This window comes from Thunnus maccoyii, chromosome 21 (assembly GCF_910596095.1).
Source record: "Thunnus maccoyii chromosome 21, fThuMac1.1, whole genome shotgun sequence".
In the NCBI taxonomy this organism is placed as follows: Eukaryota; Metazoa; Chordata; class Actinopteri; order Scombriformes; family Scombridae; genus Thunnus; species Thunnus maccoyii.
In genome coordinates, this window is record NC_056553.1 from 4912987 (window position 1) to 4985075 (window position 72089).

At 38.3% G+C, this 72089-nt stretch overlaps 1 protein-coding gene and 1 long non-coding RNA gene across 2 annotated transcripts; one reads left to right on the forward strand and one right to left on the reverse strand.

The window, feature by feature from the left end:
- Positions 1 to 38423: 38423 nt before the first annotated feature.
- On the forward strand, positions 38424 to 40282 carry mc4r (melanocortin 4 receptor). Its single transcript, XM_042399556.1, has one exon. The coding sequence runs from the start codon at positions 38820 to 38822 to the stop codon at positions 39798 to 39800; it is 981 nt and encodes a 326-aa protein (XP_042255490.1). The 5' UTR covers positions 38424 to 38819; the 3' UTR covers positions 39801 to 40282.
- A 9967-nt stretch (positions 40283 to 50249) lies between these two features.
- Positions 50250 to 52951, reverse strand: LOC121888614. Its single transcript, XR_006093290.1, has 4 exons — positions 52658 to 52951; positions 51841 to 51965; positions 50573 to 50629; positions 50250 to 50408 (listed from the first exon to the last, which is right to left on the reverse strand). It is a non-coding gene; the product is annotated as an uncharacterized LOC121888614 (long non-coding RNA).
- Positions 52952 to 72089: the final 19138 nt, after the last annotated feature.

Here is a 72089-nt window from a genome sequence, read left to right on the forward strand (position 1 = left end):
ATTCTATTTCCTAAAATTCAATTTTGGTAGATTTGGTGCTGCATGTGGTGAAGGGTGATAGCATGATATATAGGCTATGCCATACTTTTATATACTTCATTGGAAGAAGCAGAGACACTCATCCGTAAACCTACGTCTACAACCCCCAAACAAGTCAGCACGACTGTATATAAAGATGGACGTAGCGAGGTGCGACGTCACACGTTGGTTTGCATCGGAGCTGCTATGAAGCCCAGAGTAGCAGCTTGGTCGTCTTCTTTTCCGTTTGGAGCCAGGACCTTCCAAATAAGGAGTGCGAGGTGATACCTTTCACACTCGGAAACATGCCCCGCTACCTCGGACCCGAAGCTAACACTGGCTTTCTGGGAACACCAAGCGCTTCACACTTGGGCTAATGTTAGCTACTTTAGCTAAATAGTGCTAGCATAGCAGCTATAAACTTACTGAAATATTGGGTGACAGCATCCTGTGGAGGTCTTGTTAGTGTAACTCCTGAACTACAAACACAGTGCAGCTGTATGTCTGCAGAAAAAAAAAATCATTATTTACTCTTTAAACAGACGCCCCAAAAGTCCAGGACAGTTCAAATCCAGGAATAGGGGAGAACAGCTGGCAAGACATCAAAACTACTATAAGCCTTCAAATCTTATTAACAGAGGAATAATGTCCAAAATGACCAGAACCAATTATTAGAGGGTCTGAATCTAGCGCCTGAGACCATAATGGCTCATTGAAAGAAATGATTGACTTAGTATTTCTAGAGAGACGCTGACACTTTTTGAATGACATGTCATTTGGAGCCAGCGTTTCGCGGCCGTAGCAGAAGCTAGAGTAAAAGCCATCATTATATGTGCAGGGAATTTTCTCCTGCTTCCTCAGACCAAATGTCATCATCCAAATCTACTGCAAACTAACATTCGGTGGCATTGTCTGTTGGAAAAAAAAAAAAAAGTAGAATATCCTCTATCCCAGCTTACATTCTTGCTCTGGGCAGATTGGAGGTTCAGCCAAAGACTTACTTAGGGATGTGGACAGCTGAGCTCATTCCGCTGGGCGATGAGTTTCAGATACCAGGATGAGATTGTGGAATAGGACCAGAGTAATCCCAGGTCACCTTCACACAGCATCAGTCCCTTATAGGCACCAGGCACCCTCCATCTCTTCCTCTACTTCCTCCCTTCACTCCTTCCTTGTCTGTCCATCTATCTCTATTGTTTTTTTTTCTCCTCTCATTCTATGTCCCTCCATCTCCTTCAAACTGCTCCAAACACCCACTAAGTTTGCTTAGTTGCGAAGCCATTTTTTTCTTGTTATAAGGCAAAAGATACGGTCAAAAATGTACAAATACACTGTCGTATCAGCCTAAATCACAAAATAGGGTTATAATAAAGAAAACCAGTATACTTCCACCATATTTGAGACTATATTCTGCTTACAAAGAAATAAAGCAGTACTTTCAGGAACTGGAAGTTGAGAAAAAAAGGCAAGTTTAGCCAAACTGTGTAACAGATATATACAGTACATTGTAGAATCTTAATTTTATGCTGATTATTAATCATTTTCACACACTTTACATAAAACCCCCAAAACATTTAGGTATTGCACTCTTTGGCTTTCTTATCCATTTGAACTAATTAGCTAGTTTAATGAATTAAACCTTTAAATTACATTCAAATATGTGATTTAAAGGTAGCTTTACATTAAATTCTGTGATTTCCATGAGAATCAGTAGCTGCAGATATGGCAGTTACTGCTACTCAGCAAAGCTAGGCAATTTTAGTTACTTTTGTTAGCCATTATGATTACTTAAACTGTATCTACTGATGTATTTATGTTGTATAGCAAACAAATTTAGTTTTTTAAATCACAGGAGACAGTAAAAAATGAGTAAATTAGCTTTAGCCAAGGGTATCTAACCCTTAAGTAGCTGCAGTGCAGTTACTGCAGTTTGGTTTTTTACCTCTGTTAATTTTGCATGTACACTTTCCCTCCAAAAATAACACATTTCTGTGACATGATAATCGGTAAAACAGATGCCAGAAGGTCAGATTCTGGTCTCAAATACATTTTGATGAAATCCAGGCCTGTGGTTTCTGGGTTCTGGCTTTGCAGAGCAGGACTGTCCTCTTAACAGCAGCAGACAAACTGTCCAGATAAATCTACAGTAGATCTACGTCTCAATCTTTTTCTGTTTAATGTTATCACTTTGGTTTCTTTTGGCATCATTGTCAGTAAACATGAATGTTGTTAAGGATTCCTGTAACCTGATATTTAAATTTTGACTCAGTCATGTAATATCAAATTTTATATTATTTAAATTTGACTTCATGCAGCTAATGAGTGCACAAACATCCGCATGAATGATTTGACCAGGAACGAGTGAACATGAGACAGATTACACATGTGAACCCAAAGGTTCACCGGGAAGACACAAAGCACATCCATGGAGCGCTGCTGTTGAGGGTTATGAATACTGTATTACCCAGTGGGATTGACTATCCTCCCCCCCATAAACTACACAGAAATGCACTGAATCAAAACATGGTTTGTGAGACTTCAGTAATCAACGCTGTCCATTTAAAAATGCAAGCAGAACAAAAACTTGGTTAAAAATATTTAATTTATAGACTGGTTGCCTGTGCATGCAAAGTGTGCATGTTTGTGTCTTTAATTTCTTTCTAATAAATTGCACTGAATGCATTCTCCTTTTTAATTTACATCGGGATAAGTAGGTTGTGACTTTAGCAAATCCTCATTTTCTCTTTGCAAAGCCTGTTAAGCACTTTATTAGTCCAAACTCATTGGCAATTTCCTCTTAACCAGGCATATCTCACCAGTTTTAACTACTGTGTATCAGCCCCAGCAGTGAGGTAGAAGAAGAAAAAAAAAAAGCATACTACTCTGCCCTCTGGTGCTCATTTGTGGGAAAAATCTTCCCAATCTTTGACTCTCACTCTGTTATTTTCTACCATATCTGTTTTTCTTGTGGAGACGACGACATCTCATGTTGTGTGCAGACTTGCCATTTCCATAATTGCCCTACTTGAAGATGATCTTTGATTGATGTCTGTGCATATTGTCAAGGCATCAATGTGAAAAATAGATGTCCTGGTGTTGATAAGACAGAGGCAATTCATTTCTCATGTCTGCATGAGACATAAATCTTACATGAGGGTGCTTATCCTGCAGAAATGGTGCAGGGCTGACTTTTAGCAACAAGGTCGAGCTGTGGTAAAAAAAAAAAAAAAAAAATGTGATGTGCATACTTCAAAAGTGTTTTAGCCGTGTTGACTCTAAAAAATGAATAAAGGCTGACTTTGGATGATCTGATCTCGGATTCACAGTGAGCTGGTGGAATCCTTTTCATCTGTGAGCTCCTGATATCACAGAAGAAGATCACAGATGCATCTTTCAATTCATCTGCCCCATGTAGATACTGTACATACATACAGTAAGACTGAGTGAAGAAGATGTTTTAGCTTTTTAACACGTGAAAAACTCAAGTTTGCCTTTTTGGAAAGGGATATATATATATATAAGTTCAAAGGCAGAACAAAACATTGCAACACAATAAGTATACCTCTTTGTTCATGCTCTACTCAAGAATAAATTAAGTTATTGTGAGAAGGTTGTCACTCTGTTGCCGTGGAAACTATACAGTATGTAGTCTGTCTGTGAACTTTGAATTGGCCAGAAGCTTATCAGACTACAGAGTAATGATGAACATTCGATTTTATGGTTCTCTTCAAGGGGATATATCATGCTTTTTGTGATTTTCTGTTATTTTTAAATTTTGAATAGGGGTGTGCCCGAATACAAATACATTATTCAGCAAAGCACAAATAGTGGGTTTTATACGAATATTTGTTTCATACAAATATTTTAAAAATGATTTGTTTTTGGGAAGAAAACAAAAAAAACATGTCAAATACCAGTTTGCAGGTCGGTTACATCATTATCTCGGTCTCTCCTCTGCTCCACTGTTACATCTATCAGAAGTAAGTCCCAAGGGACTCTCCATAACCTGTTGTTCCCCTTCTCCTCTCCACGAAGTTAGGTTGTAAAAAATAGGCAATAAATGAAAAGTGCAAAGCAAGAATCACCTTTGAAGTTCTACTTGTCTCTGTGTTATTGGTGTATAGATAGGTAGAGGTCTGTCTGCAATGAGTCGATGAGTAAAGTTTTAGCTCAGTAGGCAGCGCAGTTGTCTATGATCTGGAAGACTCCAGTTCAAGACCTGGTGTGGGGACCTCCTTCGTAAGGTAGTTCATTCATGAACACTTATTGTAACACTTTAATTTTCTAAAATTAAAAGCATAATAAATACAAAAACAGGATTTTTAAGCCTCTTTCCACTTCTTTTCGAATACAAATACAAATACAAATAATTTTGCTACCTCAACAACTATAAATACAAATACTGGGCTCTCTGCATATCCTTAACGTTGAATATTCATGTTGAACATGATCAAAGTTCCAAAACTTCAGGCGAACACATTTTAAAATGTTCCCCGGTAGCGTATCTACAGTGACAATACATACAACAGAAGGACATCAAAAATCAAAAATGTGACTTTAGTCCAAAGCTGTTAAAAGTCTCAGGGCCGTGGCAGCAGGTGCAAACAAATGTCCCTGCTACTAGAATAATAGTGTGATGCAGAAGTGACAGATAAAGAAACAAGAACCTTGGAACAAAAAGTGTAGAAATCTGTTTCAGTCAAGCACGATCACAAGAAAGATGAAGTGATTCAGCAGTCATGTAGTCGGAGGAGGCAGCAGCATATCAGGACAATCATTGCACCGCTGAGTAAACCATCTGTTAACACTGCTTGCAGAAAGCAGATCTCACACCACTATGGTAATGGTCTGATTTGGTTTGGGCACAAAAATGACTCGGTAAGACATAGAGAAAGATCACATTTGAGTTAAAAGAACTCCCTGGCTAGAGGACGATTGTGGCCATGGGTGAAAGAACCCAACACTGACTTTGGTCAGGAAATTGGAAGCGACCCATCCAACCACCCCAACATACTCCTTCTGTGGCTGTAAAACAACATCACGCTACGTCCTCCTTGGCTCCTGACAGACAAGAGAAATAATTCCAGCTTGAGAACATTGTCATTTAAATGTAGGGCTGCAACTAATCTGTTGATTATTTTCTTGATTAGTTGATTTATTGTTTTGTCAATGAAATGTTACAAAATAGTGAAAAAATGGCAGAAGAGGCCATGGAGATGTCTTCAATTTGCCTAAAATGTTAATATATCCAATTAACTAAAGGAAAAACTGCAAATCTTCACTCATTTGAGAAGCTGTAACCATCACATATTTGGCATATTTGCTTGAAATATGACAGATTATCAAAATACAGTAATTGCTGATTAATTAACTGATAATCTGCTCATCGATTAATTAGTGTGGATGCTGAAAGCAACTTTTGAAGTTGTGGCCTAATGCACTTAATGGTCAATAACTCCTCAATACTTAATCGGATTGCGACCAAATTTAGGTATGTTGTACATAAGGTGACCTTACAGAAGTGTGTAACATTTCATGAGGTTCTGCCCAAAGGGGGCGCTAAAGTAACCTTATAACATGATATTTCAACAATTCTGTTGTCTTTAATGAAATGAATCTTGGTACACAGGTTTTCCATGAGAATCTGCATGACATACTGAATTATGGCACCAATAGCCCCACCTTGTGGTCATAAATAAAACACCACCATACTACTTATTAACTACCAAATCTCTTAAATGTAACATGACATGGTAATCAAATTTTATTTGTACAGATTGGGATCCCGAACAAGTGTTTAGTATTTTCAGCAATGCTTTGTGATTCCTTTCAGTTTCAGCATTCACACGTATTTTCCGCAGGAAATGCATTTCTAGTTGACTAATTGTTTCAGCTTGTTAACTAGAAAAGAAAATTATGGTGGAAAATATTAGACTGTTTGTTATAACTGGACATTGATATTTCTTTTTCATTCTTTCTCTCATTTTTCATTGTTTTTAAAAGCTCTATTCAGGTTGACACCCTTTTTTTAGATTCTGCAAAAGAAGACATAAAGCTTCTTTCCTTCCACTCATTTTTCACCCGTTTGAAATCTGCAGAGCTCTGCCAGCACTGCAGGCAAGTGCGGCCTATAGCTCAAAGGCTGTTCATCTCAAGCATCACTGGGTGTATGTATGTGAGTGAGTAATGATGGACCTCTTGCAGTCCTTTCCCTTTAGTCAGTTGTCTTTCATAACTGCCACAGATTCTTTCAGTCCTTGTCAATCCCTCTGTTAACATGTTAAATCTAGAAAAATAAGGACAAAAACCTGAGTGTGGGGTTTTTGATTCACTCATCTCTTTGCTCATCTCAATTTTTCTGCCGCATTCACATCATGTGTTAATAGTATTACCACTTTCTGAGATGCTAAAATTGTTCACATCAATATTAAGTGGTAATTACTGTGCAAATGGGAATTGAAAACACTCTAATATGTCTGACTTGTGGTGTCTGAAAGCAAACAACAAATACATAGTCCTTGTTTCAACCCAAACAGTCCATCATTCAAGCTAAACAGACACCAATTTTCAAGCTATTTTAATTATGTGAACTATGTTTTACCCTCGCTTGCCCAACTGTGCCTGTCTTACATCTGTAGCTAGTCATTCATTATGCAAATTACACTTGTTTTTATGTTCATGTCATGTGGAATGGATGGGACCAATGGGACATGGTAACAACCATCAGACAACTCAAGATGGTGATTGCCAGTCTTGTAAAGAATGAATATAGTTAAATGATCAAAACCATGATAAAAGACTATTGAAATAATCAAAACCAGGATATTAATGTGCTTGTACGTATAACTATAGTCTCTGCTTTTGTGTTTTTGTATTTATTTTGCGTTATTTCCTGCTTTACTCATTAGGTCTGATTTTGTTCACCGTTCACTCTCCCAGTGTGTGAAATATGGGGGGGTTTGGGGTGTCTTAGACCCTTATAATCCCCTGAAACCCTCAAAAATTAAGCTAATTATTTTCTATCTTCAGTATAAACTTGTGTGGATGTTGAAAGGTGAAGAGAAGCACATAAAACGTGATCTAGATAATGTTGCTGCTACTGCTGCTAGCTTGTTTTGTGATTCATGCAAATTATAGATAGGATAGTAAATACTTTTAACCTCCATGTTGCTGCCTATTTTAAAAGTTTCATTCAAGTCTTTAAACCTGCATTAACTGATTGTTTGGCCACTTGGGGGCAGCAGAAACATCATCTTTTAAGATGATAAATTGAACTCCACTCAAGGAGTCTCAATGCTCCACCAGCCAGTCTGCAGCTAACTGTGTCTGTTTGCTGTTAAGTGCTGAGCACGGGGGGGTACAGTGGCTTTTTAGAGCTTTTTTTCTGAAAATAGCTGCCTGCTCACATGAAAATGACGCCATGAGAGCGCAAAGAGTGAACCAAAAGAGTAAAGTTACAGCTAAAACACTGAGCTGAAACTCACTATAAAGCTCCATAAAGTTGCAGAGTCACTGGTAAATCTCTGTAAGTCGCTACAAGCCACGTACAACAAATTACACACTGTCATTTCATACATTGTTACTATAAAAAAATATCGATTATAGATGCTTTACGGTCCAAAGGAAGAAAGGAGGTCCACAGGAAAGAATAAAAACTCCTTAAACTTTGTAAGTGTGTGTGAGACTTCTTGCAGAGCAACACTACCTACAGCAGGGACATACTGGTCAGGGATTATTCAGTCAAAGTTGTGGTTTTGCTTGTTTGTTTCCTGTATTACTACCTGTGCAGTTTTCAGTTCACCTTCAATCAAACACTCAACTTAAACCGATGTCTCCATTATTTGCATTTAAGTTAGCCCAAAATTAGATGTCATTGCATCGCATTATAGCTGTCTGGTTGAATTAGACTCACAGTGCCTCTATAGATTAATCAACACCCACTCTTCACACTAAGCAGCGCTATATCTACACACAAGTATACACACAGTTCACACTATCACACTCAGCAAATGTTCACCTTGTTGATGAGGCCAAAAATAGGACCTACCAACCAAACAAACCAGGAGAAATCTGCACCACATTTATCTTTCTATCTTTCGATAGCTTAAAAACTTAAAGCCCCATTTTCTTAACCTCAGCATTTCTATAGTTTCTGCTCTTTGCCTTCATAGAGAAAATTAACAATTTGTGCTCACATACACCTTGCCATCATATAACCTCTGTTGTTGGTCATTGCATGCTTGTGCGCTGCTGTCTTTTCTTTTTAGCCAGAGCCAACTGATGCAATGTGTTGCCTAGTTGTGTCTTTTGTGTGTTTTTACTTTAACATGCTTGATTTTGACCCCCAATAGAGAGAAAAAAGCTAATTTTCCCCATCTTTAACGAACATTAAGTTTGACAGCAGTGAAGTGTTTGTATCCACCGTGTGGAGTGGAGAGCTGTTCTGAGTGGCTGCCTGATTACACAACACTGCTAATCAGTGTTGAAACATCTGTTAACACAGAGACATATTGGATGCACAAACTGCTCAAAACAGACCAGTCAAACAAAGACTGAGTTCCAGTTCATTAAGCATGCTATTATCCACAGAGAAAAAGGTTGTTGTTTTTTTGCCTAATTTAATAATTCCTTCTAATCAAGGGGATTTTATAGACTCAAGGTCAACTTGAGCTAACAAATATTGTGTTCTGGTATGCACATAACCCTGTAACATGATCATTGTGCTGTAAAGGCATAAAGCTTTGCAGAGAAGATACAAGAAGAACAGTTCTGACGTCAACCAGCAGATGTTGCTCTCAGACTAAATATCAGCACTTCTTCTCTCAGCATTTACTGCAGCACCATCCTAAACTACAAACAAATTAAATAGGAAAAAAACACATCTGCTGCGTAAAATTATATCTACTTTTCGGACTTAATCCAAATATTTCCTTTTTTCTTGTGAAATACTGAATACAAGGTCTATTCACATTTCCCTGTTTTTGACATTCTGTTGTGAAGAGTTGGTTCAACGTATTACAGGAAAAATGTGATTCCAATATTCCCCCTCATTTGTTTATTCCAATTCCCCCACAAAACCCCCCATCACCCTTTCACCCATCCTCACCAGAACTGGAACATTGCTAACAGCTGAATGTATTCCTTGCACATCTTAACAAACTCTTGACTGATCTTTTCCAATTTTATGAAAAACACGATTGAAGCCACTGAGAGATGGATGGGAGTAGAAGATGCTAATAAAGATGTGAAAGCTAAAGTGTCTAACTGTTCAGAGGTCCTGAGGCTCACCAAATATCATGATACAAGGGCAGTTTTTTTAGACATAATCTCAAAATAGTCCTGCCAAAAATGATATAACTTTGAGCATGGATAGAACTTATGACTTAAGTTGCATGACATCTGTCACACCTGTCCTCTACTCCTGGAAATATCTCAGACAACCAGGCTTTAGAAAATGAAACTTGTGCAGGACTTTGAACTGTATGAGTCCAAGTCGAGCACAGAGAGAGCTTATATGGGTCCTTTTGATGACCCCTTTTTCACCCTTCATCTTTGAAGACTGTGGAACTTGGACATCAGTGACCTCTGTTGAGGGTTCAGCTCAAGAAGATCTTCCCAGGGTTGTTTAGGGGGCATAGAGGGGCAGTTTGGAAAGAGGGAAACTGCAAAATGTCTGACCTAAAAGTAGTGGAATAGGTGGGTTGCTAGCAGGCCAAATTCAGTGGAAAACTATGTATAACTGCGAAAGACATCATCTTTATAGAGATCTTGAAAACCATGAACTCTGAAACTACTTTGGACACGGAGGATCAATTCCCTCGCTTTCCGAAGAGTGTCCGTACAGTCGGAGTAATAATGTAGTCTGGCTATAACTAAGCGGGGGCGTTCTCCCAGTTTTGGGCCTCAATTGAAGTGTGCGATGCGCTCTGTCGAGCAGGGTCCCCAGCTTGAAAGCCTCTTTGAGCTGTGTGGCGGTTGTGGAGAGATTGCCGTCCTCATCAAAGCCCACAATCCTGATGTTGCTGCGGTGTGATCTGGACTCTAAGTCCTCACATTTATTTTCAAGTTTAATGAGAGACGTTCCACTGTTTCCTGGATCGCCCAACGTGCTTTTTTGTATTGTATTTTGTATTTTGAATCGTAGTTATGCTGTTGGACAACTCTGTTTTCATGGCTTCGGTTCCTGATAGATAATATCAGCTTTCAAAGCAGCTTTCAACTCGGCTTTAAAGATTTGTGCAATGTTGTCACGAATTGAGAGAAGTTAATGTTTGTGGATCTGCTTCCTGGTGAGGTAAGTTACTACAAGGCGAGGCCCTGGCATGTTGAGCAGGCTGCAGTTGTGATTGAGACGCATTTCCTCGGTGCACCCAATCAACAACCAAAAAAAATAACCCCAAGTCTGTTGTGTCAGAAAGTTGCAGATAGAAAAGTGCCACAGATAATTAGAAATGGGCTAATTCTGCAGGAGCTCCATCAGCTTGCATCTCACACCATTGACTGCTGTGCCAGAAGTCAATACTGAGTAGTTTTAATGTGTCTGGTCCACTGGAAACTATTCAAACGAATCTATAGAAGGTAGAAAAATCCCCTTTTTTGCTTGAAGTGCTTACAACTCATGAACATACAGCATATAACCTGTGGTGAGTGGCAGCAAGCTAAAAAGGTTAAGAGGTCGTGATATAAAGATCGACTCAATCTATTTCAGTATTTCCTATTGATCATTTTCAAGGTGCCACCTTTTCACCATGCTGATAAAAAAAATGCAGACATTAGCACAAGCTATTTCCCTCTTGCTATGGTTCAAATAAACAGTTCAAATACACAATTCAACTTATATCTCTCTCTCTCAAAATTGAAGCGTTTAAATTCTTCAAGGGTTCGAAGAATGTGTGATGATGTTGTAAAAGCTCTTCGCTCTGCTTTCGGTTCAATCCCCAGATATCCAAGCCTCAGACTCTTTCAAGAAACTCATCAAAATCTCTCCATTATCCCTGATGGCTATGTGGTGCCAAAAGTACCAGACACTATCATGCACTATTATCCTGATACCTTGACTGGAGTCTCACATCAGGTTTCCATGACAACTCCGCTTGAAGGACTGATGGAGAATGGCCAGTAGCAGATGATGTCGCTCCTTTCCAAGTGACTAAACCCAAATTTAATAAAGATTCTGAACGAATTCAAAGATTTGCTCTGACAGAAAGGAACAGATGGAAGTGTTGTGTGCTCAAATAAAAAAAAAATGACTCTGTTATTTGATAAATTGAATATCTGAGCTGACACCTGAACCAGAACCTTGCTATTCAGTGGTCTTTTAAAATCTTTCCTCACGATGTTATTCTTGCCTACAACTGTTTGCTGTTGAGTCCAATAATTGTTTATCACAGCCTGCTTCACTTTCTCTCACCACTTACTAATACACAGCTGCACATATCACACAAGTAGCCACCTGCAGAGTGACGGAGTGGATTCTGAGGGGAAGTTGAGGATTAAAAATGGAGCACATTCGCTTTTAAGCACATCTTTAAAAGTCCCCCTCCAATCAGAAATGTGTTTTTCTTCTTCTTCCCTCAGTTGGATGTTTGAGCGTCACTGTGCAGAATGATGTATATGTGCGGAGTTTGTGTATTCACATTTATCTGCTTAAGGTGGGAAAGTTTCTCTGTGCTCTCCTTAAATCTTGAGTTTGAGGCTTGTACCTGCCAGACATCACAACCAGTTTGGAGCCAGTCACGGTCCAGTATGCAACCTACACAAGTGTGATGTGGAAACTTGACATCTTGTATCCAGCAGTTAAACTTTTGAAATGAAAAATGCTTTCATATATTCAGGATTTTTCAGTGAAGTAGAGGGAGCATCTGTCATTTTAAGAATTTTTAAGGAAGTAATTGATTTTTTATGTGGAAACAGACACAAAGTTTTAGTCTAAGTGGATTTTTTTATATCTCTTCAAACATCTCTGGAGGAGATCTTTAAAAATGAAAATTGGAATGTAATGTTGCAGATGAGTATCTTCATATAATCCTAAAACCTCTAAATATGCTTCCTTATTTCCTCTCCTCAATCACTAGATCTTCATTCTAAGATTGTGCAGAGAATATGATCGATGATGATGATAGATCACAATGCTTTCTGGGTAAGAATGACCATCTTGAGTGTACATCACTGCACACTCGCCCCCACAGTCCTTGAAAGATTGATTTGAAAATTCCACTTGAGCTTTTATTGCAATCTAATAGGACTGCTTAACAGAGCTCACTGTTTGTTTGTTAAACTACTGTTTTATAAAGCACCAAAGACTGAAAAGGGACATTTATGTTAAAGGCAGAATCACATGTAACATCCCTTTCATAGTTTATCTCATTAAACGTCCGTGTGATTTATTTTAAAACAAAATGTAATCTAAATCTAAGTTAATACTTCATCAGGAATCATGATGAGAAGTCTTCTGTAACTTGATATTTCAGTGTTTATAATTATGAAGTTAAAGAAAGAAGTTATTACAAAGAGAGTGTTTTTGGATTCATTATCCGTCTGGTTTGAATGAAGATTTCTCACTGTCCTGCTTTTTGTAATATAACTTTTATAATAAGATTTATGTTTAGTGAGGTGTGCAATGCATGAATAAACAATTTAAGTGGAGTGTTTTCATTTTTGCCTTTGAGGATTCAGCTCCCATCTATAACAAGGTGTTGAGCACATTGATTCATTATCTAATAGATTACGTGATTTGCCATTGATGGATAGTTATGAGCAGCTAAGAAATGCTGGGAACTAGAGCTGCAACGATTAGCTGATTAATCGATTATTTGCCAAATATTTTGATAATTGATAAATTGTTTGGAGCCATTCTTTAAAAAAAAAAAAAGTCCAAATTCTCTGATTCCAGCTTCTAAAATGTGAATATTTTCACATTTTTTTTAGTCCTCTATGACATTAAATTGACTGTGAGTCGGGACAAAAGAAAACATTCTAGGTTGCATATTTTATAGATTAGTTGCAGCCCTACTGGTAACCAATCAAGTAAGTTGCTTGTCCAGAATGTTTAGATATGATAATAATAATGTTTCTCAAATTGTCCCTTTACACCTTGCATTAAAATGCGTCTCGTATCCAGATTGTATCTAGTTGTGATTTAACCTGATTACAAAAAAAACAAAGATGGCAACCATCCGTGAAGCTGTGCTATTGTATGGACTTTTTCTTGCGTTTTGAAGCAGGGGAAGCTGACACTTGGTCTCGTCTTGACTCCATCCATGAGTGACTTGAATATCCATAGTTTTCTTGATGCTTTCTTGCTAGTAGCTTAGCTTGCTAACTGGCTAATGGCTGCTACTTGGCTGGTTTGAAACAGTTGTGGAAAATTACGTATTTCCACCCACGTAGTTGCATTTTAATGCAAGGTGTAAAGAAGGTCAAATATTCGTGGGCTGATGATCAACATAATGACTCAGGAGCTTCTGGTGATGTTTCTTTTTTGACGGACGTTATTTAAACTGATCTTGGTTACACTGAGTCACACCAGCATTTACAAAAACAAAATTTCAGACAGAAATATACTCATTTTTTACAAGTTGTAGAAGATTTCGTGTTGAGTTCAACTTGGCAAACTCTGACGAATTTATGCCTTTGGCTCATTGCAAACTGTTTCGACTTTGCTGACCTTTAAGGGAACAGGGCCGGAGGACGCTATTTAATCAGTGGTGTTGTACCATCTATTGTTATATAAACCTGCTATGCAGAAGTAAAAACTGTTGGCTGTCAGTCAGACCAGAGTTGAACTGAACTATGTTAACTTATTGTCCAGTTAACAACTGAGACTCCAGCAAATGCCTATTTTGCAAGGGCACACCAATGAATTTTGCCACTTTCTGGTCTAATCAATACTAATGACCTTCCTGCTTCTCATTTGCTAACTTCAGTTTATAAACGTGTAATGTAATGACGCAATGAATTGAAAATGGACCCACCTTCTTTGGTAGTTTCAGTACAGTGGACTTGTGTATCTGTTTAAAAGAACTACATCACTGGAGCGATGATACCAGTCAGAAATGTTAAAAATATTCGCATTCATAAAGTTTACGGGGGTCTGGATAAAAGCTTCCTCCAAATATTGTTACACCTAATCAAACATTTGAATGTCAAGTGAAAAAGTAGCCCTTTTACTGATATTATTTTCCTCAGTTGACATTCAGAGGAGTTCTCACTGCTTTTAAACCTTTTGTTCAAAAGTAAAATTAAGCGATCTCTTAATACGATGCCGTGTGTAATAACTGAGAGTGCTGCCTTGCTATTTCCATTTAAATAGCTTTGACATTTTTGTCTTTCTTTATTCTGTTTTCAATCACTGCAGTGCATACTTTAAAAACAAGATTTTTTACAAAAAATACCATATAAGCTACAATCTGTGGTAAAATTATACACATTCCATGCTTGAAGGAGAAAGAAGAACAACAATTATTTATGATACCCCCCCCCCCCTTCTCAAAATAATAACAGTCTGAATCGTCTGCCAGTACTTTTAACAATCATCTAAGACACATTTGCACAATCAAAATGTTCATATGCGACCAGAGATGGAAGACACACAATGGGGCAAATATCTGTAAGTTAATATTGTGTGTAAATGATTGGAATAAGTGATATGTATTGATCATAATGTCCAGGCTGTTGACAAGAAGGTAACAAGAAATTGCCTGGCTAACAATATTTACACTTTGCAGTTGTGTTCTATTGGTGAATGTGATATAAACTAGTGACTTATGATCCAAACTTCACTAATACAACAGAGGAAAACTATTAATAAGAGCAAGATCATAGACTGTATAAAAATATGGACATTGTTACTGTGACGTCACCCGTTGGTTTCTGAAGAGCGGTTTTGAAGTTCAAAGTGAGCCGCTCCGGCCGTCGCCATCTTGGCAGTGTGTGACTCTGCCTAACTCCCGGCCAATGAAAAATGGGCAAAGAGGCGGGTCGAATGGCTGAAATAAGCCACCTAGCAGCTGGCGGACCTGTCACTCAAAGCGGCCATGTCCTTCATTATGCATAACTTTATGGCTTAATAAAATTTAAATGGGTGAGTTATAAAAAAATTCACCCCCTGTACAGTAGTCATCAAAGGGCAAATTAGCTTTAGAGACCAAAACCGTTTTCTGTACCAGCCTGTAAACATGTTTATTTCCGCTGTAAAGTTGGACATTTTAACATGGGGGTCTATGGGGATTGACTCGCTTTTGGAGCCTCAAGTAGCGAATTGAGGAACTGCAGTTTTTGGCACTTCTGCATTGGCTTCATTTTTCAGCCCTGGAGGTTGTCCCTTGAGCAAGACCCACAAAAGCTCATCAAATATGCTTTTGTAATATCATGCTACAGATAATTCTCTCTTGGTTAATCTGCATTTGTATGTATAGAACTATTTACCACCACTCACTGTCACCTTCCTGACACTAGGCGCTCAGCTGCAAATATTAAATTACACTGAAATATTTCAATGATGATTTAGGGCCACGTGCAGAACCAGCCAACAGCTAACATGCCGGCCGGGTTAAAGAGTTTATTTATTGAGGAGCAGGGCAAACATGTCATTACCCCACGTACACCGGTAATATTATTATTGTCTGAACGGGGCTTTCGTCAGGTCTGGTCATTTGCTGAAATCATCCAACACCACACACTCATCAGTTGGATCATCAGTTGTGTATGTGGTTGGAAATAAATGTCATAGTTTAGAATCTCTGATGGCTGACATGATTACTTTAAATTTCCCTTCATATGTCTTAGGTTATCTTCATTATGGTCCCCCAAGCAAGCTGCTTCTTTGAACAGGTATATTATCTGCTATCAGCCACTAAGTGCTACGGAAAAAAACACTAATTTATCTTCCTTGAATTTCCATTTCGAAGGCTGACATTTCATTTGAACAAGAAACAAGCAAATAAAAGGAAACACAGAGGCTTTGGACATGTATTATTAGCTGACGGACAATTAGATTTGAGTATAGCTGCCGTGAGCTGGATCTGTCTTTTGCATCCATGCTGTCCTCTCATTAGTACCGGCTCTTGTATATATCACAGTAATCTGTTGGATGAGCGCGGCGTGTCTGACATGTTAATACATCCATACTGGGTCTCTGTGGTCGGAGTTATTCCCAAATATTACTAAATTACACCTGACCTCATTTAGCAAACATACAGAGCTCCAAAAAATAAAATTAAACGAGGACATCGGGTGAATCGGCTCTTTACCCCTGCGTTTGATACTTACTCTCACAACATCATTTGCCAGGAAAGCTATAAATGTCACTAAGTGGACAATATTCAGAGAGCGTCTGACACATCTCATCATTTTATTAATGCAAAGCAGACCATCCTGACACCTCATTGTTTTAAATGATGTGTCTATCTATCCTTCTGCTCAGTTTGTCCCTCCCTTTTGCTTTCCCCTGTTTAATCAGAGGCATGATCTCTGTTGCTACGGTGCCGTTCTTCAGTCCCCGAGAGCTTTGGAGTTGCTTGATGAGAGAAGATTGATCACCGCGAGATTCCAAAGAGATTTCCTCCTCGGAGCGGCGTTACTGCTGATAAACCGAGCTTGTATTCGCAGGCATGTGCACAGTTTAGAAGGAGAAAAATAAGGTGAAACATATTTAAAACATGTTCAGATTAAGATACGAAAAGCATTTCGCAATACAAACAGCATTGGTTGTTTGTTCAAACGCTTAAAACAAACTATATATATGTTCTCCTGACAACCTACCTCTTCTGATCATGTGACTATCTTCTTGAATTAATGTCCTCTCTCAATAGCAATTAGAAAGAAGCACTTGGCTGCTCTCAGTTGTAAGTGTGATGTGCACCATCTAATTTAGCACTTTAAGTTAAAATTAATTCACCAGTGTGTCCAGTGTCATTGAAGTTTGATGGCCAAAAAGGATGCAGAATTTAATACTGTGTATTATTGGGGAAGGTTCTTTTTTCAGTGAGGAGTAGTGTAAGGGATTATAATTTGAATTTCCATAATTACACTGCAGTTACTAATCCCAGTAACACCTTTACACTTGGGGGTCGACGTGCTCGCTGTCTTACCGGGATTAACGGAGGGTTGATATCAGTGTGGTTTAACAGAGAAATACAACTCATGGTAATTCCAAAGTTGTCTTATTCACATGTTCTTAGCTGGCTTGCTAACGTTGGCCACGACTACGCCTACATTCAGGCGTCACCTGACACTAGTTTAGTTCAGAGTCGGAGGATGTTTGAATCATGTAGCTGAGGTCGAGACTTCTTGGAGTGCTGATGCTATGCTAATGCTAGCTGTTGGATGCTCAGTAAATCCTTCCAAACTGTATCCCTGCCCGCTTGCAAAACCACAACTGTTTAACTTTTCATTTCTACATGTGTTTAATACAAAAGATGCAGCATGTTGGTGTGGAGGGTTTTGACGCAGCTGACGGCTGAGTAACGACAGTAAAGTAACGAGTAAATGTAACACGTTGTTTTTGTTCAGAAAGAATTGAGACAAACGGACCGACGCATTATTTCTTTTAGTCTTTTAAAGGGATTTGTTGACACTAACAATAAAATACAGAATATAACAGCCTCATCCTTTAACCAAACTAACCACTGAGGTGGCAAATTAGAAGAAACTCATACAGTGCGGGTCATTTGACTGGGCACCAATTACCTGTTGTGTTGTTGGTGGTGTGATGATTTGTTGCCCCAGTTAATCAGTAACATTAGGGATGGATTTCATTTTAAGGGATACAGTGTGTGTGTGTGTGTGTGTGTGTGTGTGTGTGTGTGTGTGTGTGTGGGTGGTGATTTGAAGTGAAGTGAGGGGGTGGCAAAAGCCGCAGACACTCACTGCTGTGAGATCAAATCGTCCTGGTGGGCTAATGGCTGATGCCTGCAAAGTGTGAATATGGCCAAACAGAAAAGTGTGGATGTTTTATGCTTAAACATATTTGGACGTACCTCTGCTGAAGGCCGGTGGAAAGCAAATTACTGCTAATGTATGAAAATTAAGAAGTGGCGCTTCTGTCCAGTTAACACTTGCTGAAATTACACAACTTTTTATGTTGTTGTCTTGTGGGCATTGTGTGATCATTTTCATTTTGACACTAAAACAGCATGGTGACATGTAAATGTAAATGCTATAGACTGGAGGTGCTGTTTCACTTATTGCATTTAAATATTGTCCACTGTGCAGCAGGTTAAGTCTTTTTCATTTTCACTTTCAAATTGTTAGAAAATTGCATTTTTAATTTTAATTATGACTTAAATAATGTTTGCATAAATGGAAAATCAAGTTAAAATTGTTTATATTGCATTTTAATTTTGAAATTTGGTCACGACTTTGAAAATTAAATGTCAAACAGTTTGTCTGTCGTCATTCATCATGTGAAAAAAACGCAAATTGGATTATTGCATTTTCATTTTTACTCAAATAACACATACGTATGTGTGGAAGATTATAATACTATTGTGGAATTAATTTTTCAGTTTCAAGTTTGCATAGTCATTTTAATAAAGTCCCCTCTGGGCTTCCATAATGTGACCCTTGGAAAATGAAAGCAGCGAGGGCCTGCGTGGGCCTTCATCAAACCTAATTACTGAGCCGCAGCGGGGCTGGACTGTCGGAGCCATTTGCTGCTTTTATGAAACAGCCTTATCAGATGCCATTAACTTTTCTGTGGCTGCACAATAAACGGAAAATGTGCCTGAGAACCACATGTATGTAAAAACAATATCAAACTGAACCCAAACGTACTGTTGTTATGATCCAGTCTCAACCTGGCACACACGGAGCTTTCGGTTTATTAAGTTTGTGCAAAGTTGATCATGATGTCATGTTGATCTGTGTCATAAATTGTATTACCAGTAAAATAATATTCTATTTTAGTAGCCTAAAGTATATAAACAATATCTTGCAAGTATAATTTCTATTCAAACATATTTAAATATATCTAAAGTGCAACTTTTGACACATTCAGTTCAACATGAGCCATTTTAATTTAACACAAAGTATATGACAGTAAATGCTTTCCAAAAATATACCTTAGTGTTTTTTCGCCCATTTTTCACCATAATTTCAGTGTATTTTTAATGCACTGAAAATTGTGTTAAAATGCAGTGACAGTGTATTTCAAGCAAATGTATTTTATTTTTTAGAATATATTAATAATAATATAGTAATAGTTATACACTACAAGTACTGCTAAACAGTACTTTTGATGCTTTAAGTATATTTTTAGTGTACATTTAGTGTATTTAACTATCTTAAGTGCAGCTTTAAGTATATTAAATACAACTTAAATGGATTCAATTTAACAACTTTAAGAATAGTAATTTATGTATTTATACCTAAGTATATGAAATATACTTAGATATACTTAATATTAATAATAATATTCATTAAATGTATATTTTTTTCACTTGAGTTGGCCTTTCTTTCTTCATAACTTGCTACATAAGCACAGCCAACACTGCAGAGTTTAGTACTGTATTGCAGCCTGGATAATAATTTCCCCTTTAGATGCATAAAACTAAACAATATGAAAGCAGCACACAGCCATAAATATAAAAAATCAAACCCCGCCACATGTTTAGATAAACGATGTGCCTCACTGACAGAAGATGAAGTCACCTGCAGAACCCGCATACAGTGACAAACACACAACTGACGGGACATTGGATTTATATCCACTGTTATTTCTTACAGGCTATCATCTGTTGTTCTCTGTTCAGCTTTAACAGCACAAACAAATCTCTTTTCCATCAGAGTCTTGACGACCGACTGACAGATCCTGTAATATTATACCGAGAAAAATCATAATACTCACTGCTGAGAGTACATTACTATGAATATAAAGGAGGATAAAGCCATGAATGACATAGAAATATCAGTTATTGTAGAAAAAATGTAAATTCTGACATATTATAGTGATGTTAATGTAAATTAAGCTCATTGTAAAGTTACTTAACTCAGATCAGTCTGAATAGGAATACATCACACGGGACTTGAAATTAAAGACTGAGATGTAATGACTGAGTTGCCCTACATGTTGGTTTTATTTCTTTAATTTTCCACACAGCCGTTGAACAATATGACCGCTTTCATGACGCAGATTAGAGGTCATAACCAGAGGCTTCTGTCTCTCCCACTCAGTCTCTCAGATGTCTTTCTTCCTTGCTCGATTTGTCTTTTATTTATTTATTTCAGAATAACCGCTCATCAGAATAACCTATATTATCTATTGTATACAAGTCATAATCAGCAACTCCAATAATTCACAAAAAAGCTTCGGCATATTTTCATGGCCGTCATGGGGAAGCTTAGCCTCTTCCATCGGTCGAGTGGTTTAACCCGGCTGAAAGGCGGCTGCCGCCATTTAGCCTGAAATACAGTGAATTACTCGTCTCCACAGAAATCTATTCCAAGAGAAAATCTCCAATAATTATGTGTGGCACGGTTCGCTCAGAACATGTGATGGTTCCATTTGGGTCATTTTCTTCCATAACGGGGGGTTGCTCACATTGAGGGCTGTGTTGTTACGGGTTAATGGTTAAATGACTTTGCTCATTTATGCCTTTTGTAGGAAATTTTTATGTCTGCCATGACTTATCAGTGCAAGCTGAACCTGCATATACTTTTCTATATGTGGTTGATTTACTTAAGAGTAAAAACTGAACAATGCTCGTACAGAGGATTAGTATTCCATATGCATCAGTTTCAGGGGCTGTGTATGAAATGCCTAGTAGGCACATAAAGTAGAGGACTGGATCCAGGTGCAGAGTTCAGCTAGGGGAGGGTATGCGGCAGTGATGCAGAGGCTTGAGTGTGCAGCTCTAACCAAACAGCAGCAGGTTATAGAAAGTGAATCACTGCTTACATTTGCTACAAAAATCAGAAACTAAATCGGACATGTTCAGAGTTTGGGTTAGAATCAGTTTAGGAGTTCATATCAAAGCTACAAATTCAGACTTACATGAAGACCAAAAGGAAGTTGAGGTAGTGCCACTCAGGAAGACCAACACAGATCACATCACCAAAAAAAGCCCAGCAGAGACTGTTTCTCCTCCGAGAGCTCAAGAAATTCAAAGTCAAACAATCTTACTTCAGTTTTACACTGCCATCGTTGAAAGCACACTCACCTCATCTACCTCATCTTGAATCACTATATGTCAAACGCACTATCAAAAAGGCAAATAAAATAACCTCTGACCCCTCTCTCCCTGCTCAACACCTGTACCAACTGATGCCCCACAGGAGGTGCTATAGATCCCCGTCCACCAAAACACCCTGTTTCAAACACAGCTTCTTCCTCACTGCCATAAGGACCCTGAACACTTTGCAATAAAACTCTGACAGATGTACCTGCACTTTAAACTGTCTTGTCAATGTATATACCATCTATGTTTATTGTTCTCTTTAAGCTGTCGTATAGTGTGGTCATTATGATTGATTGATTGATTGATTGATTGATTGATTGATTGATTGAGCTAAGTGTGCTGGGTTGCATTTTCCCCAAACTGTTTGATGTCTTTTGTCCATTTTTTGTTCATAACTACTCTTCCTGGAGTCCATATAAAAATAAAAAATGCTTACACAACAGCGATAAATTCCTCTAAGACAGTATCACTATTACACCAAACACATAATTACATCAAAACCAAGCATATATGATATATAAAACATTCAGTAAAATATTGGCCAGTTAAACATAAAATAAATGTCAACTCATTGGAACATTTATGCTGCAAAGAAAAGTTAAAGAATACTTACTTATTTGTTTTGCAGACCTCTTTGCCAAGGACAACCTCCTCAAACCTTTTTACCAGACTGTTCCAGTGAGAATTGCTTGATACATACAGTACAGTGACTGCTTTGAAGTGTGTTTGTCTTTGGTTGAGCTGAAGTAAAGTGACCTCCTCCTCACCTGTGCTGTCTGATAACTGCAGATACTTCCAGAAGGCGTCTTAATAGAGCTTGTATTTGTTCTTTGTATACTTTAAAGTTTAAGCCGTGGATTTTTAGCAATACTTTGTTGACTTTATTCAATAGCTGAGTCATGCTGTTGTTCTGTCCTGTTAATTGAAACTTATCCAGATGTTTCTCATAGCGCTTGATCACATTATTATGTAATAGTCAAGAGTAGACAATGTCGAACTTTTTTTGTCCAATCAATCAATCAATCAATCCATCAGTCAGTCAAAATTTATGTGTATAGCACCTTTCATACAGGTTAGTGCATTTCTAAGTGCTTTACAGATGACTCACAAGCTGATAATAATAAGACAGAACAAATATAGAAAGTACAAACAAAGACTAATGTGAAGAAATAATAAACTTTTACCAGTACAGTTATTTTACAACAGTTATATAACAGTTAAAACATTTCAAAAAATGAGTACAGTAAATTAAATGATTATATAAAATAAGCAATGGTCATAAAATATTCAAAAGTCAGGCTAAAGAGCCTCAAGTTTACTTTCCAGAACAAAAACAGCAAAGAGAATCAATCATATATTGATCTTTTAAATGAATCATTAGGCTGACAAATCTGCTGATTGAGCTCTCTCTTTATAAATGATGCATTGTGTGATTACCAATCAATCACATTTTTTCATCCTGAAATTCATGTCTGCAAATAAAAACTTATATATATATATATATTAGTATTTCAAAGCTCCTTTAATCTGAGCTGAGCTTAAATGTACTTTTATCAACTTCCTGATGCAGCAGCTGTTTTCAATTGTCATAATTTAACCTTTCACACATTTTCACCTTTTCCACAATGAACTTTTTACTTTACTAGGAGTATTCAATTTCTTTGGGGCAACAAAGTGTGACATTTATGTGTCTAACTTTGCTACTAGAACATTACAGGTCTAAACAAGAACAGTATTAGTGATTAACTACACAGTTTCTATTGATATAAAACCTTTTTAAAATCCAATATATATGTATCTACAGGCATAACACACAAAAGTGATACGACAGCCAATAAGAAAGTAATTACTGCCAAATCAAATGTGTCTGTATTTAATATAGCATGTTAAATGGCTCTCAGGATTTATGCTGGATGTACTAAACCTTTGGAATATGTAATTGAGAGAATCGTAGCTGCAGCACACGGTGGTTGAGATAAAATCAAAAGAGCTTAATTCGTCCTGTGGATTCCTGCCTACATTTTGACAGACGTGGCAGCGGCATATCTGCACTCAATGGTGCAAAATGAGATAACTGGCTAAGTAATGCTGATGCAGAGCCAGGCAGAACCATTCAGCCATTTATTCACAGCAACGGGCTCCACCTTTCAGTGAAGTAGCAGGAACGAACCTGATAATAATGAGTCTAAATTAATTACACTCATATTAAATTATGGATATTTTGTTGTTGTAGGTCCCACTGAGTAATAAGAGATATAACATACTGCTTGAATATTTTAATTTTAAGCAGCATTTGCATGTTATATACAGAGTGACCCATATTTCAGATACATCAAAAGCTATGAAAAATCAAGTAGCACAGAGGGACTGCGGGGAGATATGACAAGCATTGTAAAATCCAGTTTGTTTAAGTGGCGTGTGAAGGTGAACGAGGATCCCAAATCGCTACCAGGGCAATAAATTATACAATATAACCCTATATATAGTGTAAACAATTGTTATGCATAGCCATAATGCATAGTCTGCTGTTCATTGTGGTACAAGTGGATCTCATCTAGGAGGAAGCTGCCCAACTATAACTCTGAGGCCAATGTGACCCATCACTACATATAAACATATGAGTGTGTGTCTTTTAGGTCAAACTGACCAGTTTTACTTTTCGTGTACAGATGTACACAGATTCAGACTCTTTAATGAAACCTTGCTTTCCTGCTGGTGAGTCAAAGTCGTCTACTGCCTTGTATAACAAAGAGAAAAACAGGGTAATTCATGCAAGCAGCAGCAGCAGCATATTGTGAGAACATTTTAGACCATGTCAGAAAGAAAAAAAAAAAGCAGTATTCTCTGTGAAAATTGTGGCCTCCTACTGACAACTAAATGTGTTATTGCGGCAGACTTTATTTTTGTACTCTACCCTAAGTATGCAAGGCCTGTCACATTTCTACTGGAGGCAACTGTGAAACTTTGAGAACAACATCACGACAAGTTCAATGATTACAAATCAAAAAAGATCAAACATTAGCTGGACCAAAGGTATTGTATTCATGTGAACAATAAAAAGGAAACTGGATTCACAAAAGTAAAGACTAATTGCAAAGGTTCAGTGAGGAAGACTATATCTTTTGCATGCTCAGGTCTGTAGTTTTAGTTCTAAAATCATCAATCATTCCCATCCTTCACTCATGTTCACTTATAATTTCCTTGCTGTCATTGCATGGGCATCAATTGAGACGTCAGCTGCTCACATCGGCTTTTTAAATAAGTTTTCTCTCTCTGCCTTCGGTACTTTAATGCAGCCGTTAAGCGCGCCCCACCGCCACCTCCCCATCACCGCCCAGTATTCGCAGATTCATCACTTCATCAACCTCATCAGCTCTATCAGTCTCAGCAGAAGTCATCAGTCACCACCACCATCGGTGTCTGGACTCTATGGGTGGATTTATCTCTCTGCTGCTCAGGACTGACGTCCCTTGATTACAAAATCTCCCTGTAGAGTTTAAGCGTCAAAGACTTTTGACAAGACTAATCACCAATATCATCTGTACAATAAACAATTACCTTTGCTTCATTCACTTGTCTCATCCTGATTGAATTAGCCTTTTTAACATAGCCTCAAGGGTATGCCTGTAGTGATTTAACAGTTAGCTAGGTTACATACAAGCTGTGTCTCAAATCTGTGTAGTACACTGTGTACACTATGTACTTAATTGTGTAGTGTGCAAATTTTGACAGGGTAGTGTTGTCTCAAATCAAACACAGCCATTGTGCACTTACCGGAATCGGTAATTAGCATTAGCTAGCATTAGCATTCGCATTCACACTACCAAATCATTACAGACTGCTAAATTAACCCAATAAATATGCTTATGGCTTATATTTGATAACACTTTAGTGGTGCTTAGTGCTAAAAAACACATGTATAACTTACATTTGTATAATGTGGCAATGTTCACCTTAGTTAAAACGTACTCGGCCGCCATTTCCAGTTTGAAAAGTGGTCCCTCCCCTTCCGCTACGTAGCCAAGATGGCGACCATTGAGGGCGAGAAGTGTCCATAGTTCCACACTCAACTTTTTGACCATTTTGAGTGCACCATTTTGGTACTCACAATGCACTGCATTTTTCCATACTTCTCAGTGTGAACGCACTTATGCACTCAAAATGTTAAGTGTAAGTACAGAAGTACACGATTTGTGTTAGCAACACTTTAGCCTCAGACAGCTAGTATAACGCACGCCCCCAGGAGCAGCGCTTGGCTATGAGGCCAATTTGACATAGTGGCCAAACTGTGTAATTACAACTTCCTGGTCCGTCACATGATGCACACTGGCCCAAAAATAATTTTTCCAACACACAATCTTTGGAAAAGGAGTGGCTGTAATACGGTGAATACATTTTTTTTTTCACTTTTTCTATATAAAAAAATAAGCAGCACCACCATTTTTCTCCAAAGGCAACTTCAACCGACCTGTAGTGAGCCCTGAGATATTCTCTGGCAGTCTTTATGCTTGTAATTCACATTCAGGTGTCAGGTGTGGATACATGCTGTATGGTCACATTTTTCGTATGGATCTGACAAAAAGTACAAAAAGTTCTCAAATCCCCTTGGTGTTCAAGGACTTTCATGTCACAAAACGGACCCAGTGGTAACTGTCAGAACTGTGTACAGTGAAATCAGAAATTATTTCCAATATTTCATCAATCATTTCAGCATGCTACTAAGAGTGCCATAACACTGTCACTGTAATTTCCACTGATTTTCATGCCCTGTAGGCTTTTGATAAAGCTTCTATCCTGCAGCTTGCCATTAGTGCGTAGCAGTGAGCTGCACAGAAGCCACACAGAAGGGAGTTAATAGACATAATCCCCCCCACCATGAGCAGATTTGGGTTTTTTTGTGGTTACTGTGAAGGAACTGATGGAGAGCTGGTTACCCCAAAGTGAAGAAATTGTCAGGAGACATTTATTGAAGCTTGATCAAGCAGAGCAGAGTTACAGTCCTCTGTGATGTATTGATGTAAACTTTATGGATGCTCATTACAGTCAGTCTGATACCAAGGTTTTTCCAGAGAAGTTGAATGGTGTTAGGACAGGGTCTTAAAGGAGACATAACATGCTTTTTGTGATTTTCTGTTATTTTTATACTGTTATGATGCCAGATTTGAGGTGAACATATGTAAAATGCTCTCTGAAAGTCAAAAGCCAGGGCTTCAGCCTGTTCTGAAAGCTTCATTTGAAAAGTTACCCCTACTTCCCCCTCAAACTGACGTCAGATCGTTTGTGCATGCCCACAAAGGCCGTCCGTTCTGCAGCCTATGTTGCTAAAGTTGTTCCATGGGTTGTTTCTACTCTCTGATTTTGGCTTAAACATGGTCCGATGTATGTGAGAAGTTTCGAGTAAAGAACAAGAAAAAGAAGTGGGATCCGACTAATATTGTTTGGTGACGTAGCCTCTGGAGCTGGAAGTTGGCCAATCAGAACACAGTGGGCTCCTCGGGAGGAGGGCCTTAAAGAGACAGGAGCTAAAACGGCCTGTTTAAGACAGAGGCTGAACTGAGGGGCTGCATAAAGAGCCAGTATAAGTATAGTTGAACTATAATTCATGCAAAGATATTCCAGTAGAGCCCTAGAATGAAAATATAGACCTAAACAACAAGAAGAGTATAAAACATATGAGTGTATGTATGTAAAGTGTGGTGTGTCCTATGTATAATATATGAATAAATATCTATATGTGTATATTATATGTGTATGAACAAATAAACTGTATGTGCTTATGTATGAGTGTGCGACATCAGGCAGGCTGCAGGTCGTTAGTGTCCATTGTTCATAAGCCCGGAGGCCTGGTGGAAAAAGCTGTCCCAGAGACTGCTGGTCTGGTCCTTGAGTCTGCGACACTGCTAGCCAGACAGTAGCAGCTAAAACAATCCATGGTTGGGGTGGCTGGGGTCTTTAATGAATCCTACATTTTTGCTTTAGTGCCATACAGGGTTGGACCAATATAATAATTTATAATCATAATAGTTTTAACTGTCAGCTAAACCTGTGTCAGTGCCTATTGAATATTCATAGTGTCTGTCCCCTGTAGTTTTTGACCACTCAGCGGTGTTTTGCAGTACAGTGATATATGAGAGCTAATTCACATTAACAAGCCCACTGTAACTATCAAACAGAGGCAATTGCAAAGAGTATGACACATCCAGTCATTTAGGGGGGTACTGCAGCAATTTAATATTAAACTTGGATAAAGTTTTGAGGCTCATGAGACGAATTTTAAAAGGAAAAATTGAAGCAGCAGACAGCAGATACCTTCACTTTTAGTCAGGGTATCCAGTCCAAAAAAAAAAAGAAGCTGAATCACATATTTGTCATATTGCAACTTGATAGCATTATTCGTTAGACAAATAGACAAATCAGCCACTCAGCTTAGAGTTGAACAAGTGTAGGTCAAAACCTAGTATATTGCAGGACCGTGTATGGTCAATGTGTAAAACTCAAGCGGCAACCTCCGGGGCTGAAAAATGCCAATGCAGAAGTGCCAAAAACTGCAGTTCCTCGAATGGCCACTTGAGGCTCCAAAAGCGAGTCAATCCCCATAGACCTCCATGTTAAAATGCCCAACTTTACAGCAGACATAAACATGTTTACAGCCTGGTAAAAAAAACGGGTTTGGTCTCTATAGCTAATTTCCCCTTTCATGACAACTGTACGTGGGTGAATTTTTTTAATAACCCACCGGTTACATTTTATTAAGCCGTAAAGTTATGCATAATGAAGGACATGGCTGCTTTGAGTGACAAGTCCGACAGCCATTAGGTGGCTTGTTTCAGCCAAGATGGCGACGGCCGGAGCGGCTCACTTTGAGCTTCAAAACCGCTCTTCAGAAACCAACAAGTGATGTCACGGTAACTACATCCATATATGTTCATCCGCAATTTTCTGTAGTGGTCCCAGTAATATTTGCTGGTAAAGTGTTCTTCAAGTTTATATTTATATAGCACTTTAAAAAGCAAACAGGTTTACAGACATATGTATACACATACAAGCTTAAGGACATAGACAACATCTGTTATGCACATAAATGTCTGTTATCCTTAAAAAAGCTTATAAATGCAGTTGAAAGAATGATACTTTCCACTCATATCTTGGGATGTTTGATTTGAAAGAGAACTTCTTTTAATTCTAATTATAACTATTCTAAAACTCCCGTTGTTCTTTCATCTGTTCCACTCGGTGGATGTCTCTCGTTTTTCACTCTGCATTGAGTGTTTTGGCCGTGATTGTCATTTGGGGTGCTTTAACTGTGCAAAAACAGAATACTCCAAAAGGATGATTTAAACTACTCACCTGTATCCAAGGACGTACAGAATGCAATCAAAGACCATTAGCATATCATTAAGATGGATCCAGTACTTAAGAACTGCTTTTCCAAACCGCCATGGTCTGTATGGTCTATAAGGGACCTTCTAATCTGCATAACATGTATTGAGAACAGATCTTCCCCCTCCATTACCCTCACATTTTCTTAGCTTGGTCCCCTCTGGAAATTACCCAAGTGGCCAATGCCAACAATGCCATTTCATACAAAAAACCAACTTGTTCAACCACCTTCACACAGGAAGACCATACAACATCAAAGGTGTTATTTTGTGTCCTACTGCCAATGTCATATACATGCTTAATGCCCCATGTGGACTGACATACATTGGTAAGACCACCAGACCTCTAAAAACTCAAATTGCTGAATATCGCAGCACTATCAGAAATAATGTAATATCTAATCCTGTGGCTGTTGATTTTTCCAACGCAAAACACAACACTTCTACTCTCAGATATGTGGGGATTGAGGTTTTAAAACACCCAAGCAGAGGGGGGGATACTAACTCTATCCTCGTAAAACGTGAACTGTAATGAGGACTTTGACATTAAACCATTTTTGTTAACACATATGCTATCAAACAACAATATTGCCTCTCTATAGCTTATGTTGTCTTTTTGGAGTGTTCTGTTTTACAAATGGTGTTATATAAATAATAGATGTATTTTTATAAATAAACAGAGGCGCCTCTAATAGGTAGTATATATAAGGGCTATCTATGAGTCTTTTATTGGAGTACAAACCATTGGGGGTACTGGGGTATTGTATATTTCTTTTTTGTACCTTTTGTATGTAATTGTATATATATATATATATAGTATATGTAGCTTATTTATACATTTCTGTGCATTTACAAAAATCTATAAAAAATCATGTGTATGTAAAATATTGTAATGTTTGCTTTAAGTTTAATGATGGCAATCTACACCTGTTGTGTTATGTCACGTGCTTTTTCTAAACTATGGGTATTTAAGTGCTCGAAACATCGCACAGCAGAAAATAAAAGTCCTGTAAACAGGAGCTCTTTGATGTGCGGCTCTCTCTCTTTTTCTGCTGACCATAAAAAGAACCCATCAATCAAAATATGAGTAAAATATGTCTGTCTCTGTGCTCTGGTATTCAATTTACAAGCCTTTCTACTTTCACAAAGCCTAGGAAAGTTAAAAAAATGTAATAGTTTTAACAATATTCCAATATATCTTAAAAAAGTTCTAGACGAAAACTACAATCCAAGGACAAGAGGTAGATTGTTGAGATAGATAGATTTTTTTTATTCTCTTGCTCGTCAGCTTTACCATGACAACAACTTTTAAAATATATTTCATCAAGAGCAGAAATAGCTCTGACTGGTGTTCATATAATGACCGTCTCTCTTTGATGCACAAGGCAGATTCAGACATGAAGTAGAAGGAGCAGTTTTTCCTCTACAGTTCTCACAATAACACAAGTGGATCTGGGGGAGGTTTTATATGTTATAAAACATGTTTTTATCTTGATTAAATCTTAAAAATTGTATTTGACAATGTAATCAAGGGAGGGGAGATAGTTCCCCTCTGTACCACTCATAACAGGAAAATTGAATGAATGACTGAATTTACTGTTCACGTTGGGAGTTCAAGCACTGTTACATGGAAGAATGACTAATGGCTGTTTACTTCTTGTTATCCACTTCATTAAAAGCATATATTAAAAGCCAAATGGAACAAAGACGTACAAAGCACAAAGTAGTGATTGAAAGGTTATTTGTTTGTTTGGGTCTGTCTACTTAAATGTCAATGTAAATGTCTTTGGCTAAGAAAAAAAACCCATAATTCGTTTTTAAAAGAAATTGTGCTCATATATAAAATAATAAGACAATTATTATTATTATTGTTGGCTTGCTTTTTCAAAAGTGAAGTGTTGTATTTTGTTCTGGTGAGTAGATTGCTGTGAACCCAAGTCAACATCTGGATGGATGAGAGAAAAATGGGTTGATATTGAAATTTGGAATCTAAACCATTACTGTAGATATTTTTGTATGTACTCACTCAGTCCTGTGAGATTTGTTTATCACTGAATAAATTATCATTGAATTTTACTGACCTGATTAAACTAGAACTGCCAAGGGGTCATTTTTACCCCCCTGGTGTTTTCAAATGCATGCAACTCTGTTAAAATATGGCATCTCTCAGTTCATGACTTCTCCTAAAAATGGGTTTATTAATCATCTAGTGAATTATGGGTGGTGTGGGATGAAAAGAAAACAAATTATGATAATTTATACCTCGAACTGCTGAGGGGTCATTTTTACCCCTCATAGAAAGTGCTGTATAATGCAGGGCTCAACATTTGCTCCACGTCGGGTTGCTTAGCAACGGCCATTGTTAAGACATCTTTTGATAAGCAGGCTGCCTTATCATGAGCTAGAGCTAGCTAGATTTGATGGATGGATGGATGGATGGATGGATGGATAGATAGATGGAGAACAGTTCTGTCAGTGCTCCAGGAGAATTGGACAAAACTTGGGAGAGACTCAGCAGCCACACATTTCTCCGTTGCCTGATTAGCGTTGTCAGGTTAAGCTAACTCATTATTGCTAACTTTGGAGCTAACCACCTTCACTTTTCCAGCAGTTGGGGAATCAACTGAAACTTTTCTTTGTCTTGAAAAGCTGCAGCATTTATTAACTGACACCTACTACTAACCTTTTCCTCTGCTACGTTCGCATTCACCGTCACTTTTCCGCCACTCACTCTCTCACTCAACCAGAGAGAGCTAGCTAGATTTGATGGATGGATGGATGGATAGATAGATTCTGACAGTGCTTCAGGAGAATTGGATGGGGGAGAGAAGGGGGGCTGGGCAAAACTCAGAGAGAGAGAGACTCAGCAGCCACACATTTCTCTGTTGTCTGTTTAGCGCTAACCCGTTGTTGCTAACTTTGGAGCTAACCACCTTCAACACATTTGGGGAATCAACATAAGTGACTTTTCTTTGTCTTGAGAAGCTGCAGCATTTATTAACTGACACACTGTAGTCTGTTCTGTACATTTACTGCCAGATTGGCAACTTACCGCTAACCTTCTCCTCTGCTCCTCTTGCATTCACTGTCACTTTTCTGCCGCTCACTCTCTCACTCAACCACTCACTCGCTACACACACACACATTACGCACTGCCCTATTCCTTAAAGGAGCTACCCTACCAATAGTTTCCCAGGCAACGACACAGAGGTTGACATGAATTTCGTAACAGTGCTGCACAGAGGTTATTGATTTCTGAATGAGTGGATATTTGGCTTTATTTTTGTCATTAAAAAAACATGTTTTTGGCCTGGCTGGGTTTTTGTTGGCCTGGTGTCCCTCCACTGGGATGTTGGCATTTCCAGTGTTAAGTAGTGCGAGACAAAAAAAAATCTTAGTTCAGTCAACCATCTCATAAATTAATTATGTGAGTAGAGAATTTGTATAGAGTTGATATTTGGTGTCTGGGGTAATTGACAATAATAAACCTCACCACCATGGAAACTTAGAGCCTTCAAGGCTCTGGGGTGGATGTTGAACTTTTAATTTTATATCAATAGCAGCAGAAACTGTTTGCAACAGCATAATTTGCAAATGAACAGTGCAGCAGCAGTAAAAAAAGAGCTTGTTGCCAAGATCAGGAGAAGAGGGTGGTATTCCAGATGTAAAAAAACCAGCAAAAACACCACCTCATGTGTTGCTCTTTGGGGCAAATCTATTTTAAAACTGTGTTTTTCTTCACTAATTGCTATATTCAATGTTCACCTTCTTTTCATTTTATGGGGTGGTGTGGAGTATGTTTTGTATAGGTGTAATTGTTTTTTCCAGATTGGTGAAGACAGTTCACTGCCGTCATACATGCTGTGATGAAGGCTTTATGCTGAAACGCATGAGCATATTTGTCAACCTTTGATTCCTTTGTTGTTTTTGACCACTGGGGTGTTTTTTTCTTCTAGGTAAGCAGACATTTTCCTCTTATGAGCTTAAATATATCACTTATTGCAAATGGTGCATGTATGTTGACTATGTTGTGTGTGAGCGTAGAAATGCAGGTTCAAAATGGAGTGCACATATAAAAACCTAAGAAGCACTACACAGTGTCTACAGGAAATTGCGATTTTGTAAAAATTAATGCAAATTCAAGAAATTTCTGCAATATTTGTGAAAGTTTGAAATTTTACTGTATTACCCCAACTTTTCCACATGAAAGGGCCAAATCAACAGACTTTGCTTTGGACTTTTGATTTGGACCAATTGTCATGTCGTGGTAACCCACATGACCATAGCACACAGGAAGTGATTAGAAATGACTCTTCATTGGTAGTAGTTAAAAATAATCCCATTATTTTCTTTTACTTGTAATTTTTCCCCCAATTCCTGCAGTTTTACCGCAAAAAGAGCACATAAAACATTGCAAATTATATTGGAATTTTTGAGGAAAGCTGCTGCAAAATTACAAATTTTTGGCAGCGATAAGCACAAAAAATCTCTGCAAAATCCAGCAGGAACTGATTATACAACTATTACAGTAAAAATACACAATAAGTTTAGCACAGTGAGGAATAAGTACACAGTGACAGTTGAGAATGTCAGACCGAGAATGTCATTTCTTCACCTAGCAAGAAGACAGCAACCTGAGGGGCATTATCTTACTTAATGCAGTCTGTGTGGGTTGCCCGTCGCCTACTAGCTTCTTCCCTCTGTGTCTGTTCTCCTGTCAAAAGTTTCATCTCTGCTGCTTTGTTATCTTTAACTAACTGTAAAACTGCTCACTGTAGAGCTGACTTCCCTGTGACCCACATGTAGTGTAGGTGTACCTGTGAAAGTTAAATATCTCTCAGGCTCCACTGATTTACACCCAAAATCATTAGCGAGACTTTACTTTACCACAGTGGAAGACACTTCTCAATCAAGTCCTGCAGCATAATCCATCTCTCTGTCTGACCGAGCAGCACGGAGCAGCACAGTCAACTGTCTGTCAACTTTCTTCATATAATAAGTGCTGAAAATTAAGTGTGGATATAGATGTAAGATGCAAGATACCATTAAACAAGTAAGTTTCCATGTTACTTAGGGTCACACTTATTAAAATGGCCTTCATCAAACAGATTGTCCTGCAAATAAACTCTGACTTACAGGAATAAACCCGGTTTAACAGGTCATCACTCCACAGGAATGCTTTACAATAGCCATACACACCAAAAAAGACAGGTGACTACTAGTGTCACAGAAATAGTAATAAAGCATTTCATTAATTCATAACTAATTATACAATAAAGACAGGAATTCATAATTTGGTTTACAAATCAACCAATTAACCCATAAATAAATAGACTAAATTACAAAGTCGTTATTTGATATTTTAATGGGCAATAAAAACATGAATCATAAAAAGAATTTACAAATGAAATAATTATCCATCATTAAATTGTTCAAATTAAAGAGGGATTAACAAAAAACAACATTAAATAGTCAATAAGTACATAATTTAAAAATACATTAATTAATTCCTAAATAAATAATGGAATTTCAAAATCTATTTGAAAATGCAGTTTTAAAAAAAGAGATAAATAACTGAATTTGCAAACTGAATTTTTTAGTTTTAATTAGGCATTTAAAACAGCAACCAGAGTGTGTGTGTGTGTGTGTGTGTGTGTGTGTGTGTGTGTGTGTGTGTGTGTGTGTGTGTGTGTGATTGTGTGTGTCCTTAGCAACCAATCTGATTGCTGCTGAAACTGGAGAAACTGGTGCTGACTGGTTCAGGCTTGAGGTAGAAGTTGTTGTTCTTGTCCATACAATGCCTCCTGGATGGTGCTGTGTTGGTGTTCTGAAGCGCTTTCTGTCAGACGCTCTGTCACAGGAGGTGAAACGCCTCCACTCTGCAGAACGGTGACAACAAGCATGCTGAAGTCTGTTGTTGTCAAGCAGTGACAAAACAGGGATGCATAACCTGAGGCAAGTATAACAAGTATAAGTGTAATAATAAAAAGCGTCCATGATAAAAAAAAAGAACAAAATCAAATTATTTTAACATTGGATGCACATTAATTCCTAAAGTCAATACTATCTTGACTTGTTGACATATTCTGCTTGATGCTTTGACCGTTTCTGCCATTTGACTGGACCAGTAGAGCTGGCTAACATTAGACATAATTAAATGCTTTATTTTTTAACTGAGTGGAATAGAGTGGCTAAAATAGAGACGAATAAAAACAAGGACAGTCTCCTTAATGTGGGCTCTTGATTGGCTCATGAATCTAATTGTTTTATTAGTTTTAGGGTACTGACTGTCCACTGTGCCCTTTTTATACCTGTTTACTTGTACTAGATGGAGGCCTGGCTGGGACATTCGGAAAGAGATTACAAAAACAAAACCTATTATATCCAATACTTTGAAAATAGTAAATGTTGAAAATTATCCCGTGGATAGTAATTGTTGTGTCTTTTATGATATTACCTAATAGCACTAACTACAGGCAATTAAATTTTATATTAATAATCACTTCATAATTACCAAAAATATGAAAAGTAATTACCGCACTGTGACACTGAGTGCTCTTCTGCCTCGCACGAATTAATTCATGTCTGGTCTGTATATTGAAATGAATCATTCCAGTGAGAGTGGCTGTCCTTTTAGTGATGAAGGCTGTCCATCTTCACTGTCACTGACATGCACTGTTAAATATTTTCTCTGGAGACAGCAGCTGGTGTTGCAGCACATGTATTAGAGCTAAATATTGATTTGTAATTAGCAACGCTGTCACTAATTGTTGTTACTGACGCAAGCTTTTCAGCCTGTTTATTGCAAGACGCTGATATTAATATGACAGGAGACATGCTTTAAGAAAGTTAAGCAAGTTGCTGATTTACCAAGTAAGTTCTTAGAGAGCTGAGGATTAAATTCATCACCAAATCATAATCAGCTCCTTAATGTCATCGTCCACAGCATGACATTTAGGGATTTATTTATAATGTCGTCGTGCATGAGTGATATGACAAGTCTGCAAGAACAGGATGGAAGAAGAAAGAAAAGAATATAGAGTTCAGGAGAAAAGACAGACATGTTTTTATCCTCTAATTCTGAAGTGGGATTGAAAAAACTGAGAAACAACCAGACTTTTTGGAAAAATTTAAACAGGAGTAAAAAAAAAATTCAAAAAAATGCTTTTGGAATTCTTTTACAGATCCCTTTGCTCTGTCACGCAGTATTTATCACTTAATACCATTATCAGTGTTGGGATCAGTTCATCCAAATCGGCTGCATAGGTGTCACTGCAAAAAACTCAAATGTATTCAGTTGTTATGAAAAAGATTCATATGATCTGTGTGCCTTCCTCGCTGCAAAAAAAATGAAATACAGCTGTTCCTGCTATGCATCCAAAAGTGTTTATTCCTGCTAGTGCCTGGGGAATTAACTGAAACTTACAACAATCTGGCGCATTATGCATTTAATGTACAGAGAGAATGAGATACCGCATTGTTGCTTGATATTGCATTGTTCAGAAAATCTGAACAGATATCTGAAAACTTGGACAAATACATCAAAATTGGGGTATGTGCATGGAGAGACACCACCGGTAGGAAATATGGGGGAGAAAATATGTTTGCGGAAGAGAGGCTGCAGTGTAGCCTCAAGTCCCAAACAAACCACAGCACCCCAAAAATAATATGCGTAACCATCTGTTGCCTTATTTTGTTGTTCAACTTTAGTCATCAGAGACGGTGTTCAATATGTTTCCATGTGCAAAATAATGCCATAACTGCAAATACTGTGAGAATTTGTTTTTACGCAGCAAAACTCCCTGTAATAAATCTCCTTGGACTTTTGCTCAAGTTAATTAAGGAAGTTTCTGTTGCTGTGCCATATGTGTAAGATGCACACTTCTCTCAATTTGGACATGCTCATATTATTCCTGCTGCTATGTGACGACTGCAGGTATTTAAGCTACTTAATGAAAAGGAGACTACAAGTTGTAGGCAACTCACTCACCAAACAGATCAACGGTATTAACATTTCAGCGAAACACCACATTACAAGAGCATTATTGGTCAGATATTTAATGAAATCTATCAAATTTACCCACTGATTTCTTCGTCAGCAGCTTTAAATAAACATATCCTAGCATTAGTGTATCCCCCCATTCATCTCCTACAAGATGTATTGGCAACAAGGCCAGCATTGTAAAGTAAGCTCTTGACTCATGTTTCCTTTTAATATTCATCCAACTCAAAATGTTGACTTAACACTCATGAATGTCAAACTAAAGAAAGAAAACACGATTCTGAAAGGGTTTTTTTTTACCTGAAAGATGTTGTAAACAGTGAAGATATTTTTCTCTGTACACTTTCACTTAAGAATGCAGATGCTACATAACATCAGCAGTGACAAAAGAGGAGACCTTGAAACAAAGTAGATATGCTTGAGAAAGTTTCAGACAACTTGAGTTTCTCATTGAGACATGAATATGTTTGAACTTATTCAACAGACTATACTACATTTACAGGGTTGTTTTAGAAGTGTATGAGAAGATTTATACCACACTCATGTTTTTATATTCACTATAAGCCTCCAGCCAGCAGCCAATTAGCTTAGCTTAGCATAAAGATTGGAAACAGAGGGAAACAGCTAGCCTAGCTATGTGTGAGATTAACAAAATCCACCAACCAGCATCTGTGAAGCTCACTAATTAACACATTATATCTGGTTGGTTAAATCCACACTAAAACCAAAGCGTAGTGCCAATGCAAGCTAGGCTAGCAGTTTGCAGTCTTTAAGCTAAGATAAGCTAACCATCTAATGGCTGTAAGTTTAACTGTACAGGCATGGGAGCGCTAACGATTTTCTCATCAAATTCTTTGCAAGAAGGTGGATGACTGTTTCCCGAAATATCCAACTTTTGCTGTAAAGCTCCACTTATTAATAAATGTAAATGTATCAAATAACCCTCTTAATGTGGAAGTAGTGACAAACGTACATCACCAACTGAGCTTTTTAGCCTCTTTTAGGTTTTTGTTTCGGTTTTACAGCACATTCACTGTTTTTTAGGGCCCAACACTCTCATCAACCCTGTTTTCACCAAACACTCTGATAAACAAACCCACAGTACACAACTGACAGACAGTTACTGATTAGCTGACAATAGTCGAACATCGAGAGCTAAAGAGAAAAGACTTTTTTCTCAGGAGTTGGTAGAAACCAGTTAAAAGGACTGTGAATATTGGATGTACATTCATCAGGTGGACAGAAACACGACTCTAAATAAATGCTAATGTTGCTGCATGTCTGGTGGATAAGGAGATAACATGTCAGAGCTGTGTGTCTGATAGCTTGTTGTGATGTTATTCTGCTCACAAATGGCCAAAAAAGCTTTCAATATAAAATATTACTTGATAAAATATTACTTTGTAGTTACACTTGGATATAATGCATAGGCTATAAATAATAATAATAATGATATGTATAATGTTTTCACTGTCGGAGGGAAAAACTACCTAATTTAATTTCATGAATCCATTTAATGTTTTAACTTCAACTGTGAGGTCAAACAAAACTTAAACCTTGTTATGTGATGCAGCATGTTTCTCACATCCATTCATTTTAAAAACTGCTCATTCATGTGCGTCAACCCAAACTTTGCTCCTCCTCCCACCTTATCAGCAAGCGGATAGGACAGACGACTACCAGGAGTGTTTATGTGTGTGTGTGTGTGTGTGTGTGCCTGGTATAATAGCAGAGAGACACAGAGGGAAGACCAGAGTAGCTTGCTAAGTGATGATCTGCCTGCAGTTGCACAGCGAGCTTATGCGCTCCACTCTCTCTTATGTTCCCGTTCACTGTTAATCAGTCTCACACATCCTCCTTCCTGCATGCACCTCTGCTTTCTGCTTCACTTCTTCCACTTATCTCTCTGGCATCTTTTTTTTTTTTTTTATTTTAACTTCTTGCTACACTCTCTTTGGAGAGATGAAAGGAGAGCAGTGGGATTGTCTTTGGCTGAGAGTAGCAACCGTGGCAGATGTCTGAGGAAAATTTCCTTTCTTGGTAAGCCTTGAAGGGTGCAGAAGGAAAAAAGGAAGACTGGCAAAGATTTTTCTTTTCCCCTGCCAAGGGCGCCAATGTTTTTCCTCCAGAAAATGTGGATGATTGAGAACGGCACACACTGAGATTTTAAGACTGACAAACCAGATGGACAAATAACTACAGAAAAAGAAGATTTAAACCAAGAGGAATCTAAGAGGAGAAATTATGAACACCACACAACAGCATGGATTGACCCAAGGCTACCACAACAGGAGCCAAACCTCAGGCACTTTGCCATTTGACAAGGACTCATCAGCTGAGAAGGATTCATCAGCAGGATGTTACGAACAGCTGCTGATTTCTACAGAGGTTTTTCTCACTCTGGGCATTGTCAGCCTGCTGGAGAACATCCTGGTTGTGGCTGCCATTGTCAAAAACAAGAACCTTCACTCACCTATGTACTTTTTTATCTGTAGTCTTGCTGTGGCGGACATGCTTGTCAGTGTCTCCAACGCCTCTGAGACTATTGTCATTGCGCTCATCAATGGAGGCAAACTGACCATCCCTGTCACGTTGATCAAAAACATGGACAATGTGTTTGACTCCATGATCTGCAGCTCTCTGTTAGCATCTATCTGTAGTCTGCTTGCCATCGCCGTTGACCGCTACATCACCATCTTCTACGCGTTGCGATACCATAACATCGTCACCCTGAGAAGAGCGATGTTGGTCATCAGCAGCATCTGGACGTGCTGCATCGTGTCCGGCATTCTGTTTATCATCTACTCAGAAAGCACCACGGTGCTCATCTGCCTCATCACCATGTTCTTCACCATGCTGGTGCTCATGGCGTCGCTTTACGTCCACATGTTCCTGCTGGCGCGCTTGCACATGAAGCGGATCGCCGCGCTGCCTGGCAACGCGCCCATCCACCAGAGAGCCAACATGAAGGGCGCCATCACACTCACTATCCTCCTTGGGGTGTTCGTGGTGTGCTGGGCGCCTTTTTTCCTCCATCTCATCCTCATGATCAGCTGCCCCAGGAACCCCTACTGCACCTGCTTCATGTCTCACTTCAACATGTACCTCATCCTCATCATGTGCAACTCCGTCATTGACCCCATCATCTACGCCTTTCGTAGCCAGGAGATGAGAAGAACCTTCAAAGAGATTTTCTGCTGCTCGAATGCACTCTTGTGTGTGTGAACTGCCTGTTAAGTGTCTCCACGACCCTGACAGCCACAGTCTGCTATTGAAATGAAACTTGGTGAACAAGGACTTTGAGGTTTTAAGCTGTAATCATTGTGGACTGATTTGGCTCCGTTGTTGTGCCCTGCGCTCTCTCAGTTGTCTGTAAATGATTGATAAGTAGGGCGTTCGCCTCTGGTTTTGTGAGTTCAGGTTTCTGAAGAGGTAGGTTTACAAACACCTTGTAAAATAGAGTATCACTTCTGTATAAAGAGAAATGCTATTTTGATTTGTAGTACATGCCGTTCTGAAGTGCAATTCGAAGAGAAAATGTGACCAGCATCTATATAAACCAGTACACATGCTCAAACTGTGGTTCATTTTACAAATGTTCTCTGTCTCTCTCTCTCTCTGAAAGCTTTTTCCATCTACTTTCACTCTTTTTTTTTCTGTTTAAAAGAAATCAACAATGCCACAAGGACTTTATGTATCTACATGGATTATGGCACTTAAATGTCACAGCTGTCACAGTGCATGCACTATACTGTAAATGAAAAAAAAAATGAACATAGTATATTACAGACTACCTCCATGTTTGATGCGAGAGTTTAATCCTCTTCATAACAGCAACCATGACCATATTTTGCACACTGCAAGCAAAGATAGGTATATACCTGGCATATACTCTTTGTGTTTTGCATTATAATGAATGTAAGAAAATATCTGTAACATTTACTTTTCATGAGATACACTGATGAATTCAGAAAAAAAAAAAAAAAAAAGCCATTACGCTTGGCTGATTTCCCTCGTGTACTGCTGTGTGCCAATCACCGACAAGGAGATGGAGACAAGTGCAGGAAAAATCCTGCTCAACTAAAGTGTGTTTTTACCTTTTTACTAAGGTGGCATTTTATGTGTAGAAATCTAATACAGGGGGGAAATAGCTCATTTCAAACTTTGGCTACTTTGTGGAAAAAGAGGTGTTACTGTATATGTGTCTTTTTTTTTTTTCAAGAGCGCTGAGATCAAACTAGATTCTTCTTGAAATCGACAGCACAAACAACAACAACAACACAAAGCCACTTTTCTCTTGCCTGCTGACCTACCACACTCAGCATATAAACTACAGACCATTTTATGATGGTTATGCACAATATTTGTTGACTGTGATCTAAAATGTAAGGTGGTAGACGTGTAAAGTGACTCAGTGGGCTAGAAAAGGCTACACAAAAATACTGATGCACAGATTTCAAGACAGATTTTTACACTTTTAAGCAACTGAAATCAGGAAAATGTCCCTAATACATACAGTTAAGTGTATTTCTCAGGCACAAATAGTGACATTTCATAAATACCTCTGGTTTAGATTTAGTTAATTTGCACCTACAGATAAATTAAAGATTAAAAGAGTTCAAGATGGTCTTCTGGTGTGTATGACTCCATAATGGAAATCCTGACTGTGCATCTCTGAGTTCCCTTTAAAAGCAGGGCAACAGAGGAGAGAATTTTATCCCCAATATGAATAGAAAGTCACTTAAATATTCAGTAAATAGCTCGGACTTGGATGCCATTTGATTGGAAATCAAATGTCTGTTGAATTAGTGTAGATATTTGTATGAATTTGCACATGTGGGCTGTTCTCGCTCTCACTCTCAGCATGCACATGTGACTATATAGAGATCTATTTTTCATCATGTTTATGTCACAGGACAGATTTTACTGAATGTATTTTTATGTACGTGTTGTGTAACTTGTTGCTTTAATATCTTTGCCTTAAATATGTCGCACTGTGATGTAAAGAGCAACCGTATCCTCGGTGACAGTATTTGAACTTTTAGAAACTGATGTAATCAGTCTTTACATGTAGCTAAATGCTATTTTCAACATTGCCTTATTTATTTATGCCTTTTTAAACTTGAAGTGCATTTCTAAGCCCATAAAATACGCAAGAAAACTCATGTGAGCTGGTGTACAAATTTTTCTGTTGAGAGCTTCGCCTGGAATTTGATTCATGTGTGCCGATATGAAGGTGTTTGCTTGACCACTGCATCTTCTGTGAATTACTGCTGCAAAATTACTTCAATAAATCATGATGCCACCTCAGCAACGGCTCTGTTTGTCAGTGTTCCTCTGGAGGGCAGACTTTAACCTCTACGCAAAGACTAGGCTGTTGTTTTACTTTTAAACAAAGAAAAACACACACACAACTACTCAAAGTCTGATTTAAAAAAACTAAGATACAAAAACATAGATTACATGGATTTTACATAGGTACATCATACATAGATTTTTAGTATTGTTATGAACATCTGTATGCAATTCAGTATATTTCAAGGTCACATAAACTTCTCAAATTCTGATTTAAAAAACTAAGATACAAAAACATAGATTACATAGATTTTTCATAGGTACATCATACATAGATTTTCAGTATTGTTATGAACATCTGTATGCAATTCAGGATATTTCAAGGTCACATGAACTTGACCTAAATCTAAGAAATGGAAATGTAGCAAATATTTTTTGCCCTGAGGTGAGAAACTGGAAGTTTATGTGCCCACAGGATTTCAATTATTGTGAATAATTTAAAGCAAACTAAACAAAACATTTATAACTCTGAGAAATAACTTCTCTGTGGCTCAGTTTACAGCCTCAGCCGGCATCCACACGTTCAATATTGCTTTGTGAGCATCAGTGTGACAAATGGATTCTGATTCATTCTGAATTGAATTATAGTTTAATAGACTTCTGGGATGTGATGGATTTATAGATATATCAAACTTGAATCTGCAAATTATATGAGATGTTTTCTTTCTATCAAGTATCCTGATGAAGGATCATCTATTTTCATTAAACAAAGAAATAGATGGAAATAAAGCAAGGCTGGTAAATTAAAAGTAGTTATTGTCTATATTTATTATATGTAATTGCAAATCCTGCTATAATACAGAAAAACATTCATTGCATGCATTTAGGCAGTAAAGAATATGCTCGTAAAACCTGGATGGTGATTTCATTCTGTACTGAGCAGAATGAAATATGAAATCTGGTACAAATATAAAGAAGCAATGAGTCAACATTCCTTCTATTCATCTCAAACTGACAGCCTCAATTTGGCTCCTGTCACATCAGAGCATCTACTTTCTCTCCTTTTTATTTATTTTTTTGTATTTATTTTTTTACTGAAGCACAATGAAACAAAATGTCACCGGCTCGGCTTGTGTGCTTCATGCTGCCCCAGTCAGGGCGCTGCACTTAAGGGACTTAGGACAAAGTCTTAAATAATTCATTTAAAATATCTGCAGACTCCTTTCTTTTCTATAGTTTAAAGCATAAAGAAAAAAGCAGAACAAATGGGTATTTGGACTCTTCCAGAATTACAAATATGGGAGTCAAAATGTATTGATTTCCATAAAAGCGCTGTCACGCTGTGATGGTGTGATGTGAATGACAAATGACTGCAAGTATAAGTTTCCGTAGCCTTTAATTGACAACACAAAAGAGAAAGCATTCTTAACATGCTTGTACAAACTGAGGATTCATGTGTAAGCTTTTACTGTTGCATAGTAGTACAACAGTATAGTGTATAGTAGTACAACAGTAAAAGCTCTGACATTCAGACAATAAGAGAGAAATGTTTATGATGGTTGGTTGAGACCCAACACAATTCAAACCTTGATTTTCTTCCAATTTCATGTCACTATATTTTAATGGTTCAAGTTAAATCCTACTATTATATTATGAAGTGTACTAATTTTGCATCTCACAGTAAAAACATGAAAATTGTCACTTGTAGAAATACTTGACACCTGCCAGTGGATTGAGATGTTTCCTTTCCAGCGGCCTTTTGAACCGATTGCCTCTTGCACAACAAGAGTTTTGCAAGTTTGCAGCCTTGCTAGTGGTCCCGTGAGGCTGCAGTCCTCATCGCACACCAGAAAACTAAACAGTTGGATGGGTGAAAAATGGACACTTGCTATTCTAGTCAGACAAAAACTGTATATTTCAGCCTGATGGTGTTGCCAACTTGCTGGCATTATCATGCAAATGCCCTATTGTTAGCACGTTAGCAAAAACATGAAGGCAAAGTAAGTTTATTTGTGTAGCACATTTCAACAACAAGGCAATTCAAAGTGCTTTTTATAGAGCATAAAAGGCATCAAGACAGAATATAAAAGCAACACAATGCAATGTAACAAGACATTTAAATACAATTAAAAAGTGTTAAATTTGGAAATAAAAAAGAAGCTAAAACAGAATAAGACAGATAAAACAGGAGAATAAAAGTTATAACGCAGTGTATGATGTTATCCCTCAAATTTGGTTTGATAAAAGACAGTCGCAAACAGAAAAGTCACAGCTATGATTTAAAAGAACTGAAAGTTGCAGCAGACCTGCAATTTTCTGGTAGTTTGTTCCAGATATGTGGAGCATAAAAACTGGCAACACAATGACCACAATGATTACACATATCAAATGAAGCTAGAAACTTGAGAAACTTTGCGATTATAGAAACTTATAAAGGCTAGACACGCCAAACAGAACAACTATTTCCAGCAGCGTATATTTATTATTTTTGGACCTGACAATCAGAGAGACGTAAATAGGCCTACGTCGTGAGGTAGACTGCTGTTAGAGTTGTGAAACCTCCTGCAAGAACATAGATTCTTCCATTTTCCTGTAACAAAACAGAAAACAAAACTGTATGTCTTGCATAGAAACTGATTAAAAAAAAAAAATTTATTGGATCAGATGGTAGTGGTTTTAAAATAAGCTTGTGAAAAGTACAGCCAGTTACTGGATTAGAAGGCAAATAATAAGAATCCTTCATCACCACACACTGCATTGTTTAAAGAGGATGTGTCGTGCACATTTGAAGGTCTGTATTTTTAAACTGGAGCTCCACTGAAATAAATTTGCATGATTTACAGGGGAAAAAAATCCTTATCTATCTGATACTGGCCCTTTATGCAGCCCCTCAGTTCAGCCTCTGTCTGAAACAGGCTGTTTTAGGTCCTGTCACTTTAAGGCCCCGCCTCCCGATGAGCCCACTCTGTTCTGCCTGGCCAGCTTTCTGGCGGCTCCAGAGGCTACTTAAACAAAAACAAATAGTAGGATTTCACTTCTTTTTCTCGTTCCACCCATGCAACAAACTGTGCATCAACTTTAGCAACAAAGGCTACAGAACAGATGGTCGTTTGCGAGCATGTGTGAACAATGTGACATCCTCACGAGGAGGAAGTAGAGGTAACTTTGCAAACGAAGCGTTTAGAGCAGGCTGGATTTTTACATACGTTCACCTCAAGTTTTGGAATTCTGACCATGTTTAACATAGACATCCGACATTATAACAGTATAAAAATGACAAAAGATCATAAAAAGTATGATATGCCTCCCCCAAACTGACCCTGACTGGAATGGACTCAATCATGCCGCCCAAATCATATTCACATGGTCCCCTCTGTGAGTTGATTTTCTTAGCTTCTGTTCTTTTCAATTTATCCATAAAATCTCTTTGTCTTCTTATCCATTGAGTAATGTTTTGAACTGGATTTCATTCCAAAATTCACCGAAATCCACTTTTCGGTGTGTGATAGAGATGTAATGCTTCATGTCTCTGCTCGTCAGACTGTGGTATATCATATTTAAACCAGACACCAGGTTTCAGCTCAATCCTAATAAGCCGGAGGGAAGCTAGCGTATCCACAATTCCAGGACAGCATCGCCTGACTGGCTCTCGTGTATCATCTACAGACTTTCTACTCCACACAGCCGATGAGTCAACAGATAGTCCCTGAAATGATCAATGTAATCCTTCTTTTCAGTGTCGAATCACTCTTTACACGATAATTCACAAGCGGAAGAAAGTTGCTGTATCTTTTTTTTTCTCATCTGTACAACTGAAGTTTCTCCTCGCAGGTGGCCTTTAAACACTGCTTTACCTTTGACTCCCATCAGCTTTTTCCCCCCTTTTATCACGCCGGCATCCATGGGATTTGTGCACAGAGCTGCTTGCGTCAAATTAGACCATGTTGACTCTACTCCTGCCATCCTCAGCCACGGCAATAATGCTGGAATTTACTTCCAAGTCAGGTCCTCTCTGTTAAGTTCAATTAACACACTAAATTGGATTGTTAAAAATTCATGTGTAGTGTCTCAAACTCTGAAAGAGTAATTGTCTGAAAGAAATTTACCACATTGGGAAGAGATAATACTTGTCCTTAATTCTTAATCCTATGAGGGAGCATGAGTGGAATTCCTATTATTACTATTATCAGGTCAATCTGGGACATTTGAACACTGTAAAATGTAAAAATTAGCTCACAAAAATATATTAAAAACATAATCACGATAGGAATTCATTCATTTCGTCAACTCAAGACTACTGACTGTATTGTACTAATGAACCTTGAATATTGCAGCCCTAATGTTTATGATTGCATATTGTGTAAATGTATTTGTTCATCCCCCAGAGTGTATTAGAGCGTGTATATGTGTGTGTGTGTGTGTGTGTGAGAGAGAGAGTGGGAGGATAATGAGTGCCATAGTCACCATAACAACGCATGCCTGTGCAAGACGACACTGAAACAAACCGGTGAATGGCCTAAGAGTTTTTCTCCTTTTGAAAATTTACAAACAAGATCTTCATCCTCTAATCTCACACTCCTACATGATGGAGAAAAAAAAACAATACACAAGACCAGAAGCAACGAATATTATAATATTATACCTGTGTGCATGTGTGTGTGTGTTTGGTAGAAGTCTGAGAGGCAACTACTGCAACAAATCTGCATCTTAACTTCAGCACAGGTGAGGTCTTATGATTTTACCAAAAGCAAGTTATATGTTCAGATTTGATCCGTTCTTCAGGAAAAGGTGCCTGTAAATTAAAAGTGCAGCTTTTAGCGAGGGTGTAGGTTAGAGTGCGGCCTCAACAAGCTTCACTAATAAGCCAGAGCAGCCTGTGTTTAGCCTGTTTAGGTGAAATAAGGGCAAAAAAAAAAAGTCAGAAAAGCACTTCCTGCACAGCTCCTGTTCATTAAGCTTACAGTTTTTAGCAGACAGTAATAACTTATCTGTCTGCCAAATGACGATATGTAAATGTAACTGAAGGCAACAAACATATCAGTATTTTTCACTTATGTGGAGACAGAAAGAGTACAATGTTCAGACAGACTTTAGTAAGAAATTAACCTCAAACAGATGTCAGTATCACTAAAACTATCTACACAAACTCTATTATTAAAAATATATATATTTCATTCAATTTGACAAGCAATACATTTATTTAATTACAATATTATTCCACATCCTGATCCAAGGATCCTGTTGCCTCATGTATCCGGCTCCATCTGGAACAGATTATATCTGCTTTAACTTCATACCTTTTTATTTATTTCACACCTTTTTTGATCTCTTATCATTCCTTTGATTCCCTAACATACATTGATTGCAGTTATTTTGTATCAGAAAACCCCAAATTCTCCAGAGCGATTTCATTTCCCTTCACACTGTACATGGTTTTCTCTGTGGTACAGTCAGACTTCCATCTTGATAAAATACATTTCATTGCTGCTGTCTTAGCAAGTAAGATAGTTTTGTTCTAAACCATCGTGAGTCAACGCATCACAGTCTCCCAGAAGAGCCACTTGGATCCAAATTAATGTCTCTGCTGCTGCTGCTGCTGTATTAATGTCCAATAATCTCTAGAATCTCACACAGCTTCATAACATATGATACAAGTCTGAATCCTCTTTATTGCATCTTGGCCATTTAGAAGTCACTGAGGAGTAGATCTGATGTAATTTGATGCAAGACATTAGGCTTGATTAATCTCTGTCTTGGGTTTGTAAGACTGGATTGTGAATCTTTCAATATCTTTTCCCCTTATTTCTGCTATATAGCTCTTACCAAGGTCTTAACTTTACAAGATTTAGCTCACTTAACTTTAACTTTGTCACAAACTCACAAAGTCACATTTAGCAGGCTGCAGATTCTCCACAAGAGGGAGCTGTTTAGTCCTTGTAAAACCACTTCTATGCATGCCGAGGTCTGCCCCCTACAGGAAAAGGGAAGTAACAGCAGCAGTTTAGATCTGTCGAGAGCATGGATGTATAAAGAGAACTGGATACAGTGTTGGAGGTTCAGTCCTATGAAAATTGCTCAGTGGTGCATGAAGCCAAAAAAGCCACTTCCTGTTGTAAAGAAATTACCCGGATGGAAACATACAGCGTACGCTCTATGAGCCACATAGAGCATGCTCACAAAAGACTTCCACTGGCTGAGGCTGATAACTTCCAGTGTGTCCATCTGGCTAACTTGAATGGGATAAAACAATTCAAACATGCGGCTCTTCTAGACTTTCAAAATGTGATTAGACCGAATGGATCAGTAGAATGAGTCATTTCGCAGGGGCTGTGATGCTCAAAAAAATGTATCCACCGCTCCTTTTCCCATGACTGTGTGCATAAAAAATGCTTTTCTGGGCCCCTGTTGGACCTGGAAGTTGTAATCCCACAGTTTGGCCACTATGTCAACGGGGGGCTTGGCCCAGAGCCATGTAGAGAGAGACTCGTGTCAAAATAAGTTCAAAATACTTGATCATCATGTGATTCACGCAGACTTCAGATAGTTCCAGGAAGTTCTTGACAGGCAATTTAAATGCATAAATACAAAGACACAGTACTGCGATTTTATGTAATTAGTGGTCAATAAATGCACTGATTTACAATATTTATACAACACACTGACTTGTGTATGTAGTTACATTAGTATATTTTTTTAAAAAAGTAAAATTCGCTAACATTTAATAATTCTAGTAGTAATATTTACACTGTGTAAATGAGACTGTATTTTTTTTTTTAATGCCACATGTTCCTTTTGGTGACTGTTATTGTCTTGATTTACGGCTTCCCCACTGACAAGGAGAGGAGAAAGAAAAGGTTGGCTCAAGTCAGCAGGAGCAATCTTACTATCACTAGAGATTACAACAACAAAAAATATGTGAGGTAATCATATTTCCACAAGGAGTCTTCAGGCTCCCTGTGGTTCTTGTGTTGAAAGAGAGAGAGAAGGAGTGCGAGAGGGAGAAACAGACAGAGGACAGAGGGTTAGACACACCTGTAAAGGCTTCAACAGGAAATTGCTTTGGGAAATGAGGTGTGGTCTTTGTTCCTCAACTTAAATTATGGAACTTCATTAGTCGTGATCATTAACAGCTTTTGCTGCTTATGTTTAATAAAGTACGACAAGTGGCATCTGTTACTGATGTGATGTGAATTTGTATAAAGTTGTCTCATGTTCTTGGTTGTCATGAGTGTACACTTACAGGAAAACTGTATGATGATGTCACTTTACCAGGTCACACAGGAGAAGCAACACATGCTTGTGTGTTTATGTTGGCTGGAAACACAACACAACACTGTGGAAGCAAGTAGTGGCATCATTACAGTGGCAATTCTACCAATGGAGCAGAGTACAGGCCAATAATTATTGGATTAATACTGAGGGTGGCATCCACAAGGCAACGTGTGCTTGATGTCACCATTGACCTACGTAGCCCTAACCAGGCCATGTGGAAATCCTTTGGGGTTGACCACAACAAAACATCAGTTTCACATCTGGCAACACCAGACAGGCAGCTCTATTTCATGCTATATCCGACATCCAAGATCTGGTTAAAAAATCTAAAAAGTGACCTTGTCCGTGACGGGTGTTCATAATTCCTGAGGAACTTTGCTCTCTAATGAGGTTCCAGTGGTTCCAATTAAGGACTTACTGACCTTTCTAGAAGGGATGGCATTAAAAGTAGCTTCCCATCTATCAGCTGCAGCCATCGAGCCACTTTGATAAGATGAAGGTCGGTCCTGCTCTAAATGTATTCAGTAAGGCAACAAGTGCTGGGCTGACATACATGGTGCCGCAAGAAGACTGCCCTCTGTCCTACATGATGACAGCATGGCTCCTGGAACAAGTCGATCATTGGTTTGATCTCATGTCATCTCGCCATTCAATTAGAGGCTTAAGATGGAGGATCCAGGGGTTCCAGACTCTGAGGGTCACCGAAGGTGAAAGCAGCAGCTCCAGCTCACAGTAAGAAGGGAGAGGGGAGGCATAAGGGGTCTGGGGGTCTGACTTGGAGTGCTGTTCGAGAGTGTAGGCAGCAGGAAGCTCTGGGTGTTCTGGGTAAACAGAACAAGAGCTGTCTGGTTCAGGGGTGTGGTCATATGAACTAGGATTGGCGGGGTTTTGGGTGCGTTCAAGTGCGCAGGGAGCAGTGTGTTCAGCCTTAGTCAAATAAGTACTTGTGTGGCATTAACTCTGCTTTTTGTTGTTGTAGCGAGGGTCCGTGACAGGGTACAGGGTGGTCAGTGCAACAACAACAATTCATATGATAGCATACGTAAGTGAATACAGTACCTGTACAACATTGAGTTCATCTCCAAAATGCTACTTGTACCTTTTGTACATTTCTTTTTGTAATAAAGCTTTTCATGCATTCAAATATTTGCCAGATGTCCTGCTGGTCTCTGATGTGTTGCTGCTGCTTCTAAGATTTTGCAGACTCAGCATATCTCATCCGCGCTGAGGCCTGTGTCTACGACGGTACTGGATGACAGCATAATCCTGCAAAGTTCAATTCAAGTTAGGTTATTACAAAACCAATACTCGAGTGACTATCATAAGTCTGTTTTGTATCTAACAGACACATAAAACAGGATTTAGCTTGTGCATTTGCACAAAATGCCAGAAGTCTAGGATGAAGATAAAAGCAGATCTCTGTGAGTTACCTGTGACAGTCTCTCCTTTTGATCTCCTGCTTCCACTACGGAGTGATGACTCCCCGTCTTAACACAAACAAGCAAACTAAGTCAGCTGCAGCTGTAGTCATGTATTAATATGACATCATGCAGAAGTAGGTCACTATGTGCGGGTTTAGGAGAAGCATTAGCTTGGCATGAACCAAAAAAGGTAGCAGGAGAGAAACAGTTAGTGTTTCAGTGTACGATGTGACAAGAGGAGTTTATGTTTATGTCAGACAAGGTAAAGCCCAGGTTCTCCCAGTCCCATGATCCTCCAGAGACCTGGACTATGAAGCAGGGTTTGGGGTTAAAGAGGTAACTTCAGGTTTAACTCTGTGGGTTTTAAGGGTTATGATGGTCACTTCTTCATGGTACATCACCATGGCAACATATGCTGAACAGCTACTTCAGAGGATCGGATCACAACCTGTCGACACCCCAACCACTGACCAATCAGATCACTGGAAAAAAAAAGGAGTCATCACTCCTACAGGATCCTGACATGGACAAACAAGCAATATACCTTTATTTCTATAGGTCAGTTGGAACATTTGGTTTTAAAACAGAGCTTCTATTAAACAGAGAGATCGTTTACGACACTAAACACATAATGATGATTTTAGCTGCATTTTAATTGTGCAGTTTAGTTTATTTCATCCCCGGGGTGACAGCTGACAGCGTGGATGATTTTACACTCTGATCCCATCACTGCAGCTCAGAATAACATGAGACACCTGTGTGACGATAACCGAAAACCAAAACGAAAGCTTGTCATTTATTAGAAAAATCATCCACACACTGTTAATCGACTCTGATGTTTATTAATGCATTTCAGTCACCGGTCATTAACTACTTTTCCACTCTTTGCTTCGGTAGCAGAAACAGTCTGGCGTTACTTTTTATGTGACATATTCAGAATGGTTTCATCATCATCATCCTAAATAGCAAAAAATACTCACTCTATAGTTAAGTCATATATAATAATTCCTACATATATTTTAAGCCTTAGCCTACTTTTATTTATAATATTTATATATTTGGAAATTATTTCTACTAATGAAAAGATATCCTGGCTATGTTGAATTTTCTTTGTAATACAGGCCTCAGGGCAGCTGAAACAAACACATTAACCAGATATTTTGTTTTAATGTAGTTTGTCTTTGTCTTATTTATCCCTGGCAGCATCTCTTCTACAGTCAATTTGTTAACAGAAGCCAACGAAAGCACGTGTGGAGTGTGTGTGTGTTTGTTCGTACTTCCTGCGGGGAGGCTCAGGGGGAGTCGATGGGAGCCACGAGCCACTGATGCCAGGAAGTCCTGCTTCTTCTGCTGGACCAGATCCTCCACCACCATCATCTCCTTCCAGGTTCATCTGGGAGGACTTAAGACAACGTGCTCATTTTCATCCGTTCAAGCAGAGACTGGAAATTCAGATTTGCAACTCATATTCAACTGGCGCTGTCGATAAGACATGAGCTTAGTATATTTTGAATATTCTTATCTGACAGGAGACTTCATCCAATCTTAAGCCTGTTTAAATGTCTGAAAAATAGATGAAATGGACCTCTGGCGGTTCGGATGTTTTTGCAGATGTTTTTTGTTGTTTTTATAATTTAAGAAAAACTATAATTCAATCCTTGAGTCACCAGAAAGGAGCCAACTTATTAGAAAATGTGAGTTTTTAATCTAACAAACACACAATAAAAATACTCCTTGTTTTCTTAGCAATTTCACAAAGTTAAATTAGTTGTTTGTTAGGAGAACAAAGAAGAAAATTTGCTTTAAAAAAAAGCAATGAACTCGACTTGTTGCTGCGCTACATTTAATGTTCTTGCAAAGAGCTGGTAGAGCATCAAAAATATTAATCTGCATGATAAACAGCTAGCACACAATCACTGTGGTATTTATGCTATATCATCATTTAGTGCCACATAACTTGTTTAAACGTGGTATGTTAACGACAGCCACACTGTGCACCGAGTTTAATGAGCACTCCCACCTCTAAGGGGCATTAAGGTTGTTACATCTCGTCCTTGCAGAGGATACATGTATTTCAAATATGTATTAGATTACCTGCATGAGCTCAAATATCTTTTCCTGGGTGCTGCCTTGTTGCAGGAAGAAGCAGTATGGGTAAGAGCACTTAAACACACATCTTTAGCAGCTCACAATGTCCTCCATGAACCCTCGATGAACTGTTTTTCTGGAGGAGTGCCTTTCACCTGGGTGCACTCACAGAAACACAGAAGATGGGATGAATTTAATACCGGCAGTCTCCGTCTCCTGTTTTTTTTTTTAAGAATAAGAGACACACCAGTACAGCCTCGACCGTTCCTGTAGCAAGACGTAAACACAACACAAAGCCCTGGTTTCTATACACCTTTTAGCTATTGTAATGAGCATACAGCTAACTCTGTTCTGATGCAGCGGTGAAAGAGACCTATGACAAATGAAGGCTCTGCTCAGCTGCTCCATCAGTTTCTGCTGCGACTAACAAACAGAAGAGAAGTCAAACATTTAATGATCATTTTGTAACATGTGCCTTAATTTTAGAAATTCCAGACAGCTCTGAATTATTAGAAATGTGTATGTTCAGTATATGCTCTGTGTTTGTTACCTTATAACTGTGTTCATGGCTCCTGAAGCGAGTGTAATAGTGCATCTTTTCTTTATTTCTTTATTTCATCAAACACCTCTTGGTGTATGTGTGTGCGTACGGTAAATGTTGTAGGTATAAGTAAGTGTGTGTGACCAGCCATGTGTGTGATTACACCTCTACAGTCGTCTCCTTGGACTGCTCCGCTAGCTGTTGGATGAGCTCATATCGTGTAGCTACAGAGAAACAGAGAGACAGAGCCTCCTGTTGATTTAGTTGTACTTCTTTCACTCCTCCAGGCAGATCCAACAGAAATCAGACAATCACTGAGAGAGGGAGAAGCAGTGAACGAGTTCATTTCATAATTAAAACCAAAGTACAGTATGTATGCGCTGTGTTTAGTATGATTACTCATTTAGCTTAGTATAATTAATTTCTCAAAGTGTTTGCCCTTTTTTAAACTTACCTTGTGTTTTCAATCTCACTTAGGTTCTCCAGTTTCCCTCTCACTTTGCCATCAATCTAAAAAACACTCAACCCTTAATTTATGTTTTGTTTACTCCAAAATGGATATCCTCATTTCACCACCTCCACCCACCACTCTACAATCACACACCCCAGTGTTTTATTTATTTAATATTTAACTGCAAAAAAAAAAAAACACATTTAGAAGCCTTTTTCTCTAATTCCATTACATTGGATGACATGGTATTAAGAGAACAGGATTTACAATTAATAGGCTGCTGGTGGTTAACGTTATGTGTTGCTAACTATATCCAGTATCCTAGCCTAATCTGTTAACGCTCCTTAAATCTACTAATTTAATCAACATGCTTTAATGCACCTGTTGATTTGATTCAGATGTGCTGATAATACACAATCTGATTCTTTAAATGTCTTATCCTTTAAATGTGCATCATGAACAGTCTATTCTGCTGCAACTCTACTGCGCTGCTGCTAGTATTTGCTGCTAACTTCCAGGAACTATTGAGAGGCTCCTCCTACATGCTAAAGGTGTGATAAGACTGAAAACAAAGCAGATTTTAGAGGAGGTGCAGTTACCATATCGGCCCATATTATAAGACTATGCTGATTATCAGACAACCCCCCCCTTTTCGCCTATTTTTTGAAAAAGACCTTTTGAAAATAAAACACACTCATCCTGTTGGGAAAGTTTCCCCAAGAAATTATTTCTCCAAGATGAAGAGAGTCCTTGTCCTTTAAGGCTTTTTCCCTTGTAAATATATTCAGTTACACACTCGCAGTTGCTCCTGTCGGGCTCTTGAGTGCGTAAGTATTTTTCAGACTGTCTTAGTCTTTTTGAGGTTTTTATCATCCTTGAAAGCAGTAATTGGCAGCTTAACTAATGATTCATTCGTTCCGTTTCTTCAGTAAAGATGTCGGGAGATAGTTCGGACTTGTTTTTACTTGTCATGAATTTATTTCTTCTGTTGCAGACAAGCTCATTACACAAACCTTCAGAAACTCCTGCAGGTTGATCAAACCACCTGCATCAAGAAAGAAAAATTGAAAGGCTGCCTTGGATCCGATTGGCCCCAACTTTTACTTTCCAACTAGTGCACCCGAACGCCATCACCTCATATACACAATTTGGTTAAATGATACATTTACAACTTTACGAGGACTGACCAAATGCACCATTAAACCAGCACAATAAAACAATAAAAGCAAATTTCATGGATGTCCAGCAGTTAGCTTTCAAGATTGTGAGATGCCCAGGTAGTTTTTGGCCGATTCTTTTCTATTGGCCTGTATCCACATCATGTGACTAAAGTTTCTATCTGCAAAAACAAAAACAAAAAAAGCCTGACATTCCTTTTATTCTCAGTAGAAAATGCAATATTTTAAGATAGTTTCAGCATTAAAATGCATTTTGATAACATTTCTAGCCATCTATCTCCTTCTCTCTCTGCCTTCTGCTGTCTTGACCTCCTTCCTTTACCCCATCATCATCAAAACTAAGTTCCTTGGGATTTGGTGAGTTTGGCCAGTTATCAGCTGATCCCGTCAGTAAACAACAGAGCCACGGAGTTGTTGTGCACTGGTGGCATGACGCTCAGAAAAAAATACGCCAAACACCAGAAAAGTGATCAAAACTAAACCACATGGTTACAGAAGGGCACCACTTAGAAACCTAACTAGTTACTTAGCTAAGCTAAAATTAAGAAGATAGAAAGGGATATTTAGGAAAAAGTGCAAAAAGAGTGAGAGCAACTGCAACAAGCAGCCGTCCTGGTTGATACTTGTACACACCGAGGGGCAGCTCCCAGAGGACCAGTCAGAACAGAGTGGACTCATTGGGAAGGGGGCCTTAAAGAGACAGGAGCTAAACCTGCCTGTTTCATACAGATGATGAACTGAGGGACCAGTATAAGATAAATAAGGAGGTTTTTGAACTGTAAATCATGTGAAGATATTCCAGTAGTGTCCAAGAATAAAAATAGAGACCTGGAAATGTGCATGTTATGTCCTCCTTAGAATATAGTTATTGGTTTGAATAATGTTTAGCTGCAGTGTATGAGTTTATAATGACTCGCCATCACTCGTGATGAAAGTGTAATTAGTCTCTATACAGTGAACAGTGTATTGATTGGACTGATTGGTTATAATCTCATGTCCAATTATTTCTTAATGTTATGAGCTTTGAAATGGTTTGCAGCTCCAGTGCCCACAAGGTTTTTATTCCAAAACTGGTAGTTTGGAAGAAGAAAATGAGCTTTGACATCTAGACACTTCAGCTCCCAGTGAAGTAATCACTGAATCAGTTGCATTTGCCAACAATCCAGTCAACCTCCTGCAGATATATATAACAACTTCAACGAACCCTTCACCTCCCGCTCAAAGAAAACTTTTCCAAGTTCTCTTACCCAAAAAAGTGTCGAAGTGTTTGCATGATTTTGAAAGCTTTACTTTTATCAAATGCACTGCTGAAAGGATATAATAATGGTAATTTCTATCTTACATAACACAACTTGAATGATTCATGGCAAGACACTCTTCATTTAACCAGCAGAAAAAGTGCAGCTGATAATCAAAACAAGCCTGAATCAAATTATACCTGATTTAAATTTTTTGTTGGTTAAATTGTTTGGCGAGATTGGCTCTGGAGCACATTTGCTGACTCTGATTAAGAAACAGTCACAGGAGTAGTCTGCTTTCACAGATTAAGTCAATTAATTGTACATGAGGTCCAGATCTTTCATCTTTTGCTGCTTTGTCCAATTTCTTAAAGACTCCAGAATCCCCAGTTCCTCATTTTAATCATTGTTGCTCTCTTTATATTCCTCTAATTATGCAGCTCCCAATCTGTGGGTCAGGACCTCCGCAAAGGGTCGCTAGATAAATTTGAGGGGTCACAAGAAGATTAACAGGAGAATAAGAAAGTGGAAAAAACATTTCTTTTTCAACAAAGTTTTGGTTATTTTTTCAGACTCACCTTCAATCTGTGCCTTTTGTCCAATGAATTACTGGATAATTTTATTGATTCAAATAATTTTATTCATTCAAATAAAAAAAGATTTAACCATGGACTTGTGTAAAAAGTATTTAACCTTGGTGCATTGAATCGCTCATCTAAATCATTAAGCGTCCTCCTCCCATCCTCGGAAATTTGTACTCCTGAGTCAAACTTGCCAAACCCTCAACACACCTACCTGACTGTACTGTGACGAAATCTCAACTCAAAGCTCCACTAACACTTTTTTTCTCACAAAAAATAACCTCATTGACCAAGAGATGCAGTGTAACTATGCTATGTAGATTAATAAAATAAAATAAAATTCAATTTAGACTGATCTGTTCATTTTAATTCATTTATAACATTTATATTTATTGAAATGTGGTGATATTTGTACATAATGAGCCCCAGAGGCAGATCTGTTGTTCTGTCCAGTAAAAACATGAAGCTTCACTTTACATTCAGACAAACTAATGTGGCAGCTACAAGTGTAAGATTTCATCTATGAGACCAACGTTTATCTTCCAAAAGGAATTACATCATAAATCATAATGCTACAGAGACTTCAGAGCCAGCAGTAAATTACCAAAGAGCTGCACAGATCAGTTCATCGAGTCATGTGCTCCTCGGGATGACAATGGACGTTGACTGGCAGATCATCTCAGGAGTCCAGCTGATAACTGCTGAGATGACTTTGATCTCACCTGGTCAGCAGCTCCGAAAACAGGCGTAACTGATAAACTGACCATATATTGGGAATCTAAATGGTTACTTTCTTACTTGAAAAATATTAAAACTTAACAAAGTGACATATTAACAGTCCTAGAGCGAAGATTACAACAGTCTGGCCAAAAATCTCTGTCATTGCCTTTGGCTATCTTTGTCAGACGGCGAGGCATACTGGGAATGTAATCTCTCCCTCAAACCCCTCTTCTCTCTCTCAAAATGGTAACAGAAAGTTGAAACTGAAAACAAGTGATGCTGAAAAAAAACCTGACAGCATAAAACAAAAAAACAGAAAAAACATCACTGAAAAAAGACATGAAGGAGAAATCTAAAGATTGACACTGAAAAACAGTGAAACTTGTTTCAGTGCCAATACAACTTTTTCTTATACCAGTGTTTCAATGCCTTTGTTTCCTTTTTCAGTTCAGGTTTTGTTTTCAATGCCAAATTTCATTTTTGATGCCAAAATTTAACTGTCACTGGTCTAGTCCTTTCCAGCAACCTTAGTGACAAAGGCTATGAAACAGATGGCTGTTCGTGGGCATGTGCTGTTTGATGGGGAAGTAGAGGTAATTTTGCAAAAGAAAAAGCAATGTTTAACATCCGGCATTATAACAGAATATAAATGGCAGAAAATCACAAAAAGCATGTTAGGTCCCTTTTAAATTATACCGGAGATCCCAAAGATATCAAACATGTCTGGGTGATTTTTAGGGAAATGTTTATAAAAATGATGCACAAGACATTTAGAATATCTCAATTTGATGGATAGCTGTAGCAAGAAACATGGTTTTGGCTTTGAATATTTCATCAAGTTCACTGAGCTTCAATGAAGAGCTGGAACACACTGATACAAAATATGTGACAATTTCATAAGTGGAATAAGACAATTTCAACAATCTTCAAAAAAAATCAATCGAAAAGAACTAAGCTATTAAATGGGACACAAAAGGGAGAAAATGTACTGTATGTTCCAGCATTTTGCAGAGAGCATGTCAGTAGAAATGACTCTGATGACTGAATATCTGTGATGAATCAGGTTTATTAGTACAATCTTGCCACACAAACAGATAAGAAAGGCACAAAGGAAAAAAGGAAAACTATTAGCCATATTCAATGCTGAATTTTTGTTGAAAATGATGTGATTCATAAGGGCTAAAAATAGTAAATAATTGTATAAATTCCAGAGGGTATATCACGACCCAGTATTAATAGTAACTACCTTGGTTGCATCATAACATCTCTGTTATTTAGCTAACTTGTCATAGTGGTGTTAGGAAGAGCCATATGGTACTCATTACCCTTTATGTTACTCATTCCTTAGTTATATAGCTCAAGAAGACGTTCAAATCTAACACATATTTTTTTTTAGATTTGCAGTAAATGCATTAGAAGAATATTATTATTATTATGCTTTATTATTCCTGAAATCTCATTTAGATCAATATCTCTTTTGCAAGACAGACCTGAAAACAGTTTACATATATCACAATAAGACGGTTCATTCTCATCACAATCATAAAACAATCATCATACACACTCACCACTTAAAATAATCACAAACATTGTGAAGAGAACAGCTAGTGAAACATTTAAGTCTCTCAGAGGAACAACTGTCTCTAACTTTAAGCTGTGTTATTGCAGTACTGACAGCAACAGAGTCATAATTATGTAAGAGTAATTTGCGTTTCAGAGACTGCTGAAGTAATTGCTCCTGATCTTCTGCTCTCCATAGTTACTAGACCCTTTTAACTCATGCAGTGGTCAACAGTATGAGACTGACTGCTCTGGACATCTCTAAGCAGTGAATGTCTGACAATGTGACTATGAAACAGGATGATATTGAAGAAACCGCACGCACTCAGCCACACTGGGGGTACTGTAAATGAAGGTTAATGAGGGTATACGTTGCACATGTAATGTAGATCGATGACTGAATTCACAATGGCTAATCTTTACTACTTTGCAGCGCAGACACCACAAACGTCTAAACTGCTGTTAAATGAAAGCGAGAGGAAAAACGGTCTCTATTTATCAGACAGTTTAAAGAGTCTGTCCCAGTTTATTTCTGGAAAATCTCATGAGATTCATGGGCATGAGCTGCTACTCAAGCTGCAAACAGTGGTTAAGGATAACACCCACTGTCTCTGCTTGTGTTGTTGCATTCAGACTGTGGTGTTGCTGTCGACAAGTAGACCTTGTCATAAGGCAACGCTAGGCAAGTTCATTTGTATTGTACATTTAAACAACAAGGCAATTTAAAGTGCTTTACATAAAACATTAAATAGAATAAGAGAATAAGCTGCGGTGCAAGTAAATTTTACAAGAATAAAAGTTAGTGCAGTGCAAGAAATTAATCAAAAGCCTCAAATTTGATTTAATAACAGGCAGCGGCAAACAGAGAAGTCTTCAGCCTTGATTTAAAAGAACTGAGAGTTGCAGCAGACCTGTAGTTTTCTGGGAGTTTGTTCCTGATATGTGGCACATAAAAACTGAACACTATTTCTCCATGTTTCAGTTTTAAGTCTGTGAAAAGAAAGCAGGCCTGTCCCAGATGACCTGAGAGGTCTAGATGGTTCATAACGTAGCAGCAGATCAGAAATGTAATTTGTCCCTAAACCATTTAGTGCTTTATAAACAGTAGTATTTTAAAATCAATTCTTTGACAGACAGGAAGCCAGTATAAAGATCTGAGAACTGGAGTGATGTGATCCACTTTCTTGGTCTTAATGAGGACTTGAGCAGCAGCGTTCTGAATCAGCTGCAGCTGTCGTATCGATTTTTTTAGGGAGACCTGTAAAGACACCATTACAAGTTTTTCCAAATCTTGCTGAGACTAAAATTTATTCTTCAGGTTGTAGAAGGCTGACTTTGTAATTGTCTTAATGTGTTGAAATTCAGGTCTGAGTCCACGACTACACCGAGATTTCTGGCTTGGTTTGTGGTTTTAACATATTTTGTTGTTTTCCATAATCTGAGCCAGTGGGAGCATGTAAATGTTAAACAGAGGAGGCCCCAGAATGGAGCCTTGGGGAACTCCGCATGTCATTTTTGTCTGCTCAGATGTGTAACTATGACGATTGTGCCAAAACTGGCTGAGGACTTGGTGGACGCTGAGGGGGGTTTAGAGGAGAGAAAATGGGAGTAGGGTGGGTGAAGGGACATAGGGTAAGTTTGGTCCCAACAACGACCAGCTCTTTCATCTGGTCAGTGAACTCCAAGAGGAGGGAGGAGGGGGAAAGGGTGACCGGAGAGGAGGGTGACCTGGATGGGGTTGGGGGGGGGGGGGGTAAAGAACTTGAATCCTCAAAGGAGATTCCTCTTCTTGGCTCTGATAACTCTCATGTTTAAAGCTCTTTTCAGGCGGGGGCTAAGATGGCTGTCTTTCAAGGTTTCTGCTGTGTTGTATTATGTCTTCTTGTTTTGATTCCTCTTGTCTCTTGTCCTTGGCAGAGGGAACAGATGGGTGATGCAGGAAGTAAAATAGCTTAGAGATAAAAAATGTTACTCCTGACTTGTTAAGGCCACTGATAAACAGCATTCAGAGATGTGTTCAACAGATCAATAAAATCTCATTTCAGTACTTCAGACATCAGACTGCTGTCATTGTCCCTATGTGTCCATATTCCTTTGAAAAACAGAATATTTTGGTGGTCTTACTTCACATGCGTTTTACATCTTTTACAGCAAGGTCACCCACGATCAGAGTTTAAGGCCTAGTTGTTAGCTTTTCCATTTGCCTTTTACTCTCTGATTTACTCTCAGTTCTTACCTTGCTGTGGGAAGATGAGAGGTTATCCAGGTTATCAGGTGGAGATCCAGGGTCATGTACATCTCCAATTGTACACTTGGTTGTTGGGGAGGTTTGTTGCTAGTTCTCCCTTTGGCAGCTGTCCACGGGTGTGTCCTACTAAGAACAGGGGTTGATGAGGTGCTATGCCTGGATGATAATGCAGGCCAGCCAGTTGCATCACATATCTTGTTACTCGTCCTCTCATTTCCCAGGGAAATGGTTTACACTTAGGCTTTGCACCAAGGGAGTTCCAGTGAGGACTACCACTTTTAGATTTATCACCCAGTACACAGCCCTCCTGTGCCTTGGTGCTAATTAGTTGTGTGTAGGCATGAGCTTGTCCATTGTTTTGAGTCCAAAGTAAAGTAGTGTTGTTCCCATATAGTCCATTCACTTCCACATTCAACTCTAATTGGTGAATTTTGGCTTCCAGCACTGCAATCTTCTGTAGAAGTTAGGGGAAGTTGTCTGTGGAGAAGGGAAGCATCTTTCTGCTCATTAGCTTTACATAAGTACCACATTTCCAGTCACTGCAGCACAGGCTTGTGCTGTTGGTAGGCCTCGCTCATGTAGTACTGAGGAAGTCATAAAAACTTTGAAATATGGCAATAGCCTACTATATCTATAAAAAATTACATTCCTGTGATTTATAGTGTCCAGGAGCTGCTGCTTGTAATTTCCCACAGAAAAAAAGTGAGAGAGAGAGAGAGAGAGCAAGCAGCAAAGCATTTGCACTGTAAGAAAGCAGAAAGCAAATGTAAGAACTCAGAAAGTTATTAATCTTTTTGAACTTTACATAAGCTATAAAATATAATAATTTCAACAAAAGGTATAAGAACTTAATTCCCTATTGCCTCTCACGAGCTTGCAGGCATGAGGTTGGCATACGCTTCATATACTGCAAATATAGTGATTGATTATTTTTGAGTAAATATTGAATAAACCTTGCAGGCACTGCCTGTTGACCGAGTAAATTGAAGCAGCACTGAAGGAGGGTATTATGAGCAGTGCAAGGTGGAGAGGATCTCCACACTCCAAACCTCAGAACAAACTGTCTGTTGGTGTTTTATCTCCCTTTAAACCTGAGTTTCAACTCAACGGTCAGTTTCTTCAAATACATATCCAACTACAAATTTGATCAGAATATCCCCATTCTGATCTGCCTTTATAGGCTACCAAATCCTGAATGCTATAATGATAGCATATCATGTGATTTGTTTATGGATTACAGACACAAAATCCAAGGGATAACATGTTAAAGTGACAACATTTATTTCCAACATGGTCCCAAGATGTTAAAAGACAAAGACACACGAAGAAGCACAAGACATTCAACATAATATGGAAAGACAATGTTGGACTCCATAGTTTTCTCTGACCAGCGATGACATGTATAGCCATGTTATCATTCGACTGCTGGCTGTCGAGGTGGTGTCCAGCAAATGATGTTGGGCTTTATAGATAATTGGCGGACCTTCTGGGGAAGACCTGGTCTGATTAGAAGAGACAGCCTACATCCCACTTTGGATAGAGCCACTTTCATATCTAGAAATATGAGTTAATTACTAGACCAAAACCATGACAACCCAGAGTTGAGACCAGGAGGCAGAGCTGCAGTCTCACACGCTTCTCTGCGCTTCCATTAGAGCAGTTACTCACCCAAAACCACACAGAAACTGTGTCTGTCCCCCAATCACTAAATTCATTAAATCTAAAGTAAACAGAAAAGAGGTTATACATGAAAATCTGATTAAAAAAAAAAAAAAATTAACACCACCACTGCAATATTACAACAAAATAGGAGAATTAAATGTGGACTCATTAGATCTCTGTCATCTAAAGCTGTATTAACAAATGATATAATCTTGGGTTATCATATTGATGTATTTTGTCTTATTAAAACCTGGCTGTGTCATGAAGAACATGTCAGCCTAAATGAATCCACTCCCCCCAGTTATAATAATACTCACATTCCTCGAGACACCAGTCGAGGAGATGGAGTTGCAGCTATTTTCAATTCATAATAATCAAACCCTAGGCCTATATTTAATCATAACTCAATCAAAAGCCTCGCTCTTAGTCTTTCACACCCAACCTGGAAAACTTTACAGCCAATTCTATTTGTTTTAGTGTACCATCCTTCAGTCCTTTTGGTCATATGGTTTTGCTCGTACATATGATTTGGGTCCTATCTTTAAAGGATCTCTTTATCTCTTTTTGCATGTTTATTTAGCTCACCGTGTTGTGTCCTGAAGTTTAGTTGCTCATGACTTTAAGTTCATATATTCTGAGACAGTTTGATTTATGATGGTTTATATATTAAGATGTTTGTGCATGGTTATATTGTCATATATATATATATATTATTTTATATATGTTTACATTGTTTTCTGGGTTTTTGGTTCTCTGTTTGCTCAGTGTTTCCCTTCTGTGTTCCAGCACTCCTCCCCAGCCTGTTTTCTCTCCACACCTGCCTTGTATCAAGCCCCTGCTCTCAGTGGGTACATCTCAAGTCTTTTATTTGATCTTTCTTCAGTCCTTGCTCCTTGCTTGAACCGAAAGTTGCCCTGGTCTGCCATTTTACTGGCCGACACGCCCCCTTATTGGATAACAGTTATTGATTGGATGCTGCAGCTGATCGGACTGCTCTGATACATCATAACATCACTGCACTTTCATACCAGAGTGAAGACAGATAACAGATTAAACCCAAGTGTATCACTCCCAAGTTTTACATTTATTTGTTTTGTGATTCACATCTAGTTAAAAATCTGTTAAATGTCGGTCTGATCAACAAGAGAACCATAAACAACTTTATTGAAACCAGTCATCTTTTCATGATGTGTTATTCCCTCATTAACTTTTATTAGTTAAAGTAATGGAGAAGCTGTCTGTCATCAAGAAACACATTAAACACATTTATAATTTATATAATTTGTCGTCATTTCCATTCAGTCACATGTGAGGCTGAAAATTCCTGAGTGTCGGGTTTGATATGAGTTACATAATTTCTATTTTCCCTGAAACATTTAGCCAAATAAATAATTCCCAGTGTTCAAAAGACACTCTAACCACATTCTGGGTTATTAAATAATGAATTCACGATGAGAATATCAATAAATACAGATGCAAATAATGAATAAACAATATAAACGCACTCTGCCAGTAGAAATGGTTTGTGTGACTCTGAGCAGGACACAGTACACAGTATGAATACAGACTGCAGGTTTTTATTCATTTGCAGGTGTTTGTTGAAAAGGTAACAGGCTGCAGAGAGAAAGCAGCTGCTCTATCAGTGGTAACTATGCACCTTTATTAATATTATCACAGTGGACATATGTGCAGACACAAACTGTTGCTCCAGCTGTTAAAGCTGACTGACAGCTGATCCAGCTGTGATCAGTGGTCACCATCAGGGGAAAGAATGTCTAATTTCTCTAAAAACATATTTTCCCATTTCCTCTCTTCTTGCTTGGTTTCCTTGTGACTCTCCATATATCCACCGTCGGTTGGTCTTCACCCGATGTCTATCTAATAGTGCTGTAGTTAAATTTAAGGAAGCGATTCCATCAGCATTGAATTCAATGCCACGTCTCAATACAACAGAGGACTCTTATACTAATTTTAGTCGCTCCCAAATTGATCATCTTGTTGGTAGTGCCGCAAGTTCACTGTGAATGACACTCGACTCCATCGCCCCTTTAAAAAAAGTGGATAATAAAACACAAGAGGTTAGCTCCATGGTTTAACTCCCAAACCCACAAATTAAAGCAAACATCTCAAAAATTTAAAAGGATATGGAGTTCCACCAAACTGGAAAAAAAACTCGCTTAATCTGGCAAGATAGTCTTAAAACATATAGGAAGGCCCTCTATAATGCCAGAGCCGCCTATTACTCATCATTAGTGGAGGAGATTAAAAACAGTCCTAGGTTCCTTTTCAGCACTTTGGCCAGACTGACAAAGATGATTGATCCATGTATTCCTATAGCTCTCAGTAGTAATGACTTCATTAGCTTCTTTCATGATAAAATTCTAACTATTAGAGACAAAATCCATCACCTTCTGCCCTCAACAGGCACTGATTTATCCTCAAACACAGGAAACTTTAGAAACAGCTGTACCTGATATATATATTTAGACTGTTTTTCTCCAATCAGCCTTCTTTAATTGCATCAGGCAAAGGACTTCTCTCTGTACTTGTCTTGTTAGATCTTAGTGCTGCATTGACACCATTGACCATCACATCCTATTACAGAGACTGGAACATTTAATTGTTATTAAAGGAAGCTCACTAAGCTGGTTTAAATCCTATTTATCAGATCAGTTTCAGTTTGTACACGTTAACGATGAATCCTCCATACACGCAAAAGTTAGGCATGAAGTTCCACAGGGTTCTGTGCTTGGACCCATACTATTCACCATATCCAATTATATTGATTATATATCAGTTAACTAAACTACAAGCATGCCTTAAGGACATAAACACCTGGATGACCTGCAATTTTCTGCCACTAAACTCAGACAAAACTGAAGCTAAACACCTTAGAAACACATTATCTAATGATATAACTACTCTATATGGCATTGCCCTAGCCTCAGGCACCACCGTAATGAATCTGAGAGATATCTTTGATCAGGATATGTCCTCTAACTCATGGAAAACATAAAAACATATACATATAAATCAAATTTCAAGGACTGCCTTTTTTCACGTATGTAACATTGCAAAAATCATGCACATCCTGTCTCAAAAAGATGCAGAAAAACTAGTCCACACATTTGTTACTTCTAGGTTTGATTATTGCGTTTCCTTATTATCAGGCTGCCCTAACAAGTCTCTAAAGACTCTCCACCTGGTCCAGAATGCAAAATCCAGAATGCACGCGTATACTTACAACACTAAAAAAAGAGATCATATGTCTCCGATTTTAGCTTCTCTGCACTGGCTGTCTGTAAAATCCAGGATAGAATTTAAAATCCTTTTCCTCACCCAAAAAGCTCTTAATGGTCAGGCTCCGTCATATCTTAAAGAGCTCATAGTACCCTATTACCCCACTAGACCACTGCGCTCCCAGAATGCAGGCTTACTTGTGGTTCCTAGTGTCTCCAAAAGTAGAATGGGAGGCAGAGCCTTCAGCTATCAGGCTCTTCTCCTGTGGAACCATCTTCCAGATTTAGTCTGGGGGGCAGACACCCTCTCTACGTTTAAGAGTAGGCTTAAGACTTTTCTTTTTGATGAAGCTTATAGTCTGGGCTGGTCCAGGCTTGCCTTGGACCAGCCCCTAGTTATGCTGCTATAGGCCTAGATTGCCGGGCAAATTCTCATGATGCACTGAGCTCCCTTTGTGCTTTCTCATCTCACAGGTTTCAGTAGACTTTTCCCCAGTGAATGTTTGTTTGGCGGCTCGTACAGGAGAAGAAGTGTGTTCATGCAAGGAGACTTTAGCAGGAAAGCTAATGTGGGTTGTTGTCCAAAGTCTGTTGCTCTTGTGTTGAGTAGCAGGATGAAATCAGGCTCAGTGTGACCGTCTGCTCTGCCTATGATAGAACGACACGTTATCGCTTTATGCAAAGATTTGATTTACTGTATTGAAATAAGGACTCAACTACATAAATGGATGGTGGAAAGGTATCTAATGGAAATAATGTAAATCTAGGAACAATCATGAAATCAAAGAATTTCAAATATAAATTTCTCCCTTTTAGTTTCTGATTTTTTTTTTTTCAAAGAACACAGGACAAGTGATTTACAGAACTGACAAATATGCAGTAGTAGACCAAGAAAATGCCATTTAATTTCAACTGGACTTTCACTGGCCAATGCAGTGTGTTGTTTTCATGATTCTGCCATGCACTGGCCCAATAAAACTTTTTTTTGTGTGTGCAGGAGACATTTGTGGCAGTGCTCCTGCTTGATGGACACAGCTGGCTACACAGTCTTCATTATTTGATGTGGTGGTACTGTTGGTCTAAACTGTGAATGTCTGTCTCTCCTCTCCTGGAAGGATGAATCCTTCTAACAGTACATATGCACTCAGAAGGTCCTTTTTACATGAGTGTCTTCTCACATTTTCTAATAATCTACAGTGGTGCAAGTTTAGCGCAACCAACCGTATCTTGGCCATGAAGAACAGACAAACTTGTACATAGACTTTTACTTTGTTTTATCTTGTATTCTGTCATTTAGTTCCAATCAATAACTTCCCATTCACATATAGTACTCACTCATTCAATACGCTCTATCTCTCTGTCTCTCAATCCCTATCTCTTGCTATCTCTCGAAATAAAAGTCTTATTTTTCAATTACGTGTTATTTCAAGCACCTGCACTTGTGGAAGTGAGTGTTGAGGAATTTATTCTCAAAGGCCTTGATCTACCGTGGCTTGGGTTGTACCTCATTTGTAAGCATCTGGCAAATGAATAAATGTAACTATAGGGGCTCAAACATTGTAGCGCCTCCCTGTCATGATCAAGATTCAATGATTGCTTTGCAGCACAACCTGGGGATTTTATGCAAAATGTCTCTGACACACTGGACACAACTTATCATGCGTAGCTTAGATTCCCACAGGAAAATGAAGCCCACCAGGTTTCTACTCCAACTTAATTACATAAAAGAACAAAATTTGTGAAGAACCAACTGTCAGACTGTCTCCCCTAGAAGGCATTCATAGTGTTACACTCCGTTGTACACATGAGATGTGATAGAAATAGTTGTATAACAAACAAAAAAAGAGAGCTTGGGAGAGAATTTCAAACCCTGGCTCCTCTCTTACCTCCTCACAGGTGGCCGTGACTGGCACTCAATAAACCTTGGTTTACCTTGGCAGTTACAGCCCCCTGTGAGGAGGTGGTCATGACTATTCACTCAAAGGTCGGCCACCACGGCCACCTGAATCACTCTTTTATTCTTTTCCCTGACAAAACAAAGAAAAAGCAAATTAAGTCATTTCATTCTCAATGGTGCACCTGACTGTGGTCTCCAAATGACTGCAGTGCTGAACTGCTCAGAATGCAGAACAGTCCAGAGGAGACCACCTGACAGATGGAAGAGAAAGGTCATCTCCCTCCCATCCTCCTTCTGCCTTGTGTATGATATTTGCATACTGATCATCAGCCATATTCAGTTGGTTGCAATCTGCAACCTAAAAATTTTACACACTGGTCCTTTAATGTCCGAAAACACTGATTCTATTGTGCATTGCTAGTAATAGATTCAGCTACAAACTGCCTAATTTACATCATTTATATTTACTGGGGAATAGAAGTAGGGGGGCCAAGGGGCCATTGGCTTCCCCACTTTTCCCTCCTCCCACATTCTTTTTAAGTCGCGAATCACTGTATCCCCTCAAATGCCCCTATATTGCAACACTTACAGTAAAAAAACGCTTCAATCATTCCACTCTAAGACATTAGATGAAATAAAGCAGACAAACATAAAACAGGAAGAATATTTACATTTTAATCCAGTCAAAGAGGACAAAATCAAACGTATACTGGGTATGTTGCTACTTATAAAATTGTTTCAATGCTGTGACATGTTTTAGCCTATTTCGTTTACCGTAAGTCTGTTTGAACCATTAAGCTATCAGAACTGACCTTAAGTTAATATTGCAAATAGACAGCATGCCTCTGCAAACATGTCAAAAGAACCACTGCATAAGAAAGGAAAATACAGTTAAACAAAACTGGACTTCAATGTTACATCCCTCACCCCCACAACTCCGTTGGAGCCTGGCCCTTCAACCCCAGAACCTACACAGTGGCAGCCAAAAGACCCCCAAAACAGCAGCCTGTGCCCACTGACACTGTTGAAACCGCCAGCATTGAACCAAAACAGGCTGGTGCTGGCTCCGACTGCATGGAGAGTTGTTGTTGGGACATAGCAACGGGTATAGCTGCAGAGCTCATTATGGACAAAAAGGAGACCACTAGATTGTTCGGCCAAAGAGAAAGGTACTTTAATGCAGAATGGTACAAACATAGAAAGTGGTTGATTCTTTGTAAAACCAGGAAGTGAGCCTTCTGTGAAATATGCCGATCTACTGCTGTCAAACAACTTGCAACTCTCTCTAAATGTGGAGATGACGGCTTTGTAAAGTCAGGAATTAATAATTGGAAAAAAGTGCCCAAGCTGCCTAGACAGCCATGAAAAGTCTCACTTTCACAAAGAGTGTGTCCAAAAAAAGCACGCTTACTTCAGTCAAACACCAGTCAATATTCAGCTTGTCAAACAAGAGCACATTGAGCAAGAGAAAAGAAGGGATGGGATGATGGAGCAACTGCACTGCCTGCAGTTCCTAACCCATCAAGGGATGGTGATCAGAGGGCATACCGATCAGGAGAGCAATTGCCGAAAACTAGTCGAATTTGTAGCTGAGAAAACCCTCTCATGGACTCTCTGTTTTTTTGTACTGGTTTTCAGTTCAGTTTTGTTAAATCCTCTGTTCTGTTCAGTCTGTTGAGTTTAATTTTGTCCTGTCCTCTGTTTTGCTTTTGTTTTTACCTGCAGAATAAAGAAGTTTATCTTTAGCCTTGCCCTACCTGTAGTCGCCTGTATTTGGGTACATTCCTGCCCCTCTTCATGATACTGGATACTAGTTTCATCTGTGTATTCGGCTCAGCCGTATAATTTACACATGAGCTGCTCTAATTCATGTAGATGTGGCAACAAAATTTGCATGTGCTACTTTGCATGCATTAAAGAATAAGACATGGACACAGAACTGCCATGGTTACTGTATATTATTATGATCCCAACTTTTTTTATATCTACTTTACATATATAATATGAAACGTATGACTACATCTTTAAGTTAAGTGGTAAATGTTGGACTGGAGTATGAAGTATGTAAATACTTTAGGACATAGCCTTACCTTACCAACCTTTAAAGCAGCACCAAAGCAAAAATCTCATGTAGGGTCATACATTCATTGTCAACATTTTTGCAACTTGCCAAATACATTTATAAACAACATTTTTTCATCATGTTGAGAGAAAACACAATTCAGCCAGCAATTCAGTCAGACTTTTCTAGCAAATTGTATTTGCTGTTGCAATTTAGTCATGTATGAATGTAATTTTCTAGTAGACAGGGTTGTACAGACCTCTGGGTGGCACTGATCTTCTCATTTAACTCACCCAAAATGTCAAAGTGTTCCTTTAAATCACAGAATAATGTTACCCTCTTGTGTTCTGAGTAGATTTTAGAGGTCTGAGGTTGTAAATCTACGCACTATTTACTAATAAAAAGCTAAATTAGAGGGACGTTAGAAAAAACTAAATGTCATATTCCTACTCAAAGATGCCTCTGGTTGACAAATTTTGGATATAAGCAAACTTTTTTCAGTTCATTAGTGGACCCTGAAATTATGAAGAACCCCCGAAACACTAAGCAAGTTTCCATGACGACAGGCAGTGTCAAGGATAACAGATAAAGCAGCAGCTCAATGAAGAATTAATTAAACAAGCTTGGCACATCAACAAAGACCTTTTTGTCTTCTCAGTCACACATTTGGAGAATCCACCGCCTGTGAACATGAGCTGTAATGAGTTGGAGGAAGTAAACTAACTTCTTAACGGTGTTATAGCAGACTTGTATTATCATATCCAAAGCCTCCATTAATCAACTCAGCCACCGACTGTATAGTATAACAGTGCTAAAATGAGAATAAAGAAGCTGCCTTTATTTTAAACCAGGTGTCTTTGTAGGATGCACATAGGTTCAGCATTTGTGAGTCATGTGCAAGAATGATTCAATTGAGGGTGCAAATGACTCACTCCTAATATGCACAGTAATGCATGTGTGTAAACTCTCAAAAAAATGTATCCCCATTCATTAAATTCACATTCATTAAAAGTGTTGGTTGAGTAATAAATACAAAGCAGTACAGAAAACATGCCAGTATTCAATTCAAGCACTGCACAGCACTAGACATGAAGCTGAAATGAAACTTTTATTTCAAGCTTATAAATGTCATGTTTAGAATTTGGTGTTATATAACATTGTATATCTAAAATGTTTAACAATTGCATGCTGGACTCCCATTTCAACAAGTTCAGTATCCTGTACAGGATATAAATCTCAGATATAAGAGGCTAATATATATTTTAAACTTACATTAACTGTTTTTTTTTTGGCTTGGGTGGTGTAAACAAGCTATAAACATAACACTGACATATTATCACCTTAAAAAGTCAATCTGGCAAACTTGTTAGCAAAGCAAACTTTAACATTCATTTGGAGTTGTGTTTCTGGCCACCTCGCAAATGTAAGTACAATATTTACTCTCCTTTTGGCTCTGTTTTGGTTTCCACCATCTTCAAAGCTCTTTAGTGAGTGAGTAAGAAAGTAAGTAAAGTTTATTTATATAGCATCTATCCAGATCAGTCGTCACAAAATGTTTCACAATACAAGATAAAAGAAAAACAAAGCAATGCATATAAAAAGTGAACATAAAAAATGAATAAAATAGAGATAGAACTGGATAAAACGCTCAAAAGCAAGTCTGAAAATGTAGTTCTTCAGCTGTTTTTTAAAGAGTCCACAGATCTTAAATCCTAAGAGAAACAATTTCAGAGTTTAGGGGCCTCGACTTCAAAGACACAACCGACAAACCCTGATCTGACGACCTTAGAGAGACCTGCTGGTGACAAAAGGCTGCAGTAGATCTCTTAACGTGACCACGCGGAGCTCTAAAACTAATGACAAGAATATTGAACTGAATTCTGAATTTGATTGCCATTATAAAGAGATCAGGATTGGTGTAACATGAAACCACTAAATGCACTTAAATGTAGTTCCTTGCTGCATCTGGAAATGATGGAAAATGAAGATATGTGAGAATGAACAGTACCATAGTACAGTATCAAACCATAAAACCAAAACAATGAGCTCTGTACAGCCGAG

What these genes read in the sequence shown, in the direction of transcription:
- mc4r (XM_042399556.1), top strand. Translation starts at nt 38,820, where the DNA reads ATGAACACCACACAACAGCATGGATTGACCCAAGGCTACCACAACAGG.